Consider the following 71361-nt stretch of genomic DNA (forward strand, 5'->3'; position numbering starts at 1 on the left):
AGAACATGCATTACATGTAAACTCGTCCGTTTGCAAAAATTTTCCGTTTTTCAACGGATGACCATTCGAATTTTGCACTATCTTTCTCATCATGACTGAACCAGGATGTTCTAGCCTTTCATGCCATATTTTAAATGTATCAGTAAACTTCATGTTTACCACGGCATAGGACTCAGTCATGGTTATTTTCGTACAATATAGTCCAGAGGATAACATTCTTAACTCTTCCAATATGTGTTTCCTCTCGGACTTAATGCAAAGAAATTCAATGCCATCTTTACTCATCGTCTCAATATGATATCTATTTCTTCGGATATCCTTAAAACTTAACAAGTTTCTATGAGACTTGGGGGAATACAATGCATCACTTATTTCAAATATCGTTCCCCCTGGCATTGAAAATTTTGCTCTTCGAGAGCCCATAATAATCTTTGCATTACCAGATATTGTACTTACGCTTCCAGCATAATTTCTTATTTTGAGACTGGAAAAATATTTCTTATCTTTAATTATTGTGTGCGTTGACGCACTATCTGCCAAACACAAATCTCCATCCATAGTCTCAAAGTTTGGTATTTTCTAAATATAAAATATTCATAAAACATATATTATTAAACATTAAACAAACATAACATACATCTTGCAACAAAAGATATAGATACTATAATACAGTCTACTTATATCACATCGATTTATATCACTCATCGATACTCTCTGGCTCAACCAGAAAGTCTGATACGTCGAGATGAGTATCATCTTTTACACCATGAAAGGATGGCCTAGGTTCATCAGAGATGAAGTTAGTTTCACCTCTTCCTTTTTCTTTTCCCTTTTTGGATTCTCTTTACAGATCGGCTAAATGTATTGGTGTACGACAACTACGTACCCAATGACCTTTCATGCCGCATCTGTAGCAAACCTTTCCTGTTTGCCTTTTATCATCCTGGTCCTTTTCATTCCTTTCATTTTCGTGGAAGTCTTTATTATTTCTTTCATCATAGGGACGGAATCTTCTTCCTCGTCCTCTTCCACGAACATGGTAACAGTTTCCACCACGCCCACGACCTCGTCCTCTTCTATTATCATAACTGAATGATGCAACATTCGCTTCTGGGAATGGAGCAGATCCAGTGGGACGAGCTTGATGGTTTAAAGTCACGAGTTGATTATTCTGCTCTGCTACAAGGAGGACTTGCATCAACTCCGAGTAACGGGTATATCCATTCACCCGGTACTGTTGCTGCAGGATTACATTTTCAGGATGGAACGTGGAGAGAGTTTTCTCGATCATATCATAATCACTTATTTTCTCTCCACATAACATCATCCTCTAAGTAATTCCGAACATCGCAGAATTAACTCACTAACACTTTTGTAATCCTGGAACCGGAGATGGATCCACTACAATTTAGCTTTCGGTAAGATCACATATTTCTGGTGATCAAACCTCTCTTTTAAAGATTTCCAGAGGTCACAAGGATCCTCTTTCGTAATATATTCATCATTTAAACCATCATGGATGTGGTATCGTAAAAATATCATGGCTTTTGCCTTTCTTTCATCTGACACCGTTTTCGAGCTATCGATGATTTCCAAAAGCCCGTTTCCTCTCAGGTGCATTTTTACACCCACTATCCAGGTCATATAATTATTCCCCGTAATATCCAGGGCATTAATTTCGAGCTTTGTCAAATTCGACATGATAACTGTATTCATAGAATAATATATAAATATAGTAAAGACGGGAATTTAAATGCATAATTTAAATGCAGAAATTAAAGGCATAAAATAAAAGCATAAACTTAAACTACAGAAATTTAAATTGCAGAAATTTAAATTGCAGGAATTTAAATTGCATAAATAAAATCGGGAGGCTCAGCCTACCACATGATCCGAAGAGTCATAGACTACCATGTTGATCATTTTTCAAAGTCCGAGGAGACATGGTCTACCATTTTGACTTTTATTTTTTTCAAGGTCCGAGGAGACTTAGTCTACCATTTTTGACCTTTTTATTCACGGAGGCAAAGCCTACCACGTGTTTCTTTGATCGTGAAGGCATAGCCTACCATAACGATCAGTCGGAGAAGGCAGCGCCTATCATCCCGAACGGAGAAGCTCCAGCCTCTCACTCCGAAACAATAATAAAATTCAAGTAAATTAAGTGTATTGAAATACATAAATTTTAACATTACCTCGGCTGGTTTAAGAACTTTCGGATTGATAAACTTCAGTTGGTCAGAGCCTCGTACTAATAACGTGTTGAAAATAAAGAATAAATATTATTTATTTAAGTAAATATATTTTCTGGTTATAAAGCAAGAGAGAGGGATGGCGTTGATGTAAGTGGAAAAAGAGGAGAGATGGTGAGACAACGATAAGAGAGAGAGAGATATATAATAGTATTTTTTTGTTACTCTTTTGTTGACAGGACAAGTTACGAAAGAGAGAGAATAAGTCAAGATTATACTGATTTCAGATTATTAAAATAACCAAGCACAGCTTCTCTATTTATAGTTGTCTTAGTGGTAACATTTAGAGATAAAGACAAGGACAAAGTGACATATGTACTGATGAGAATGTAAAAATAATAAGAGAGGATGCTTAGTGTCCTCATACGTGGATGATCACATTTGTAACAACATCATAGTTTTGAAATGATTATCAGATTGCGTTGCTTATTGAACCAATAAGGAGAATAAGACCAAGAACTTAGAGAAATTTATAGGGCTTGCCAAAAAAATCTGTGGGGAAGAAAGTGAGTAATATTGCAGATTTGAAACAATTATCATATTATGTTGTTCCTTTAAGTTTTGTAAAAGTTGTATTTTGATAAAACGACTGAAATGAAAGCGTGTGATAGGTTAAACAAAAATATATATAGGGTTTGAATACGTGCTGTAAAAAGAAGATAATAATTTTTTATAATTTTATTTTTCGATTGATCCTAAGTTCTATAGATCACACTTTTGATGACGTGGCCTTATTGGCACCGTCAAATCCTCCCTCTTTGGAAAAAAAACCGTGTATTCAAGGTTTAATGATGAAACCAAAGTTTCTCTTGTGCTGCAAGTAAACCCCTGAGCTCTCAATTGTTGCTTTCTGCGGTTGAGAAGGGTTTCATACCGAACGGCCTAATCTTTCAGGTAACCATGTCAGACTTTTGGTTTTAAGTTTAACTCCTTTGTCCATCAATTGATCAGTTGATTTACATGTTTATCATCACTAAAGCATGGATTAAAGGTTAGTAGTATCTTTCTTCCTCTAGAGTAGTATCTTTCTTCTTCTCTAGAAAAAAATATTAGGGTTGAATTAATTTAAATCTAGATTATGAACTTGGGATAGATTTCATAATAGAAATCATAAAAGTTAATCTTACACCTCCTAGAGAGATGTTGAACGAAAGGAACGGGTTATAGTGATGAGTCAACTTCCGAGATCAAATCGACCACCTTGACTCGGTGAGTTCCGTCGCGTGCTAAGAAAACGTTATATATAAAATATATATATATATATATATATATATATATATCACTACAAGAAAACAGCAGCATACCGAGGAAAAAAATCGTCGGTATGTCGTCGGAATAACAGTATTCCGACGACATACCGACGAAACAATCCTTCGGAAAAAACTCTTCGGAAATTCATTATTCCTCGGAAATCCCTTGGAAATTTCCGACGGAATTCCGAGGAAACGAATTTCCCAGGAAACTCCGAGGACCACTAGTTCGTCGGAAAAGTCCTCGGAATATACCGAGGGAGGACTTCTTCGGAATATTTCGATGGACTTTCCGAGGGTCCAATCCTCGGAAGTTCCGACGAAACGTTCCTCGGAATTTTCATCGGGAATTTCCGAGGAACGTGGCCCTCGGAAAATTCCGAGGAATAGTCCCTCGGTATATTCCGACGACTTATTCCGAGGAAATGTTCGTCGGAAATTTCCGAGGATGCATTTCCTCGGAATTTCGAAAAAAAATTAATTTTTAAAAAAAAATTATTTTTAAAAAAAATTATTTTTAAAAAAAAATTAAAATTTTTTAAAATTAAATTCTAAAATATAAAATTAAAATTAAAATTGAAAACATATTAGATAATATTCAAAGTTGTACAAATAAAAATAAAATATTCCGAGTTTTTGAAAAAAAAAAAAAAACTACGGGTCTTGAATGTTCGGGAACACCTCGTTCGGGTACATCCTCTTCATCATCTCCATCATTTGCTCGTTCAGCATCTTATGTGTCTCATAGCCCGCCTGTTGAGCTGCCATCTGGGTCCCCAACGCAGATATGCGATCATCCTTGTCCTTCAACTGAGCCGTAAGTACTTCTGGATCAACATAGGGCGGTGGTGCAGAAGAAGGAGCAGCCGACCGGGAGCGATGACCCAAACCGACCAAACGTCCCTTCTTCTTTGGAACCGACTGAAATATTAAATAGGCAAATTTAAATAATATAAAAAGATGATAAAATAAAAATCAAGAAATAAATGAATTGAACTTTTAAAAAAAGAACTTACCGATTCAACGATTTCGTTGATTCGAACCCGGGACAAGTTGGTCGAAGCCGTCGAATCGTCATCATCGGTTTGAAACTGAGACACTTCATCTAGCACCTGAGTTTGGACCAGGCTGACCACGTCCCTCACAAGAACATCATCAATCTGGCCGGTCTTCTTGTTGGTATACGCCCTTTTCATTAGGGCGAGATCATCAACCGGCTCGCCATCATTTTCTTCCGCCTTGAAAAAAACATAAATTAAACAAACATTAGAAATTTGAAGAAATGCACAAAAAAATAAAATTCTGAAACTTAAATAATTGAAGAAAAAGCGGTTGAACTTACCTTGCGATCCCCGAGAGTGGCAATAGATTGAGCACTCAAGTTATGCTTGTAGATGCCCTTCCCTTTACGGTCGCTCATGCGGTTGTTGGAGTTGGTGGAAGAAGTTTCTTTCGTCTCTTCCTTATCCCAATGCGCATACAACTCTTTCCAGACCATGTCGTTCATCGACTTTGGGACCTTTTAATTAAAAAAAAAGAAAATAGTTTAATAAATTAAAAAATAGTTTAATAAATTAAAAAATTGTTTAATAAATTAAAAACTACCTTGTTTATTTCTCACTTCTTCTTCCACTCGTACATCTGCTTCCCATAGTTCTCCATAACTTTATGGACGAAGTGGTTATAGATAGAGAGCGTATCATCGGAATTCCAGTTGAATTATTGCTGAAAAAAAAACACAATTAGTAGAAAATTTATATTAAAGATTAAAAATATAAGTAAAAAATAGAATACTTACCGCAAACTGACGAAACCACAGATGCTGCTTCTCGGTAGGGAAGTCAGTGAAAGTCGGATGTCCCTTGTCGAGGGCCGAGTACATCATACGGTTGATCCATGCACTGATCCCGTTCCCGGATCGGTTGAACCTAATAAAAAGAACAAATTATTAATAATGAATCAAATTTTAATGAAAAAAATAAAAGTTTAATTACTATGTTTGATCCCGTCCATGTGGATACAGAGTGAGATAGGGAAGATGGTCACGACCGGGCTGTCGAACCAACTCCGCAACACTCATCACTCCCGGAGGACCCGGAGGAGCAGGAGCGGGAGCAGCAGGAGCAGGAGCGGAAGCAGCAGGAGCAGGAGCGGGAGCAGCAGGAGCAGGTAATGGAGTTGTGGGGCGAAACGGAATCCTGAATATGGCTGGACGAAACCCGAGACTGGCTCTCCTTACCACCCCGGCTACGACGCTGTCGAGGCCGGGTCTGATCATCATTAGACCTGTAAATTAAAAAAAATATATTTAAAAATTAGTTCTAATAATTTTAATAAAAAAAACAGTTTAAATAAAAAATAGTTTAAAAAATAGTTTAAAAATAGTTTTTAATCGCAAAAATATAAATAGTTTAATAATTACAAAAAAAGTTTTAATAAATAAAAAAATAGTTTAATAATTACAAAAAATAGTTTTAATAAATCCCAAAAATAGTTTAATAATTACAAAAAATAGTTTTAATAATATTTAAAATGTTTAATAAATATAGAAAATAGTTTAATAATTACAAAAAATAGTTTTAATAAATAAAAAATAGTTTAATAATTACAATAAATAGTTTTAATAATATTAAAAATGTTTAATAAATATAGAAATTTATATTTTATATATATATATACATAAAGCGTTTTATAACCACAAAAAATGATTTTAAATATTATATATATGATTTTTAATCACAAAAAAAGTTTTATAGATATTAAAAATGTTTAATAAATATATAAAGGATTTTATAATGCAAAAAATAGATTTTATATACAAAAAACGTTTTCATATTATATATATATATAATTACAAATTAGATTTTTATAACCACAAAATTAATAAAAACTAAAAAAAAAAATCCAAATCAAGTGAAATACATAATCAAACTCGATTTTACACAATCCTACCATTCACCCTAACAAAAATCTATAAATCTCATTCCAAAATCATCAAATCTACTTAAAAACCATACAAATCTAACTTAAGAGAGTGGGATAGGGTTCATACATGAGGATTAGGGTGGAATCGCCGGAAATCGCGAGGGAGAAGAGAGAGAGAGCGCCGGAAATCGCAAGGGAGAAGAGTGATCCCGGCGGAAATCGCAAGGGAGAGAGAGTGCGGCGGAGAGAAATGGGGAAGAAGATCTGGTCCGACCTAATAAAATGACGCGTCCGACGGAAACTATCCGTTGGAATTTCCTCGGAATTATTTAATATATCCGTCGGAATTTCCTCGGAAATCATTAATTCAATTTTCGCAAAATATTTGGCGGCTTGGTTTACCCGATTAAATGAAAATATTCCGAGGAATCAGGTTTCCTCGGAATACCTTCGGTAACTATCGAAGAAATTCTGAGGAACCAGGGTTTGGGGTTTCAAAACATCGATTTTTTTCGCCGTATTTCATTTCTTATACAATTATAATGCATACCATTGAGGATTCTTTGTATAGATGATCATAAACCATGAAATAACAAAATTTCAAAAATAATTGTAAGTATTCCCTTTACCGTTTATTAAAGTGTATAAGTGTTTCTTGTATGTTGTGTGGTTTTCGTTCATGCAATCGTAAAAGTGTTTGTTATTGGGTAAAACACCAAAGCTTGACTTCATAATCTGGTTAAGACATTTCCTCGGAATATTCCGAGGGAATTCCGAGGAAAATAATGGAATTTCCGAGGAAACCCCTACCTTCCTCGGAATTCCGTCGGAATATTCCGAGGAAAAGGACTCTATAATCAAATCCCTAAATCGACAAGGTCTATTCCGAGGAAATTCCGAGGAAAACCTATCTTCCCTCGGAATTTCCTCGGTATTTATATTTAAAAAAAAAAAAAAAAAGTCGACGCTAGTCTGTTTCCGAGTCATCATCACCAGATGAATCTGAATCTGGATCTTTGTGAAACTCTCCAATCACTGGTTCATCCTCTACGTGAACGGCGGCTTCCTCTCCGAAATCGGTTAAATCGACTACAAGGCCAACTCCAGCTAAATCTTCTGCTGCACTTAAGTTGCCGGTTGTGCTTGGTTGTAGTGGGTCTTCCAGCTCAGAACTTCCCTGAACTCAGCCTCTCGGGTTGAGTCTTGTAACAGTAACCCATGGATCATCTCTGTTCCTTATCCGGGGGTACTTGATATAACAAACCTGTAACATTTAAAAAATTATTAGTAAAATTATAAATTAATAAACATGATGATGAATCCTTCTGAATAATTAACATTTAATACCTGATCGGCCTGAGAAGCAAGAATGAAAGGATCATAATATTGCAGCTTTCGCCTCGAATTTACTGATGTAACACCAAATGCATATGTTCTCATACCTCGATCTGGAGTGTTGTCATGCCAATCACAATAGAAAACAGTACAGCGCAATCCAACCATGCCCAAATACTTGATTTCCAAAATCTCATGTATGTGTCCGTAGAATACATCATCTCCTGATGCAGAATAAACACCAGCATCATAAGTCGTACTCGAACGTCTCCTCTTCTGAGTTGTGAATGCATATCCTCGAGTACAAATATAGATGAGTCCAAACATCCCATTCTTTAATAACCTTTCTATTTTTACAATTAGAGCAAGGACATCTTAACATACCTGTTTTTGCTTCCGGTTGTCGGTGAACTAACCCCATGAATTCGGTTATACCTCGTTGGTATTCTTCCGTAAGCAATCTCGTGTTCGGATCCAAATGAGGTCGATCGATCCAAGAACGAAAATAATTTGAAGAATACATGTTTTTTATGAATCAAATTCGTGTGTAAAGAGAGTAAGAGGGAGGATGAAGATATGGAGTGAATGAAGAGGAAGAGGTGTGCTTGTATTTATTTTTGAAATCCTGCTGACAGACCGAGGAAATTCCGACGGAATTCCGACGCTAACGGCTAGTTCGTCGGAATTTTCTCGGAATTTTTAAAATCCCCTAACGGCTCTCTAACGGCTCTCTAACGGTTACAATATATCCTCAGAATTCATCGGTTTTTTTCGAGGAATACATTTTTCCTCGGTATTCCATAAAAATATTCCGACGGATTGATATTTCCTCGGAATTCCGTCGGTATATTCCGAGGAAACCAAATTTTGTGTTTCCTCGGAATATCCTCGGAAATTTCTCGGGATATTCCGAGGATTTCATTTTCCGTCGGAATGTCCGTCAGAATACCGTTGTTTTCTTGTAGTGTATATATCCATACTAAGCTCCTTCGCTCAACCTTTTCTCTCCCACGGCGGTCCAATTACCCGACGGAGACACTGCCGGAGAGAAATCAGCGATTCCAGGCGGTGTCAGCCTGCTGAGTCAGCTTTAGTTCGTAACTCGGTCGAGTTATATAACCCTAACTCGGTCCGAGACATCTCTTATCAGAGACCAAGTTCAATATAGGTCTTTGCCTCCTTCGCTCACGGTCTTGTCCAATGCCTTTAGAACCTTTGAACACGTTTGGGAAGAGAAGATAAACTCGTTTGTTTGATTTCGTTCTTGATTGTTCTTTGTCCGATCTCAAATCCAAGTAGATTCAAGATAGGAATCGTTCGTACACCGATGCTAGCCGAGACGATCAGAACCAAGTGTTTTGAGTTTGAGCAAAGTTATGGATGGGATCATGACTGATCTACCTCTCGGTAGCTCGGAAGGGTGGATTGCTTGCTGCTAACGTTACATCAAGATTGTCATGTCTTCAGAGGAAGAAGCTACATTCGCTGTGGTTTCCGAATCTTGGTTACTTCGAGTTTCTCTCCCCTCTGTCTGAAACAGAAGAGCAAGGACCGGTTGGTTTAACTGAAGTCAACATCGGACAAGAGTAGGAAGGTTGTCATTACTAACTACGCAGCGGTGTAATCGTTGGTTTCTACAACAAAACTCCACAACTCAAGTTCATATGCAGGAGGAACCTGATTCTCTCCATCATAATCGACAAGAACACTGAACGAGACCTTCAGCTGTTGTCAGAAGAGACTCTCAGAAGAAAAGGATTGAAGTCATTGACTTCTCAAGCCATGTTGATGTGGCTGATAGTGGTGGAGCGGCTGGACAGTTTAAGATGCCAAGATGTGTGACGCCAAGTAATGCTTAGGTTCCTCAGATTCTTTGTGAGAATGTGGTGAGTAGGTTCTTTAGTACAGCTTTTGACTGAATATTGTGAAATCAAGAAAAGTATTTTTTTTTTCTGTTTGTCTTTACTTAAATTTTGTTGGACGATGAATATATTCTGAATTTAAAGAATAAAATTAAAAATAAAGAATCAGTCCTTTGTTTTTGGGAGAATTCTGTTTTATTTCATTTTGGTACTATTATTTATACTTTTTCATAAAACTATTATTTATGTTTACCTTTATTAAATTGATATTTTCACAAATACTCAAAATATGAAATTTCAATTAAAATCCAAAATACTATTATATCCTTAGTTTACAGTTATATATATATAAATAATTATTTTAAATAAATAATTAAAATATATATATATATAGTTTTCGGATTACACGTTTTTAAATTTGAAATCTTAATAAAACTTTGATTGTTTTCCAAAATTTTATGTTGCAATTCAAAACTATTTTTGAAACTTTTTAAAAAATTTTATTTATTTTTAAAAATCCTAAACTATACACTCCAAAATTTCACCCCTCAAATATAAATCTTAATTCTATATTAGTTAACCCTAATGATATAAATAATTATTTGCCTCTTTAAAACTAAAGGTAAATGTGGTTAAAGTAAATATGAAAAAGGGTTTTTAGTAATTAAACCCCTCAACTAAAGATGAATCGTAAAAAAAACCCTCAACTAAAAATCCTGTGAAATAAACCCTCAACTTTAGTTCCGTTAACATATGTTACCCTCCGTCTAAAAACCCGTCACGGAGGGTGACATATGTTAACGGTTTATAAGTTGAGGGTTTATAATGTTGAAAACTTAGTTGAGGTTTTTTTTTTACGATTCAAAAATAGTTGAGGGGTTTTATCACTAAAAGTCATTAAAGGGTTTTTAGGTTATTTATTATCCATTTATACATTGTTTTAGATTGATTTGTAAGCCTTTAAAACTAATGTATATTTTTAATACATTAATCTATTATAAATTAATTTATACATCTTAAATTAATAATTTTCAACACGATTTACAACTTATTATAACTTCAAAATATTAAATTATTTGATATTTGGCAATAGTGATATAAAAAAAATTGTGTGTTTATATCGTCATTTTCAAATATCAAATAATTGAAAGTTTCTAAGTTATATTAAGTCTTAGTAGTGTTGAGGATAATTCATCCATGAAGTCAATCTTTCTATTTGGAGTATGACGTACTTTTTTTTATTTTCATGATTTTCGTCATGAGGCTCATACTTTCCTATTTTCCTATATTGTTCTTGATTTATTGTATTACTTTATGTTTCAAATATATTATTGATCAAGAAAATAAAAATATAATGTAGTTATTCAGAAATCAATGAGAATAAAAATAATCATGCATTATTTTGAAGGGGGGAGAAGTATGAGCCGGATGACAGAAATCATGAAAATAGGAAAAAGTGCGTCATACTCTAAATAGAAAGATTGACTTTATGGATGAATTATCTCGACACTACTTAAGACTTAATATAACTTAGAAACTTTCAATTATTTTATATTTGACAATGACGATATAAACACACTAATTTTTTTATATCACTATTTCCAAATATCAAATAATTTAATATTTTAAAATTATAATAAGTTGTAAGTAGTGTTAAAAATTATTAATTTAAGATGTATAAATTAATATACAAATATATTAATGTATTAAAATTTATAAATTAGTTTTAAAGGCTTATAAATCTTAAAACAATGTAAAAATGATAATAAATAATTTAATAACATTTAATGACTTTTAGTGATAAAACCCCTCAACTAAAGATGAATCGTGAAAAAAACCTTCAACTAAAAATCCAGTGAAATAAACCCTCAACTTATAAACCGTTAACATATGTCACCCTCCGTCACGGTTTTTTAAACGGAGGGTAACATATGTTAACGGAACTAAAGTTGAGGGTTTATTTCACAAGATTTTTAGTTGAGGGTTTTTTTTACGATTCATTTTTAGTTGAGGGGTTTAATTACTAAAAACCCTATGAAAAATGATATTAAGAGTTTGATAGTTTAAGCAATTTCTCATTTTTCGGATACTTTAGATATGATACTCTTCCATTAATCACTGTTTTGGCAGTAATATATAATCTTTTGGGTTTAGTTATCAACTATTTGAAAAACTAATTGTCAATAATACAAAGAAACAAAGCCCAAAGTAACAAAATACCGGAACGGTATTGAATTAGGAGAGGTTGGATATCCAAACTTGAATGGATATCCGAAGATTAGCGAACATATGTATATTTCTAATATATTTCTCACATTTTGTTTAAAATATTTATATTAATGTTACACATAGTTTAAGATCATATAACATACATACAATTACATACAAAATAATTTGTTACTCACTTTACAATTTTAAATGCATGTCAAACTTTTTGTTTCATGCATTAACAAAACTTGTATCTAAAATTTTAAAACAATAACCAAATTAGTGTCTTTTAATATACATATAATTTTATTTCCAAATCTAAATCATTCAATCTATAAAATAAAAATAAATTGAATGATCTTACGTATTTTGAACCATATAATATTCTAGATCATTTAACTGGGCTACGCGAGATTTATGTATTTGAGATTATAAAAAAGTTTAAAAATTATATGAGATTTTATTGAAAACTACATCTTTATTTGAACTTCTTAAAAACTACACTTTTGAATATATGTAAATTTAATACACTTTTAGATCTAAATATTTGAAACTATTATAATATATTTTCATATTATTAATTAAGCACTTAAACTAAATTAATACTTTAAAAATTTAAAATTAATACTTTAAATTAATACTTAAAATTAAGTAAAATCAATTTTATTTATTTCTTTTAAAATTAATACTTTAAGTATATACACAATATCATACTAATAGGTATATTATTAAAATAAATAAAATGACGCATTTTATCTGACCATATCTTTTTTATTCGTTTCTATTTTCTTATATCTACTCCTTCTAATTTTTGTTTACTTTTCTGTTGATTAAAGAAAATCAAACATGTTTTTTTTATCAATCTTAGGATATCCCATATTTATAGAAATTTCTAGATTAATCTCTAAAAAGAGGTACGGTTTACGGATGGACCATCTCCCTGAATAGTTAAATGAAGTCAAAAACATAATTATATATTTGAATGGCCAAAAGTTTTAGGAAATGAAATACAATAATAATTAAATTTTGGTGTTTTAGTTGAGAAATTTATCTTGAAGGGCGGAGGCAACGTACGGAGAGTGAGGTTAGCTGATCCCACAATTTTAAAATTTTTATTTATTTTTGTTAAATAAAAATTATTTTAACCCTATAAAAAACAAATTTGGACCCCATAAAAAAATTCTGACCCGATACAAAATGTTTTTGGTTCCACCATATGTATAGTGTTTTGGATTAGTATAGCTTACAGAAGAGATTTATGTGTTAGTAACGTTGGTAAGAGGAATTTTTATCAGCATATTAGTAAGATTTATGTGGCTATATGCTCCCCAGAAATGCAGCGACCGAACTATATATGCCACCTTTGTAACCCTATTTTTAGTTTATATAGGTTAGAAGGCAACAAAATTGTTCCGATAATAAACATTAGAGAGTATATGTAATATATTTCTTATCTAAGATTTTTTTCAAGTAAAAACAGGGAGAAAGACATACTAAGAACTTACAGAAAATAAGTCTAGTTAATAACTCTTTAATTAATTATAAAACCAATGTTAAAATGAATTTTAAGTAATTAATTTTTACTTAACAAAATGAGAGAAAATATTTTTGTTTTGCGGTTGAGTCTTATAGTGAGTGTGAGAAGAGATAATATGTATATGCATGTGTGAATTATAAAGCCTATGCATGAGTGATTTCTCGTGGATAGGATAAGAAAACGAATAAATATGTAATGTAAAATTTCATGTTCAGGTATATATATATATATATATATATATTTTTATATATAAAGCTTACTCTTTATTCTATGATTTTGGCAACCCAAGCTTTGTATTTGATATTAAACTGAGTGATGATGTAAACTGATAATTTTTGGAAAACCGATTCAATTGCATGAACAATTAAAAAAAATATAGTTTCAGACATGAAAAGAAACTTCCAAGCGCAAAAATTATACTCTTACTTTCAAACCTCCCCTGCACATGTTACGGGGATATATTCTTGCTTCTTATTCTATCGAACAATCTCTACTATTCATTTCTTTGATTATCTTCTTTAATCTTCCCACTATAAGTGGATTGCTCATTGCTCCAGCAGCTGGGTAGTTGTTGCGTAACAGAGGGTTAACGATTATGCTGAAGCGTTAAGAATTTCACCCAATTCAATAGTATTTGTTCAGTGGCTGGCTTGTTCCTCTCAAAAGATTGTTATCCGATTATGATCTTGTAGAGCACACACCGGCTATAAATATCTCTCTTTGACCGCAAATAGCCTGTTTAAACTTTGTGTAGCCGTGCCTTGTAACTTTCTATAAAATGAATGGAGATAAGGATCAAGAAGAATAAAATATTGCTTCTCAAAAAAAGAAAAATATAAAACAATTCATCATCTAAAACCACTTAAACCAAAACAGAACCTCATTGAATGCACACCACTAAACTAACAGTACAATAAACCAAAGAAGGTAAGGAAGTATACAATACTTACTGCAGTGGTGACGTGAGTATTGTCGCCCTGAGACCTGAGGTCCTTCTCTTGCAAGATTAAAGCTGGACCAAAAAGTTATCATTTAAGAGTACGTTAGAGGATCTGAAGTCCCGGTATATCACCTGGCCAAACAAATATACCACACACTATCCATTGAACCACATTTCAAGCAGACATCGAGTGTTTCAGAATCCACCACAGAATTTTTCTCAAGAAATCGCAATAAGGTTTACAAAACGACATGGTTCATGGGTCTATGTCGACATTTATATAACTCTTCTAATAGAGACTCATGGATAAGATGCTAACAATTATTACAGTTATGGGACAATTAGATGCTTACGTGAAGGTATTTTTGGTCTCTTGCCAAATGGCACAGAAGGATTCAGAACCATGGTCAGACTTAACTGTTGTAATACAGAGACAATATCGTGATATATTCTCTTGAAGATTTTAAATGATGTAAAACTCTTAATACAGATGTTACTTACTTTTGGCTCAGAGCTGGAGGTAGAGTCAAAACAGTCAATAATTCAAGATTTTCCAATAAAATTAGGTACTAATAACCTGCAAATATATAGGCAAACCAATCAGATCTCAGTGAGAAAATATCTGAGCATAAGCTGTAAACAGGTTTTTCAATACAACTGTAAACATATCACTCATATCAATAACTATTACCTCAACAGGTGTAAGCTTTCTCTTTTCACTGATCTTGTTACAATTTTGCTTTATGGTACCTGCAAGGAGGCGTTGCCAAAGCAGATTACAAAGAGAAATCGAGGGAAATGAGGTAAATATATCAAATGGAAGCGAATTATAAATATTGGGTAAGGTAGTAAGCATATATATACCTTCCTAGAAGAAAATACATAAGAACATACCCAAGAGATTCCAAATTGTCATTTGCTCGGCATAAGAAATCTCATCTTAGAAGTTGAAAATCTTATATAAGCGTATCATATCAAGTGCACACAAAACTCATCAATTTCAATATTCCAGATCGTCTCTTCTGCTTTACTATGCTTATATTAAGATCGTCTCTTCTACATTACTTGCAGGTAAACATATCACTTATATTAAACCCCATAAATGTTTTAATTCCTGCTCAGCATCTCTCTGGAAAAATAGTATTAAGAATACCAAAAACTCTAAAAACTTGAATTAATTATTTTACTTTAAAAAGATTTGAGATTTGTGTTCAAAAAAAAAAAATGTATCTAATCAGGAAGAAAGGCTAAAATACATCCAATCATAAAACAATCTAACTCAGAGATGAATTAAAAATTAGAGTTCCATGAGAAAGAGACAGTTACGCTATGATCAGCAACCCAATACACCTTTTTTTTTTGGATCCACAGAAGTTGAAGAGTTTGTAAACTGATCCTTGCCGTTTGGTTTCATCACCATGGCTTGAGCTTAGAGCGGTTCTAGGGTTTTGGTTTGTATAAAGGAAAGAAGAACAATATATAAGAATGAGAAAAAGAGGGAGGTGAAACAAGAGGGCATTGATTGACGGGAGTAAAGAAGAGAATTGATTGATTGATTAGGAGTGGCTCGATTAGAACTGAGTTTGTCTGATCTTCAATCGGAGAAGCCGAACTGTTAGAGGTTAACACGATCATCCTTCGTAGGTTTGTATTCTAAATGGGGTCCTTTTGGACATTAACAAATTAATTGAAGTCCAAAGATAGAAGCCCATCCTCTGAAACCTATCTGATGTGTCAAAAAATATGTTTTTGATTGGCTGAATTTTTAATCATACGTAGACATCCTCTCTATTGAGGATATCTTCCTTTTACTTATTGTACTAGATTCTGACCCGCCCTATGAAAGGGCGGGTATATTTTTTGTTTTAATTTTTTTTTGAGAAAATTAATTTTTAAATAAAAATTAGAATCTATATTAGTTTAAATTTTAATCTGCGCTTCGAAATCACGGGTTTTTTCTGTTAATAAAAATGTGATACGAATAGTATTTTTGACTATGATTTATATTATTAAGTTATTATTTAAAATATATATTTTTAAAAAAATTATATAATATGTCAATTTTTTTATTTGAAATTTTGAGTGTACATTCTTATCTCACAACATCATCTTTATATTTTTTATGCATTTTATAAGAGTTAAATTTGTTGGCATATTTTAGACTAATTTAAAAATATATAGTTTACCAATGTTTTTGTATTCGATCCAGACCCGCGGTCAAACCGATAAATTCGGTGATCCGTATGTAGTATGATTCAAATTTAGTTAAAATCTGATATTTAAAAATCAGATAAACCCGTAAAAATCCTAAAATCAGATAAACCCGTAAAAATCCTAAAATCAGTCACTAATCCGCGTTGACCCGATAAAAATCCATACAAATCAGATTATATTTGTTTTAAAATGATTCAACTTTTGACATATTTTTAATAGTACATAATTTGAATAAACTATGTGACTTGTGATTCTTTTAAATTTTGATAATACTTTTACTATATCGTTTAAAATTTTAAAATGCTTTTACTATATCGTTTAAATTTAACGAATTCGTCGGGCTGGCCTATGGTGGAAGCAAGAGAAGCATGGATTAGGGCACACTTTTATTTATTTATTTTTTCTTAGTGAAATTATCATATATATTTTCGCATTTAACTACATCCATTTATAATTGTGATCTCTGTTTTATTTTTAAACATGATTTTGTGGTTTAACTTCATGCCCCCATCATTTTTGTTTACGTAGGTAAGCTCATTACCCTTCTTTAGTAAATCAAATATAAATACCACATTGGTTGATCAAAAAAAAAAATACCACATTTTGTTATGTTTTGATTGGGGCCTCGAGATATTTTGGAACGGTTGTAACTGATACGGTCGAGATTAATAGCAAAAGAAAGAATGATCAAGTGGGTCCCGTTTATTATGGAGGTGGTTACAAAATATATAGAATATAAATGTAGTTTTTATATGTAATTAGATATTTTTAAGTTGGACACAACTATTATCAATAGGACATGTTCCTGTTTTAATAGTATTGATGTATGATATATGGACAATATGTAGACTAGCTTAATGATAACAAATTCCGTTTCAATTACACTAAGCCGAAGAAAATTTTTCAAGTTAAAATTCATAGCAAATTTTTTTTCAAAGTTAAAATTCATAGCAATCATATTGATTGGAAAAATGGCTAAAAGGTAAATGAGTTGGAAAGAATAATTATTTTGAGGAATAATGTATCGCTTTTGGAGGAAGAGTTGAAGAGGCAGTTAGCGCAGAGATCAAGAACATTTTGGGGATTAACAACGAGGGAGGAACAAGCAAATATCTAGGTCTACCTGAATGTTTCTCAGGCTCTAAAGTGGAGATGCTCTCATACATTAAAGATAAATCTCAAGCAAGACTTAACAGCTGGTACCTGCAACATCTATCTCAAGGAGGGAAGGAGGTCCTACTCAAGTCTTCTGTGGGAGGAATACCTGTGTTCGCTATGTGTGTGTTCCGATTCCCAAAGACACTAATAACAAGTTTATCAAGTGTGATGGCAGATTTTTGGTGGGGCGCGGACAGCATAAGAAAAAGGTACATTGGGTCGCTTGGGAGAAGTTATGTTTGCCAAAGAATCTAGGGGGTATGGGGTTCAGAGACCTTGAGTGTTTCAACCAAGCTCTATTAGCCAAACAAGTTTGGAAAATCTTAACCCATCCACAATCCTTGCTGGCAAGATTTTTAAAGAGCAGGTACTTTAAGGGAGGAGAGTTTATTGCGGCTTCATTGGGTGAGAAACCCTCCTTTGCGTGGAGGAGTCTTATGTTTGGTAAGGAGCTACTTCTTAAAGGACTGAGGCAAAGGGTGGGAGATGGCAAAACCACAAGAGTCTGGATAGATAAATGGATAGATGATCCGGAGGAAGGATTAAGAGCGCCGTGGATTAAGAATGTAGTCTTCAATGTTAACTTGATGGCAAGCTCACTGATTGATATAGAGACAAAGATGTGGAATGAACGCAAACTAGCAGAGGTCTTTGTGCAAGGAGATGTTGAGATGATTATGAAGAATCAACCAGTGGTCAAGAGACAGGATTTTTTCACATGGAAGTTCAACAAAAGTGGGGAAATGACGGTGAAGTCAGCCTACTGGATTGCATCATCGTTAAAAATTAAGGATCAGATCCCAGAAGCCCTGTCGCTCCCCTCCACGAATGAGCTTAAGGAGAAAGTGTGGAAAGTCAAAACTCTACCAAAGATAAGAGTATTCCTCTGGAAAGCTCTGAGCTCAGCGCTTCCGACGGCTGATCTAATCTGCGCAAGAGGAATGAAGATAGATCAGAGATGTCAAACCTGTGGAAGAGAACCAGAATCGATCAATCATACTCTGTTTGAATACACCTTCGCTAGACTAGTATGGGCCGTCTCAACAGTTCCTAATGGCAGCTTGGATGAGGGTTCAGTGTTCACAAACATGAACTTTCTTCTAAAGCTAGATGATCTCAAAGGTTTGCCAGAGAAAGATAGAAGAGCTTGGCCCTGGATTTTGTGGAATATCTGGAAAAAAAGAAATGAGATGTTCTTTGAAGGAAGATGTCTTAATGCGTTGGAATTGGTACAGAAAGCAATCCAGGAGGCTAACGAGTGGTACGCAGCACAACATGCCGAGGTAGAGTGGGCTAAAGCTGAATCAATGTCCTCTACATCTTCACAGCGAAAATGGATTCCACCAGAACCTGATTGGGTGATGTGTAATGTCGGAATGGAGTATTCAAAAAGTAAAGAATGCGCAGGAGGAGCGTGGGTCCTAAGAAATGATAGAGGAGTGGTACTTTGTCATAGTCGAAGAGCATTCTCTGGAATTAAAAGTCGAGATGAGGCTAAGCTAGTGGTTGTTTTATGGGCGTTTGAGAGTATGAGAAGCCAAAGACAATCCAATGTCATCTTTGCGGGTGAATTTGGGGATTTATTTGGTGCACTTCAACGACCACAAGCCGGGCCCTCCTTCCATTATCAAAGATCCCTAATGGAAAAGGAACTGGAGGGAATATTCAATTGGAAATTGAAGGTGGTGACCAGAGAAGCAAATAGGGGAGGCTTTTTCATTGCTCAAAGTGTCATCAAGTATGGACTGGTAAATTCTTATGTGGCTAGAGGCCATCCATCTTGGTTGTTTGAGTTCTTTGTTAATGAAAGCCGATCTCTCTGAATGTTGTCTCGGTGGAAGAAGAAATCGGAAGGGATAACCTCGTTGTGGAGTGTAGTAGTGAGTTGAGAATAGTAGGGTGTGACCCCTATTTTATATTGCTCTGTTTTGTAATATTCTCTCCTCTGGTTTGTCGCATAACAAGGTAACTGAAGTTTTTTGTGCGAGTTGTTATGTGGGTTATGGTGTCAGTGCCATTTATTATATTAATGAAACACCTTGACAAAAAAAAAGTATTTTCATATACTTTTTTGAATATTTATATTTTTATTTAATATTGAATTCTTTTATATATTCCAGTTTTTTTTAATACTCAGCCAGCCAATTTTGAAGTCATATATCTTAAAATAGATTTCCAATGGGCAAGTTAGAGCATCTCCAATGTATGTCTCTATATTTTCCTCTAAAATAGAGATCTCTATTATAGAGGTGGTTTTGCTCTAATGTATACCTCTATAATAGAGTTCCTCTATTTTAGAGGAAAATATAGAGGAATCCTACTTTTTACCTCTATATTTAAAGATGAAAATAACAAATCTCTATATTTTCCCCTATAAATAGAGGAACTCTAATTTATAGAGGCATACATTGGAGCAAATCCACCTCTATAATAGAGTTTCTCTATTTTAGAGGAAAATATAGAGATAAAAATAGAGGTGGGTTGGAGATGGTCTTATTGATCTTAGTTATAAGAAAGAGATAATACTAACTTTAAGAAGATAAACTATTCAGTACAACGTTGTTGTATATCGACATCAATAAAAGTTAAGATATACTAGATCCTTTCTCCGCGCGATGCGCGGAAAAGTGTATTTATAATCGAATTTTAATTATAAGTTTTAATATTTTTGTCTGAAATAGAAGCATTGTATGTTTCAAAATGCCTGAAAAATTGGTGAATATCGAGTCTACCCAATTGTTTAAAAGCCAAAAGAGTAGCTAAGTAAAATAGATAATGTAAGAAAAAGATGAAGTTTTCCGCAGATCAGAAGTTGTGTTGAGGTTCATAAGAAACAAATAGCCTGAAATTGGTTGAAAAAAACATAAATAAGACGGTAGACTTTTGATGAAGGAGGTGGTGGAAGGGTAGGAGTTGCCGTGTTGGAGAGCCTGAAATTTATTTTAAAATAAATCAGTGAAAATAGATTAGTATTTGTTGTCAATTAATTAGATAATAGAGTAGGAGACGTACTTGGAAGTAGTGAGGTAAACTTCATCACAGAAAGAGTTTTAGTTCTGATTCATTTCTGGTGGTGCCTCGAGTGCTGCATAGTAGATAGATATGAATTAGTAGATAGATAACCACTTAGAAACATTCTATGAGGTTCTGAGTTTTAAATGTTACTTACTCTCATGGGAATTAAGGCGGTTGAAGATTTCCTTGTAGACTATGTTCTTCACTTTTTGTTTGTGTGAATCTTCGCCTTTGATGATTTTTAGTCCTGCTTTGCTTGTTACACGTGAGAGGGACACGTAGAGTTGACCATGTGAGAAGACCGGTCTAGGAAGGTATAGGATAACCTCTTTTAAGCTTTGGCCCTGGCTTTTGTTGATTGTCATTGCATAACACAATCTGATAGGAAACTGGCGTCGACGTAAAGTGAACGGTAGCTGTGTATCCCCTTGCAAGAGGATTATTCTTGGGATCAAAACTTCATTTCCAATATGGGAGCCAGTAATTATATCTGCCTTAAGCACTCTTTCGCCTATGTGGGTTAGGATCATACGGGTACCATTACATAATCCTTTTGTTTGATTTATGTTGCGCAGAAGCATAATCGGGGCCCCAACTTTGAGAGTGAGTTTATGGGAAGGCAATCCTGGAAACTCCATGGAGTTGAGATACTCAATGGCGTATAGTGTATCATTTTGGTTTGACTGAGTTTCCGAAACCTCAAAGCTATCGTAACTGTAGTAGTCTTTTGACTCTCCGTCGGTTTTGGAGATTGTATACGCATTGATTTCATCGACTGTATCATTTCGGGGTGTTAGGATAGCTTTATCGGTGTAGGAACTTTGGGAGGCCTCTATTTGGTTGATATCACCATACGCTGCATCGACAACTTGCTTTAATGACTCATCTTTAGTCTCTTCGACCAATAAGGGATCGATGTTTACCATTTGGTCATGGTAGCCATCGTCCTCATCTTCATGTACTGATTCTGGACGACCTTCACCGACTCTGAGAAGCCAATCAGAGAACTCTTTTTCGTCCTGGTTGACTCGCATATTTGTCTTCAAAGAGAACTTGTGGCAGAAGTTCCATAGATATGAATGACTTATCGAAGCTAAGACAGTATCAGCTCTACTTCCTTGTGGAACTACCGGAAGGATCTGTCTAAAATCACCACCTAACAAAACAGTTTTTCCGCCAAAAGTTTGATCTTTTGCGTGGGGATTTTTGATAGACATTATGTCCTTCAAAGTTTTGTCAAGTGCTTCGAAGGCATGTTTGTGTGTCATAGGTGCCTCATCCCAGATTATGAGGTCTGTTTTCTCAATGAGTTCAGCGAGCATCGTACCTGGTTTGATGTTGCAGAGCTTATCTTCGTCGAGCTTCAAAGGAATATTAAAGCGTGAATGAGCTGTTCTTCCGTTTGGTAGTAGCAGTGCAGCTATTCCTGAAGAAGCTACCGGGAGAACGATTTGTTTCCTCGAGCGAAGTCTGGATATGATGGTTTGATAGAGGAATGTTTTTCCTGTGCCCCCTGCGCCATGTACAAAGAATAGTTTTCCATCCTTTTTATCAACAGAGTCTAATACTGATTCGTAAATCGCACGCTGCTCGGCGTTAAGCAAGTTGTACTGACTGTCATGTCTGAGGGTTTCTTCGGCGACATCGTAATCCATTTCTTGGTTCCACAAACTGTTCCCCAATTCTTTTAGCAAAACGGGTTTGATCTTAGGCATCTCTTTAATATCGTTTAAAGAACGGTCTTGCATGCGCATCAACTTTTCCACTTCGATTAACGTGTATTGCTCAAGGGTCTCATCGTCCAGTTCCAGATTTGAGTGGCCTAAGATCCTTTGCCTCTTGTGAAGTATGTCCTCACTCATTGATTTCCATGAGTGCTCCCATAGTCCTTTGGGGCTTGCAACGAAGCAAGTGTTTAGAAAGGTGACAAACATATCGCGGAGTTGGTATGGGGTGGCTGTTCTAGCACCCTCCGACATACTCTCGAGCCATTCAACATCGTCGTCCAAATAGCCTCGTGCATGGCACACTGATTTGAAGTCAGGATATTTCACGTCGTTGAAAGTTTTCAGCTCGTCGTAACTCCTAGGACCCTTGATCTTATTAATGAGGATCCTCAAATAATATCGATCTCCTGCTGATGGATGGACAGCCACGATTCGTCCAATGGTTTTTCCTTTCTTACGTTCAGACCAGACTTTGGTAGTGTTGTTCCATACGAAATATTCTGGTATCTGCACATATGTCAGTGTCCGGGCAAACGCTGACCTTCTGCATAAGACCATCCATTCAGTAAACATTGTCTTCTCAATACCTGGCTTGCGGATTACACGGCCGAGGTTGTCGGTTGATTTGATTGTGATGTTATGTTCGCCTTCTAGGTGAATGATAAGCTTCTCAACTGACGGCTTTCGTTTGTGTATATGGAATGCGAAATTCCGCCACATAGACTCGCAAGCAGATACATACCGAGCATCGATATACTCTTGGATCTCATTCCGCTGCTTCAACACTCTTTCCTTTGGCTCCCCAGATGCTATTGTGTCAGGGGTAGAAATCGGGTTTCCTTTTTCGATAACTGCGGATGCTCTGTCAACACCCTTGGTTATGTACTTGAAAAGATACTTCACTGCACTCGTACGATTACACCATTCTACATTAATATGAGCTTCGTACTTCTTTAGCAGCTTAATGTTATGAGGCACAACGAATGTGTTGTCTATGATTGCCCCATTTTTTCGGAGAGGGTCAGTTTCATTCCGGCGGCGGCGATATAATACATACCCTGACTTGTCAATCGAAGTACTCCCATTATAGGGCCGAGGATACTTCTTTGTGCACACATTATTTTCCATACACGGTGACTTCTGATTAAAGACACCACATGGACCATGGATCATGTGTTTTGTTACCAAATTGTAAGCTTCCGGGTCTTCCTCTTTGTTTGGGAGCTCTGCTGAAATAATCTCATCTATTTCCTCTGAACTTGGTGTTCTGGAAGAGTTTCCAAACCACAATAATATATGTGCATGAGGGAGGCCTCTTTTTTGAAACTCTATTCTGTGGAGAGCTGCTGTGTATGGCTTGAAGAAAGTTCCTTTTTTGAAATCCTTGAGTAGCTCATCTAGCTTCATCTTAAATACCCGACATTCAATGTCTGGTCTATCATTGGGGGAGCCCCCACCGTATCTATCAAGATGTTCTTTAATTTCTTTCCAATTAGGATTGGCCGTCATTGTAATAAACAAATCTGGATTTCCATACTCTCTGCAAATAGCCATCGCATCATGGTATTTTTCAACTAAGTACCGTGGCCCGCCGGTGAAACTTGGCGGCAGTATGAACCTCTGACCGATAATTTTAGCATCGGTGTCACCCTTGCTAACAGCATCGAGTACATTACTGTAGAGTTCGGCTCTCAAAACATCTTGGTTATTCCTCGCCCATCTTAGTCGATCCTCCTCGATTGCCGTAAAAACGTCCACAGCATATTGATGGAGGAGACGACCGCCTTTAACCAATGTCATCCCTTGGTTAAGACGTGTCTGAATCTGAGCAGCGTAGTATTGGCGTATGGTCAGGAATTGCCTTGTTCTTGAAGTGCCTGTCTCAAGTTGTAATGGGATTTCGGGGTGAAATCCATACTCACCATATGGAAAGAGTAGAGGATATTGGAGACTCATGTATAGAGGGTGATCGTCACGTATCTGCTGCAAAGTGTCAGATTGGAATTGGACGACTATATCTCGTTCTCCAATTGTTGATGACATATCCCCTACGATAAGGCCTGCGACCTCACTCGTACTCGGAAGATCATATTCTTTCCCTTTCCCTTTATCTGGGAGCAACCTAATACTGAATTCTTGCCCGCTGCCTTCGTAGTGGTCGCGCGCCCGTCGGAAAAGCTTAGCTAAACAATTATTTTCGTCAATCATCTCGATGAGGCGCGCTAAGGTTGCTTCGTCAAGGTTACCTTCTGTTGAGGTTTGGCCCATCGCTTTTAAACGGTTTCTGACTTCGTTGCCCGTATCAAATATATAAAGCTGGAGATATTCGGGGGGACGGCCTTGTCGCGGTATAAGCGAGCCAATTCTATGGAGTGTTTGACCCTGGATCCGTATAGTGTAAGGTCCAGGAGCATTCACCACACTATAGTCCATTTTCATCCCAACGGAGGTGAAAGCCAGTACAGAATTATAGACTCGGATGGCATCCCGAAACCAACTATGCTGAAGAAGTTCTTCTAACAGAGGTGGGGGTTGATTGATCGGGGGAAGCTTTATTAGACCATGGTTACAGCAAATTGTGAATGTCAGTTCACCAGTTTTGAAGTCTTTACCAGTGCTCTCTGAAGTCCACATTAACGCACCACATTTTGTGCATTCTACGATGGGGTTACCTTCGGATTTAGATGTGGAGCATTTATCTGTGGTTAAACGTGTTTCAATTTGTTAAGACATACTATGTTTAATATTTTATAGTTAAAAGCGTTTAATATTTGGTAACAACTATAATATATATTTGATTGCCTATAATACGTAGGCAAATAGCCATTTTGAAAAACAAATAAAGAAAAATTGCTATTATGATTTCAGTAGTTCGCATTGAAAGTTATTAGCAACCAAAACTTGTCATCTAAATTATCTAACATTTAGCGGATTCGGTTTCTAAATTAACGCACTAATTCTCGACACTGATTTAAAATAGTAGTTTAAAATATGTACCTTTCTTTGCAGTTCTTGTTGGATGTAAGCCATGGGATCCTCGTGGAGCATGTAGACCTACTCGTATAACATATGCAGATGAAACATATAAGTTTTTATAATTGTTTCTTAAGTGTTTTATAGTTGATAGAGATATTTACCTTGCGGCAGGGATAACGTTCGTTTGGATAGCAAGATGGCTTTTCTCATCCCTCGTGCGTTTTTGTGTCTCACTGGTTAAATAATAAACAATACAATTAAGAGGTATAAGCGTAAGACATTGAGGAACAATGATGTTTGTAGGCTGAAAAGATTTTATACCGTAAAGGTCACATTTATCACATCCACCTGTACGATATAATTAGATAACCCAATTAGTGTATCAATAGTTATTGGTGAAAATATATTATTAAAATCCATTAAAACTTACAATCATAATATTTGGGTTTGAACGTCGGTGGATCGCATATCTTATTGACTACAAAATATATTCATAGTTTAAAATAGTATGCTTTTCGAGTAGAAAATAATTTATCTTCAGAGTAATAACACACCTTTGGGTTTGTTGCGTGCTCCGAGTGGACGTCCTCTTTTTCTTTTATGCGTGCTCCCAGTAGAAGTTTCTGGATGAAAAGAATTTAGGAAGATGTTTATAATATATATATATATATATATATATATATTTTTTTCTGTAAAGTTATAAGAAAACAACATATCACAATTGAAGTTTATGGTATCTTTTATACCTATCGTTATTTAAATTTATTTTGACGAATGTCATGGTTCAGATAATAATGGCAAGCCTTTGTGAGGGCAACAGGAAAGCGTATTTTAACACTTTTTGTAACTTGTTAAAAATGTTTTTATTGGTCCTTGTTAGATTGTTTTAATGAAAATAGCTAAAATGTTTTATTTAATAGATAAAATGAAACTAATACTTTAGGTATATGGAAAATTAGATTTCTTTTTAAAAATTTTTTTTTTTAAATAACTAAATTTTAAATTTTTTAAAAGGGTAAATAATTGGGGAAGATAAGAAAATAACGGTTTGAAGTGCTTTTTTTACGAAAATTCATATTGTTTTATTTTAATCAAGATGTTACTAACTATTGTATTCATAATAAGTGGGTTTTTTCAAAATTTAATGCAGTAATAGATTGTGCAGAAAATTATTTGTAAGTTTATCATATATTTGAAATTAATATTTAGCTAAGTAGAAAATATTTCATTTAAATTTAAAAAATTTATTGTAAGGGTTTCTGAGTGCAAGATAGACACATTTCGTTTATATAAATACGAAAAATTCATTGACTCTTTAGATAAATATTCTTATTTTCCTACCATGTTCTTATTAAAAGAGTTTCATCTTATGTTTATCAAACTATATACATGTTTTTTCCTTACTAACAGTAACTCTTATTAAAACAGAAATAATAATATATGTGAACTCCAGCTTCTATTATATGTATAAAATAAAAGATAATTAAAAAAATGAAAGTTAGAATTTTTTTTAGTTTTTTTTTTAAATAACTAAATGTTAAATTTTTAAAAAAGGGTAAATAATTGACGAAGATAAGAAAATAACGGTTTGAAGTGTTTTTTACGAAAATTCTTATTGTTCTATTTTAATCAAGATGTTACTAACTATTGTATTCATAATAAGTGGGTTTTTTTAAAATTTAATGCAGTAAAAGATTGTGCAGAAAATTGTTTGTAAGTTTATCATATATTTAAAATTAATAATTAGCTAACAATTATTATTCATAGAAATAAGAAGAAGTCATAAGATATCCCGGTTGTCTTATCTTCTAATAGTAGAGTTAGTTAACTTTTGAAATTGAGTTTAAGTTTACTTATTATATAGATAGTTTTTAAAAAACAATTTTACCACGTTCTTATTTGAAAAAGAATTATCTTATGTTTACCAAACCATATACATGTTTTTTTAACTACTACTAACTCTTATCAAAAAGAGAGACTCATATATGAGATTCCAGGTTCTATTATAGATAGATAAGAAAAAGATAGAAAAAATACAGTGATTTCTATAGTATACTAATAATTATACGGAAAATAATTTATGTTCTTTTAATAATTGATTACTCACGTTACCAAGTTTTTACAGATTTGTGGTTTTAGTAGAACCATCTAATATAGTTTTTTTACCAAAGACCCGGGATAATAATAACCTGTGATGTATGTGTTCTATGATAATAATAATCTGTGATGTAAAAGAATTTAAAATTTCAAATACCAGTTATTTTCATATTAATATAATTAGCTTAGTATATTGGGAGACGCGTGAGACAATACAATCTTAAAAGGTTTGTATTTTTGTACCTGGAGTTTCGAAAGGGGGTGTTGGAGGTGGGTTCTCCATTCTTTTATAACTCTTTCCTGAGAATCAAACAGGAGAATCAAACATTAGTTCCTACACAATTGTTTTTTTGTTTCAAACAGGATCAATATTCGTATATCCTCTGTTTGTTAAATAATTGTCACACTTACAAAAACTTCTCGCGAGCTTCTTGGAAAACCGTATTAGGAGCCAAGGTAAAACCGGGAGGGAGAAGAATTGTGTTGCAGAGCGTTTGGTAATCGAGTATGTAAACGGGAGTAGGAAGTTTAGTTTTATTTTTGCCCTGGTTTAAGGTATTGTATTATTCTGTAGGGGCATAATTTTGGAAAGATATCAGTGAGATGAGATATGAAATATTTTCTTACCTTAATTTTCGAAAACACATTTAATTATTGTGTTCGACATTAATATGATTAGTGATCGCATGTTCAGTTGGCTTTCTCATTAACCTTATGGATTTTTGATATGGGAAGATTCCCATACTGAATCTCGTCTTTAAGACAGTAAGATGCTAATATATTTAAAAAATAACGTGTTTTCCTGCAATTGCTAACTTGAGACTGTGATAACTGTTAACATATAATCCAAAAAAAAAAACTCGGGAATTCAAACTGAAACAAAACCATAGTCATGAAAATATCTATCAAAACACAAACTCAAAATGAAAAACCATGAGGCAGCATAGATTTGGAAACACAAACACTAAAACAGCATCCAGATTTCCATATCTGAGAAGACTCACGCGAGAGCTAGTCCCCACGCTTAAGGCGTTTAGCTTCCTCTAAATTAGTACCGTCACAAGTTCTCTTACTTCCCTCTGCAGAACCCACATGGTTTATGAACTTTTCCTCCGATGCTGCAGTAGTCTCGTTAACTTCAGAAGATTCTGTCGCTGGTGGAGTGTCTAGAGGGAGGATCTTGGTCACGGTAAGAGATCGTGTCTTGCCTGAGAAGTTATGCTCTGTAACTTTGACACAAAATTTATGCTTCTGACCAATGGTGCTGATTAGAGCTTCAGGAACAGGCGCCTCATGGTTAACTCCTTCGTTCCCATTAGCCTGACATTCAATCAAAAAAGAGTGTCAAGCTATATACTTTTCGTAGCATTGTCTGAGTAAAAGAAGACAGCGTCAAGTCAATATGTGTGAGAGCTTAAATACTTATAAAAAGCTACCTCAAAATAGCTTCTAACTAACTCTGATGCTGGCTTCCCAGTCAGCTCACGACCAGCATCCCCAAGTAGCACAAAAACAGCTTGGTCACTGTTGTCATACACGGATATCTTTGAAAGGTACCTGTTATGAAACAATCAGAACCAAATACAAATGAAAAATTAATTGAAAGTCAGGAGAGAATTCTTACTGTGCCACACCAGAGACGTTAACCTTCTCACACTTGTTGTTTGTACAAATCAACGAAGTTGGGCCTTTGCTCACCTTACTATGGCACCCACTGCATGAAATGTAGTACCAAGAAGAACCATGCACGACATCATCGATCGTAGCCGTGCACTCAAAAAAGGCATCCTGTGTAAGTGCATAAGAATATAAATTTTTCTTAACGGCCAAAGATATAAAGATTGAGTTTACCTTTGCGGTTTCCTGCTTGATGTAGGAGAATATTTCCTCTATAGTCATTGTCTCACGTTTGGTTACTATCTCCGCATTAACCTGCTCAGCAATATGGGGGTTAGCCCCCAACCTGCGACAGAGTAGAAATCATTTATTTAGTCATTCACTGCAATGAGATAGCGTGGGCAATTCACTAAGTAATAGAGAAAAGCAAAACACGTAAATATTTACCAAGCGAAGTAATCTATGGTGGGCTGGACATCGTAGTCCATGAACACCCGCGAAGACGACATCGAGGTCAAGGCAAGAGTGCCTGTGGTCATATGAAAAACGCATCAAAGAACACTAACTGGATAGATGTACCTGTAAAAAACCTATATTGAAGACAAAAAAAGAACCTCCGAGGGTCTTCGTGTTAACGGTCGTGACCAGTAACACAGTGGGTGTGCGGTTGTACGACTTAAACTTCTTGCAGAAGTCTCTTGCAGCCTGATCCCAAAGGTATAGCTTCATGACCGGTCCACTGTGCAAAAACGATACTAAATAGTTAAGAGGTGTAAACAGAAGTTGTTGTTTAAAAATGATGAAAACATACTCATGCGATTGGATATGGATCAGAACACGCCTCGCCTTTGCTATCTCCACTTCGTCAAGAACGGGGGCCTCAACAATACTTTGACCATTAACCAACTTCATGTGGCCAACAACATCTATAACATTGTTCATCAATAGTGTTAGTAATTAGTTAAAGCAATTATGTTAAGTGACATTACGTGAGAAGCTAAAATCGCAAACACACAACAAATCCAATCATCGATTCAATAAAATCCGAGGGTCGAGTGTAGAGAGTATTTAAGAAACCCAAAACAACAACACAGCTAAGTCGAGATATATATATATCTAAGCATTAAGAAAGGCATAATCATACGTCTAATAATCAAGTCGAGATATATATTTATATCTAAGCAGTAACAAAGGCCAAAGACTACTTCTAATAATCTAACAACGCAATAATCAAGCAACGACGTTAAGAATTAACGTAGGGAATTACAGAGCTTACCGTAGAGGTCTCCTTTGAGATCACAATTAGCTTGAAACTCCTCATACGAATGGAACCGGAAACTGTCTTCATCGAAAGGGATGTGACAGTCTCGAAGAACCGCCAGTTCCGAGTTCCATGAGAACGACACTGTAACAGTATGATCAGCAACACGAAACACAGTTTTGTTTCTGGATCCATAGAAGTTAGTGAGTTTGTAAACAGATCCTCGCTTCAAATCGGGTAGATATTTTTTGATACGCCCCGGGGAAACAAATCCTTGAATAAGTGTTCCCTGCGAAGAACAACATTTTTTAAAAAAAATTTAGATAAGTGAAGAACTTGAATAAGAGTTCCCTGCGAAGAACAACATTTTTTAAAAAAAATTTAAATAAGTGAAGAACGACGATTCATTACTATACCTTTTCGTCGATGAGTAGCATCTCCATGCCGATGAGCGTCTTCTTCAGTGGGTTCCAAGCCTCCCAGAAATGGATGAGCCGAAACCGCAACTGAGATTCGTGATGACCCAGCGAGAGATCTTTGAAGAACACGACTTTTTCATCATAATCGGAGGAGACAATCGACTTCCCATGTGGTTTCATCGCCATCGATCGAGTTTCGAATTAATCTAGGGTTTTGATTTGCGATCGGGTGAAAAAACTTTATATAAAGGAGCAAAGGAGGAAGGTGAAACGAAACCATTAAGAAAAAAATTGATTGCAAAATTGAAAGGAAAGAAACTGAAGGTGAATGAGGAGATGATCAGAACTCAAGGGGGAAGATGAATAGAAATGGGGAAGAGGCGGAGAGATCTGCGATTTCGTCTCCGTAGAGCCAGGTTAGACGACAAAGCCTCAACAGAAATGAAAACCAACACGAAGCCCATACGTACGAAGCACACCGTGAAAATGAAGCCCAAACCCAAAAATAAAATGTTTCTATTGGTCAAATATTTAATCTGACGTGGCAGCATATATGTTGAGGGAATGTCCCTTTTAGTATTGTGATACATAGATGGTGAAAGTTTACAGCACCAACGCAGGGTTCTCCGCATCTAATTGTTGAAAATATGTTTGTTCACTCGGTTAATCATAATCCAATTTAATCTGAACCTAGAAAAAACGATTTAACCAAATAATAAAAAAACAAAAAAAAGTAATAATGAAAGAGTCAGAAATCTCGTGTGGAAAAAAACGACGCTCATCACATCTATAAGATGCTTGCTTTCGTTATAGTTTGGATTTCATCATTCTCCTAAAAAAAAATTGTTTCAAAAAAACCCAAGAAAACTGAGTTATATAACTATGAAGCAATAGATTAGAACAGAATCGATGCGAGGAGAAGAAGACTGCGTTGATATATAGAAGATAAACGATTCGCCCTAGTTGTGGTGATATTGGGCTTTTAGGGCCCATTTAGGGAAACTAGGTTACACATTAGCGCTTAGGGGTTATATATAAAAAGGGTTTTTATTATTTTGCTTACTTCACTTTGTCAGCAGCCGCAGGACACATCGAAGCTTAAGGTTTTTCCATCTTCCCTTATCTCTCCGTTGATTCGTTTTGTTCGTCGTTAACATTTACAAATCTACGATTTGTATATAGGAGTAGGGGAAGAATGTCTCACAGGAAGTTTGAGCACCCAAGACACGGATCACTTGGTTTCCTACCAAGGAAGAGAGCTAACCGTCACAGAGGAAAAGGTCCGAGTCTTCCTTCTTGTTCAAATGCTTATATAGAGATTCGTTTGAAATGCGTTTTAATACATATTTAGTGGTTCTTAGACACTTTGGGTTACTTTGTGTATGTTAAAAATGGCCACGCACTGTCATTTTTGAAATTAAATTTCAGTGTCCTTAAATTTAGCATCAGTGTTACCGAAATGCTTACTTGATAACTGCTTCTGTTTTATTGTTGCGATTGAGAGTTCTTCAGATTTAGATATCTATCTTAAGATATTATTTGTATTTCTATTTGATATACTTTTCTGCTTCTCTTGTGAATGAAAGCTTTACTCTTATTTTTGTACTTACGATTGAATTTTCTCTTGCTTTTTTTTTTTGTTAATTAACACAAATGTTGTATTTGAACAACAGTGAAGGCCTTCCCTAAGGATGACCAAACCAAGCCTTGCAAGTTCACAGCCTTCATGGGATACAAGGCTGGTATGACCCACATCGTTAGAGATGTCGAGAAGCCCGGATCCAGTAAGTGCTTTTACTTTTATTTATTTTCGTATTCACAGATTGATGAATCTAATGATTATCGATCTTTGCTTGTGTAGAGCTTCACAAGAAGGAGACATGTGAGGCTGTTACCATCATTGAGACACCGGCTATGGTTGTTGTTGGAGTTGTTGCCTACGTCAAGACTCCCCGTGGCCTGAGGTCTTTGAACACTGTCTGGGCACAGCACTTGAGTGAAGAGGTGAGGAGAAGGTTCTACAAGAACTGGGCCAAGTCCAAGAAGAAGGCTTTCACCGGGTACGCCAAGCAGTATGAAACTGAGGAAGGCAAGAAGAGCATCCAGTCCCAGCTCGAGAAGATGAAGAAGTACGGAACAGTCATCCGTGTCTTGGCCCACACTCAGATCAGGAAGATGAAGGGGTTGAAGCAGAAGAAGGCTCACATGATGGAGATCCAGATCAACGGTGGCACCATCGCACAGAAGGTCGACTTCGCCTACAGCTTCTTCGAGAAGCAGATTCCCATCGACGCTGTATTCCAGAAGGATGAGATGATTGATGTGATTGGTGTGACCAAGGGTAAGGGGTACGAAGGTGTTGTTACCCGTTGGGGTGTGACTAGGCTTCCACGTAAGACTCACAGGGGTCTGCGTAAGGTTGCTTGTATCGGTGCGTGGCATCCTGCTAGAGTCTCTTACACCGTAGCCAGAGCTGGTCAGAACGGTTACCATCACCGTACCGAGCTGAACAAGAAGATTTACAGGTTGGGCAAGGTTGGTCAAGAGACGCACACAGCCATGACTGAATACGATAGGTGAGTAGATTTGTCTCTTTTACTCCTGTTCAAGTTATTATGTAACTGATGATGGGAATGTTTACTAATAATAGGACTGAGAAAGATGTGACCCCGATGGGAGGATTTGCACACTATGGTGTGGTGAAGGATGACTACTTGATGATTAAGGGATGCTGCATGGGTCCAAAGAAGAGGGTTGTGACTCTGAGACAGTCACTGCTTACTCAGACTTCCCGTCTTGCCATGGAGCAGATCAATCTCAAGTTCATCGACACTTCCTCAAAGATGGGTCATGGTAAATTCCAGACTACCCAGGAGAAGAACAAGTTTTACGGCCGTGCCGCTACCAAGGCTTAAATAAGTTTGTTTCTCTCGTATTAGCTCTTTCCCCAAAAAGTGTTGAAAAATACTCTTTTGAACGATTCTCTGCAATTTTGGATTTTAGTTATTTGGAGATTAAGACCATTATTATTCTTCGCCTCTTCTAATCGTCTCATTTTATTATTCTGATAGAAAATTTTAGGCAAATTGGTCTTTTTTTAAATTTGGAAAATCGGTATCCCTTATACACTAAAGCACAAGTCACATGGCCAATCAAATTCTGACACATGGTTTGTGCTTTAAAATTAATTGGAAACAAAATTAAAAGCATCATTAACCTCTGTCTGTCTCTAAACCGCTTTTCGAATAACCCACGATCTCTACCTCTTTCGTATAACCTGTTTATAAATTAAATGAACCTTGAAAACACAACTTATCCTCTTATCTCTTCTAAATTTTCAGTTTTTATTTTTTTCAAACGAACCTTGAAAGCACAACAGTAGTTTTGGAACCACTTTCGAAGCATCAATTTGATTGTGGCGGTCCAGTTTGAAAGTGCGTCGAATAGAGCTTGATGATTTTGGAGAGATTCGTCGAACCTTAAGGATTTTGTTGCATAACTTCTTGAATTTACAGGTATACGTGGTGGTATGCAACATATTCATATGAAACTCATTATGCAAAAGCAAAGTAAAAGAATAGCACAAATATTTTTTATTGTTCACTTTGAAATTATTATAGCTGTTTGAAGAAGAAGAACGTATGAGAAATCAAATAATTATTTTGGATCAGATCTGTTCCTGGGTAAAGTTGGGAAGCTTGAAGACAAATGGATTACATGGTAAAATGCAAAACGTTTGACCATTTAGAATTCCAGGTAAAAAAAATTGTTTACTTTTTATCCATTAAAAAAGTATATACAGCCTCAAAATTTTAATGCAGTAAATGATCTATTGACCATTTAAGTTGTAAAAGTGATTCTGTTTCAAAATCGTTTTACCTCCGAAATAATGCAATTTCAAATCATTTTTACAATTAATTTAGAAATTTATCAAGTTTTTACTCGGTAGTTTAAAAAAAATTTGTAAAATATAAAGCGAATAAGATTTATGAATAAAACCAATATTTCTCCTAAAACCTTAAATAGTAAAAAATATTTCTTTTTTTTAAAGCAAATAAGTATCAATATAATTTGTAAAATTAGATCTTAAAAATTCAAAAACCTATCAAAATATGAGCCAAAAAACTATCAAAATAAGTATTAAAAAAATATGTAGAACATAAAGGAAATAAGATTCTTGAATAAAACCAATATTTCTCCTAAAACCTTAAGTAGTAATTTAAGAAAAATGTTTTCGCTTTTATAAAAAGCAAATAAGTATCAAAATAATTTGTAAAATGAGATCTTAAAAATTAAAAAACCTATCAAAATAAGTAACATGGTATAATTTTGTTTAAGTTTATGTTTTTCAAAAAAAGATTCTAGATAATTAAACATGAAGTGTAGATGAAATAATAATTTAAACTAAAGATATATAAAAGTGATTAAATTTATAAGATACACCGTATCACATTCAAAATTTAAATATTATGTTATATTAAGTATTTGATATTTTGCACAAACATCATGGATAAAGGTAATGAAATAAATATAGTATTATAACTATATATTTTATATTTTGGTATTTTAATTATTTTGTGAAAAGTATTGCAAACATGTATCCATGTTTATAATACTACCAGAATTATTAATTTACCTCTTTCAATTGTTTTGTTTAAATGCAGATGCTGTTGATATAATATTTTATTTATTCTGAGTTAAAGTTTTAAGATAATCAAACAAATTTTAAATATTAAATTGATTCGTGCTACGCACGGGAGGTTATACTAGTTAACCATACTAAATCATAGAACTAAGTGATGCTCTGATATATGCAAACTGAATTAGTAAATATGTTGTCCAAAAGAAGATCCGTGTTGAGACAAATGAACACCAAACAAAAGGAGTATACTAAACCCCCAACTTTTAAATTTTGTGCAAATTAAATTCTAGATGTCATTTTCTTCAAATCCCAGCGTTTTGAATCTGCAACTCGAAACAAACAGTTGAAATTAAAAAAAAAAAAAAAAAACAGTTGAATCTTGAAATCTGAAATATTATAGCCACAATTATTTTTTTTATAAATCTTGTTAATGTTCTTTTCAGACGATTTAGGAGATGAAGAGAAATAATTGAAATGAATGTTTTATCCTCGATCTATGAACAAGATACAATTTTTTATAGTAGATGTGCTTATGGTTCAATTTCTTTATATTGTTACTAGATTTTGATAGATGCTTTCTTATTTTTTAAATTATATTATAATACAATTTAAATTAGAATAGCATCTTCTTTTTAACGATTTCGATTTTTGGAATAACATTTTCAACTTCTTTATATACAGCATCTTCAATCCACTTGAATAAATGTCTCTAATTCATGATCAAATTAGATGTTTTATTGTCTAAATAACATAAAGAACATCTCATAAGCTGTTTAAATAATGCAAACATCTAAGAAGTTTTCATCTTTTTTGGTTATGCAACAGTAGAAAGGTCTTTCCGAATTCTCTTGTGTCTTTGATAAGTAAAGTTTTACATGTAAACCACACTCACATTTCACTGAGAATCCACGAATTTCTTCCCCATGTTTTTTTTTATCTCTGAAGATGAACTGATCATCAAATCGAGACAAAAATGTAAAAAAAAGCCGTTTATGAGATTAGAGATTTAGGGATTTTGATTTGGGAATATATTGATTGGGGGTTTTCTAATTTTAAAACGACGTCGTTTGGTGTTTAACAGAGATAGTACCCATTTAATCCCTTTGTTAATCGAACTAATGACAAATTAAAATTGGCATCGTCAAACTTAGTTGTAAACTTAAATTGTTAGTCATGTTAAATTGATGATTTAAATGATCCAAAGTAAAGTTCATGATTTTTTTTGATCAAAATAGAAAGTTCATGATATAAATAAATGACCATTATCCCTTTTTATTTTATTTTATTTCGGTGAGATCATATTATTATTTTTTTTTTTCAAATACTGTGAATTGTGATAAAGTCCATTAGGATAAGATCGCAAGACCCAAAATTTCGCAATGGACTTCCCACTACTGTTGCGAAGCATATTATTGCCCCTGTGCCTATTATTCTCCGTAATCCAATCACGTCCGTACACGTCATCACAAAAGATCCAACTTCCCGGCGATTCCTTGGCCCTCTCCGTCGCCGATTTCGGCGCCACCGGCGATGGTATCCACTACGATACCTCCGCGATACAGTCCGCCATCAACGCCTGCAATCATCACTACACCTCATCTTCCTCCATCTGCCGCGTCAAGTTTCCTCTCGGCACCTACCTGACCGCCAAGCTCCATCTCCGATCCGGCGTCCTGCTCGATGTGACGGAGAACGCGGTGCTTCTCGGGGGACCGAGGATTGAAGATTATCCGGCGGAGACTTCGTCGGAATGGTACGTGGTGGTGGCGAACAACGCGACGGATGTTGGAATCACCGGCGGAGGAGCAATCGACGGACAGGGATCTAAATTCGTGGTGAGATTCGATGAGAGGAAGAACGTGATGGTGAGCTGGAATCAGACTGGGGCTTGCTTGGGTGATGAGTGTAGACCTAGGCTTGTTGGATTCGTTGACTCCACCAATGTTCACATCTGGAACATCACGCTTCGTGATCCTGCGTATTGGTGGTCAGTACTATCTCTCACTTGTTCCGTGTTCAGCCAAGATCAAGAACTAATGTAGATCTCTGGTTTTGGATTTGCAGTTTGCATATCGTGAGGTGCGAGAACACTTCTGTCCACGACGTATCAATCTTAGGCGATTTCAACACGCCAAATAACGATGGCATCGACATAGAAGATTCAAACAATACTTTCATAACTCGGTGTCACATCGATACAGGAGATGACGCGATCTGCCCCAAGACTTATGTTGCTCCGCTTTACAACTTAACCGTTACAGACTGCTGGATCCGCACCAAATCCTCCGCCATTAAACTTGGTAGTGCGAGCTGGTTTGAATTCAAAAGTCTCGTCTTTGATAACATCACCATTTCTGAATCACACAGAGGCCTTGGCATGCAAATACGCGATGGAGGTAAACAGTTTCCTTCTTTCGCTGCATAAACTACTCATGTAAGTGGCCTTTTTTTGCAGGAAATGTGAATGGCATTACGTTTTCAAACATGAACATCAGTACAAGATACTATGATCCGTCCTGGTGGGGAAGAGCAGAACCAATCTATATAACAACTTGCCCGCGCGATTCATCTTCAAAGGAAGGCTCAATCTCGAATCTCCTTTTCGTTAACATAACAATCGTTTCTGAAAACGGAGTCTTTTTATCTGGCTCTCCAAACGGATTACTCACAGACATAAAGTTCAAGAACATGAACATTACTTTGAGAAGATGGAGTAATTACACTTCAGGGCTCGTCGATTATAGACCTGGATGTCAAGGTCTAATGAACCATAGCGCCACAGCTGGGATCATTATGGAACACGTGAATGGGTTCAGCGTTGAGAATGTTGACTTGAAATGGTCAGATGATAATCTGAATGCTTGGAATGTTCCTCTAGAATTTAGACCTTCAACTGTGAATAATGTTTCCTTTGTTGGTTTCAGTTCTGGTCTTTTACACGAAATTGTTTGAGTTTGATTGTGTTATTGTTGGTGAACACAAGATTCTTGAGTCATTTATGTTTGGTTTAATGGAGACTTGATTCTGATTTATTTGACGTTCTAGATTTAAACCAAACTGATCCTTTATATATTAACTAGGTATTTGGCCCGCAGATGCGGGCATAAATATTTTATAGCTACTGATTAATACATTCATTACTAAATAAAAACTATAATACATATTATAATTTATATTTTCATCTAAATATTATTTTGTCTTATAATATTTTGTAATTTTCTTTGTATATTACAGTATATTTAGGAAATATCTTCTTTTTCTAAACACTTCATCTTTTCAATAAAAAAATTAAGAATTTACTTGATGAATATTTAATTATGTGTTTTCTGTTTATTTAATTTTTAGCTTTTATTAAAATGTTTTTTCAGATAACAACACAATATATATATGAGTTATCTTTTTATTTTAAAATATATTTTTGATTTTGGATAATTCTTATCATTATTAATTTTAATCAATTATCTAAAATAATTAAAATTCTTTTTTTATTTTGTGGTTATTTTATATATTAAAATTATTTAGGTATTTTGCCCGCGAGCGGGGTTAAACATTTTCATAAATTTTGAAAAGTTTTTTGTACACTATATTTATTATACTAAAATAAATATTAAATAACTTAATATTATATTTTTAATTATATAATTAAAAAATATTATTTGATTAATATTTAATTATATAATTTATGTTTTAACTATTTACTAAAATACATTTTCAGATAACAATACAATATATATATATATATATATAGAAATTATCTTTTTTAATTATATTTTTAGATTTTGGATAATTCAATATTCTATTTTTAATTATATAATTAATAATTTTATTTGATTAGTATTTAGTATATAATTTATGTTTTTAACTTTTTGCTAAAAGACTTTTTCAGATAACAATACAATATATACATAAATTATCTCTTTTTAAAATTATATTTTCAGATTTTGGATAATTCTTTCTATTATTAATTTTAATCAATTATCTAATTAAATAAATTAAATTGAATTTATTTTTATTTTTTTTTAATTTAGCTATACATTTTATTCATTAATGATATAGACAATATTAACCACTCTAACTTTTAACGTGAAAGCTCGATTCCAAAAGTTTACTTTGCAAATAATAGTATAGATTGAGAAGCATTACAATATTTTTTTGTACCCACGTGTCATCACTAGAATAATTCCTAGAATCCTTAGAAAAATAAGTTGGTCCATCTAAATATATAATAAATTTTTTATTAAACTAACCATAAATACATTATTAATGTGCTTCATTATTTCCTTAAATAAAATTACGGAATTGTCAACTCGATTGTCACACATGCTTTTAGAGAAAATTGATGCATGCTTGCAATGCTCATTATCAACTCGATTGTCACACATGCAGGATTTGCCCTTCTGGCTGCTATGGAGATTATGGAAGAGTAGAAACACTTTAATATTCCAGCAAAAGGAAATTGACTGGAGAAGTTTATTGAGATATGCACGGGAGGATGCAACAGAATGGAAACAACGGGATAGTAAGGTTGAAGAGATTCATACAAGACGAAGATCATGCATGATTTCTGTGACAAACATCATGCGTGAGTAGATCCACCTGCTAGGTTTAGGAATTTCTAGGTTTTGAATGAATTTCTGAATTATATGATTGTTAGGATATCTAAAGATCTATACATCAGGATAGCTTGTAATACTACGATCTAGAGTAGTTGGAAAACCACGAGAGTGTGACTAATTGCTTGAACCTAGAATCATAGGACAATTGAGAGGCACGAGAGTGCAATCAATTAACAGAATCCGAATCCTGCTGGATTAGATACGTAGGCGCATACGAGAGTTGGTCTAGGAATCTAGTTGAACATAATCGATATGTTCGATAATGCTTGCCTAAGGCAGTGTCGGTCGACGCTTATACCATTGCATCGATCAACACTCAATCCGTAGCATCAATCGACGTCCATATCGTAGCATCGATCGACGCTCATATCATAGCATCGGTCGATGCTCGATTTGTGTTGACATGCGAGAACTGAAATACTGAACTTATTCAATAGATTAGACTCACAGCGAGAGCTGGTTGTCTTTTGCATTAGATATTGAGTTCTAGAATCAATAGCATCTATAGTTTAGAGTTCTAATAACCTGAATGAAACCCTAAGTATAGTAACCATCCTTCCATCAAACAACTCTTTGGCAACCTGAACAATTGTCTTGTTCAACTTGTTTACTGTTTACTGCTTTGCATATCTCTATTTAATGCTTTAAACATACTAGCCTAGCTTAATCAAACTGATTAGATTTAATTGGTTCCCTAGCTCCCTGTGAATTCGATCGCTAAGTACTACAACTCGACCTATTATTTGAGAGCGTATAAATCACTCATTCGGATAATTTGAGTGATATCACAAGAATATTGAAAAAATAGAGCTGTCATGATGTTTAGTCCTGGCGCCTTCTCTGGGTGCATCATAAATAAAGCCTATCTAACCTCATTCTCAGTTGCTATTCTTAACAATCGTTGATTCCTCTGAGGAGTGATACCCGGTGTTACCTCTGTGAGGAAGCTATCAAATTCTGATGGTGAAGTGGTACTAAACAAGTCTTCAAAATAGTCTACTGCGACATTTTCCACCCCAGTATCCTCTGTAATCCAATTTCTTGCAGCATCATGTAACCCGACTATCCTATGACGAACCCTTCTTTGCTTGGTTAAAGCGTGATAGAATTTCGTGTTAAGATCCAGATGAATACCACATATTCTTACTTTTCTAATGCCAGTAATCCTCTTCATCCTTATATGCATCTTGTTGCTTCCTAAATACCTTCAGAATATCCTCCTCAGATCTAGTGTTATATGTTTGTACCTCTTCGAGAGCTTTCTGTAACTCATTTATTTTTTTCCTTTCCATAAGGTGGATTATTTTTCCGCCATTTAGCAACTTCGTGACGACAATTCTTAATTTTTTCCACTATACCATCTTCCATTCCTCCACTATAATCTAACCAATCCATTATAATTGATTCTATAAGACTCTTTTGTCCAATCCATTTCTTATCAAAACAGAATTGTCCTTTCCTTCTGACAACTTTATCCTCCAAGTAGGCCACTATTGGGCGATTGTCAGATGCCATCATCTCTAAATATTCTGTGTAATTGAATTCACTAGTAAAACTAATTGAATTCTGTAAAATTTTGTTATTTATTTATTATATATATATAAGAGTATAAAAGTCTTTTATTTTTTACTGAAAAAAATATTTTTGAAAATATTCATTTACTAGTGGTAAATATGAATAATTATATCACCAAAGTGGTAAAATTGAAAATTCCCCAATATTTAATCTAAAAATCTGAATGATGTGATGTTTTATCCATATTATTGAAAAAAAAAGAACCAATTTGAAACTAAACTGGATTAATTTTTTCAAATATTAACAGTTTTCAATTTCGATATATGAATCGAACAAAAAAATCAAAAGTATTGAAGCAAAACTAATTGAATTCTGTAAAAACCGGAAAGTTTCTAAATCTATAGAATCAAAAACAGAAAAATCTAAACCGAAACTTTAAACTCTAAATTTTAAACTCTAAACTCTAAACCAGACATAGTGGGTCTAGGTAAATACAAGAAAAAGCAACAGAGGATCAGATGCCTGCGACAGAAATGACATCTAACTCTTGAAGTGATTACATTAACAAAGATTGTTTGAACTCGTGAGTTTTTTTTTTTTTTTTGGTAAAATAACTCGTGAGTTGTGTGGTTCTTCAACTTCGTTTACTTGTTTCTTTCCGTGGGGAAGACAGGAGGATAGTTGATAGGCTGTATCTATGGTTTCATCTCAAAGACTATATCTCTCGCGAATCGTTACAAGGAAATCTCACTCTTTGGCAAGTGCCCTTGTTACCAAATCACAAGAGTCGGTCCCCAAGTCAGTTGGATTCTCGGATTCGGGTTCGACCTGTGAGGCACACCAACTGTTCGACGAAATTCGAGACTTGAATGTCATTTCTGGTACAGCCGTGATTGGCCGCTTTGTGAAACAAAACAGGCATGTAGAGGCAATCCATGCTTTCAAAAGGTTGCTGTATCTGGGAATCAGACCAAACGAGTTCACCTTCGGCACCGTCATTGGGTCCTCTTCATCTTCGAGAGATGTCAAATTAGGCAAGCAGCTACATGGTTTTGCGTTAAAAATTGGACTTGCGTCGAATGTGTTTGTGGGCAGTGCGGTTTTGAACTGTTACGTGAAGCTGAGCACGTTGATGGATGCTCGTAGAAGCTTTGATGATACTAGAGATCCAAACGTTATTTCTTTTACCAATTTGATAAGTGGGTACCTAAAGAAACATGAATTTGAGGAAGCCCTTTCCTTGTTTAGAACAATGCCAGAGAGAAGTGTTGTTACTTGGAACGCAGTGATTGGTGGGTTTAGTCAGACGGGACGGAATGAAGAAGCTGTGCGTACTTTTGTGGATATGTTAAGGGAAGGTGTGGTGATGCCTAATGAATCAACCTTCCCTTGTACGATAACAGCCATATCCAATATAGCTTCTCATGGTGGTGGTAAAAGTATCCACGCCTGTGCTATCAAGTTCTTGGGTCAGCAATATAATGTCTTTGTTTGGAATTCTCTCATTAGTTTTTACTCCAAGTGTGGAAACATGGAGGATAGTGTTTTGGCTTTCAACAAGCTCCATGAACAAGAAAGGAACATCGTCTCTTGGAACTCTATGATATGGGGTTATGCGCACAACGGAAGAGGAGAAGAAGCTATAGCCATGTTTGAAAAGATGATCAAAGACACAAACCTGAAACCAAACAGTGTGACACTTCTTGGAGTGTTATTTGCGTGTAACCACAGGGGCCTAATCCATGAAGGGTACTCATATTTCAACAAAGCAGTGAATGATTATGATAATCCAAACCTGCTACAACCTGAGCACTATGCATGTATGGTGGATATGCTCTCTAGGTCAGGTCATTTCGAAGAAGCAGAGAAGCTTATTAAAAGTCTGCCTCTTGATCCGGGAATCGGGTTTTGGAAAGCATTGCTTGGGGGATGCAAGATTCACTCAAACAAGCGTTTGGCTGAATTAGCGGCGTCGAAGATCTTAGAGATGGAACCCAGAGATGTTTCGTCATACGTTATGCTTTCAAATGCTTACTCTGCTGTGGAGAAGTGGCAGAATGTGTCGGAGATACGGAGGAAGATTAAGGAAACGGGTTTCAAGCGTATCTCGGGATGTAGTTGGATTGAAGTTAGAGGCCAAGGTTGTGTCTTTGTCAATGCTGACAAAAGCAACAAACAGAAGGATGAAGTCTATAGGGTGTTGTCACTTATTACGCAACATCTTATAGAAGACTTGTGAAGACTTCAAAAAGTCAACTGTCTAATGTTTAATGTAACATAGAATAACAATCCCTTTAGGACTCCTACCCCAATCTCGCATTGTTGTGTTAGAATTGCAGCAATTAAACAATATCAAACGACACCGCCACTAGGAGATTCTCGTATCTGAATTGCGTCGTAGTACAACAGGTTAACTACTCACATTCACCAATGTAAGTTAAATAAAATTTTCCGACAAAGCATTTTATATTTTGAGAAGTTGCAAATTCTAAACTTCTGTTCGTGTGCATTGGAGTCAAAATAAGTTATACTGAGATCAACTGTCAAAATTGTTAGTATATTATCAAACAGTTCTTAAAAGTTTACAAGCCATAAATGTCGAGATACTAATAAGGGCATCTCCAACCTTACTCCATTTTCTGTTCCAAACATCATTTTGGAGTAAAATCTTCTCCAACCCCACTTCATTTTCAACTCCAAAATGGAGTAATGGCTAGAGTTACTCCATTTAGTGTTGAACTTTTTTTATTTGTGAATTGGTCCTTTAAATCTTTAATGTTTTTATTTCTTACTTAAATAATATTTTAAAATGATACAATAACATAAACAAACAAGATATTCCATTATTTAATAATTTTACATAAAAATATATACTATAATAAAAAAATAATAATATAAAATAAAGATAACATAAAAGGATCTATAGTTGCGTTTCGCTATTGTGAAAGGGCATGTTCAGTTTTGGAAAAAAATGTGTTACATGACATCAAGACTACATATATAATTCTACATAACATGATAATTAAGGATGAGCGTGAATTTGATGCACCAACTGAACTTGGAAGAGAAGCTATACCTCCATATATCAAAATTACATAAGATGAAAATGTCTGATTTTAAAATTTTCTTGTTCGATTTAGGAATATCAAAGATAAAGAAGCTTATGTTTCATTACGAAATGTATTAGTTGATCATTGTGAGAAAAATATTCTAATGCCACTATTAAACCAACTTATATATTGTCTTTTATTTTATTTTTATGATTTCTTGTACTTTTTAATAATAACTGTTTAATTTAAATAATTTTTTTAAGGAATTTTTGTAAACATAAAATAGTTGGGGTTGATTAGTAATTTTTTTATAAATATAAAGTAATATTAACAATTATTAATAAAATATATTATTTTTGGAGTAGAAAATGGAGTAATACATTGGAGTAAAACTTTACTCCATTTTGGTGTTGCACCATTTTGGAGTAAAATATGGAGTAATACATTGGAGATGCTCTAAATCCACATATGCCGCATCCAAACTAGAAAATTACACGAAACATTATGACGAAATTATCCGAAACACGATCCTTTTCAAGAAAAACCTAAGAGTTTATTCGTGAATAAAAGTCATCCAACAAAACATACTTACAACAAAGAATATAGCAAAGCCGTTTCAATTGATGTTTAAATGAAGAAACTTTTGTATAGTAAAAATAAGTGACCTAATATAACAACCTTCGTAAAACAATACGAAATCAGCGTTTACGAAATAATCTTTGGACGGTTGTCTAGAATCATACAAAACGATTTTCGGAGAAGTACATATATAGAACACCTCGCCTTCATCTCTCCTCCTTCCCCTATCTCTCTCCTCAGTCCTCTCCTCGCCCATGTCTCTCTCTATCTCCTCTCCTCGCCCCATCCTCTCTTTTCTCCTCACGCTTCTCTCTCTAGTCCTAGCTCACACATCTCTTGCTGGGCCCAATAATAAACATCAAAAGCCCGAGCATTGGCATTAATTTCCCAATACTAAAAGATGATATGGCGCAAGGAAAAAAGAGAAAAACAACTTTATTAGTATAGATAGATGTCAAAGCTACGAGTGTAACACTCCAGATTCCTTAGGTTCATCTGCCAAAGAAAAACAACAACAACAGATTTTTGAGATATGAAAGAAAAATTGAATTCCAGTGAGGATGATCTATGATCAAAGTTCAATTCACTACAACAGCAATACCGGTCTCACAAAATTTAGGAATGAAGATCAACCTTCCCGGCTGACCTTCTGACCCTGCAAAATTAATATATTACCCAACACACTTAGAGCACTGTTTGACCCAAGAAACAAAAAATACCTACTATGTACTTATATAATAATATTTATGCAAGGATATTGTTCCTTTACCGAACGGTTGTCATATTTATCTTGACTCCCAATGAAGAAGACATGAGGGCAAGTTGCAATCATGAAAAGGTCACAATCGGTGAAAGGATAACAACCTGCAAAGAAGTGAATCAAACCAATAGACTCCAAATTCTTCTTTTTTGATTAAAAAAAACCAATAGACTCCAAAATGGAACTTTGTTCGAAATATATATTTTGCAAGGCAGGGGGGAGGTGAATTCTCACTGAGTGTATTAGGTGCAGTGGGAGCAAGATGACTCCACTTCAGTGTTCTTTCGAAAAAATCAAGATTGCTTTTAGCTTCTGAGTACTTGTCAAGGTCATTGATGTTCTTACCATAAGTTCCAAGAAATCTTCAAAAGTGTTAAAACTTCCTAAGAGGTTTTAGCTAAAATAATGAACTATAGTTAAGAGATTGTGTCCTTTATGTACAATAATCATACCTGATATTGTCCACATCAAAGGAGTGAGGATTTCTACATGATCTGAAGGTGTTATAAAGGGTTGATCGAGGGAAAAGGCAAGTGATCGGTGGCTGTACAAAAGAAAACAGCCTTAAGATAATTTGTCCATAGTAATATTGTTTTTTTTCCAGTAGTGTTTGTTATGTATTTGCAAAGTGCAAACCTGCTGAGGTAATACAAAGTTACCGGATCATTTACGCTTGAAATTATAGCTTCTGAAACTCCTGCATGTATCTTAAACAGTCTACAAACAAAACAAAAATTCAAACTTTCCTCAATAGAATTTGATAAGACACAGGTGGATCTGGTTTTAACTCACTTGGTTTAACATGATATCAAGCTCTTTGATGGGCTCATACAGAATTGACTAATCTTTGGAGGACATGTTGTGCAGAAATCAACCAATAACGATCATAAAAACCGGATAACTGAAGATGTATACCCACAGGAAAAGTTATCAGTTATGAGTTTATGGGGAAATTCAACAAAGTTGCAGCAATTACCACCCATTGGTAAAGCTCGTCATTGAGAAAGTTGATCTTCTCTGATTGTATAGGGGTGAGGAGATCCATCGTAGTCTTGGAGAAAATATATAGTCGGAACTTTTATCGGTTACCTTCGACTATGATGATGAGGATTTAATGCATAAGAAATTGATAGGAGTGGGGTGAACCACATAAATGGTTGCTTTAATACGACAGAAGACATAAAACTGTAGCCGTTATAGTGTCAACGATATTGGTAGCGATGAGGATTCAAATCGCCACGTCATCTTTAGTACGAAGATGGTCCGGTGAGTCGGATAAATCCCTAAAAAGTAATGACTCTAGAAAAATTCAGAAGGGTCTTATGGGTTAACCAAAAACTAAAATAATGGGCCAAAAAACAAAACAAAATCAAAACACAATTTAGAAAAGTTTTTATGTGGATGAGTACATGTGTCATGATTAGGAATGGGTATAGGCAGCCAAAAAATTTTAGGTGGGTCAATTTCATAACAAACATATATTACATGGATCAGTTGTCTATTTTTTGTTATATTTTCTGATTTGTATTAAATACAAGTAAAAATACAGATTTCACTTGGGTCAGTTGACCCATATCCCAAGCCCTGGCTCCACCACTGAATCAGACATGTAGACTTGTTCATTGATGTTTTTATAAATAAATAAAATGATACATGTCATAAGGTGGAATTATGATTTTTACTATTTTTGTAAATTATGCTATTTTATAATTTATAGTAGTTTAAAATAGGAATACATGGAATGAGTCATTACGTTTGATTCCAAAATAAAACTACCAGTTACATGGAATTACAAAATGATCACATTCCAATAATTCATGTGGAATAAATGGAAACAAATAAAATGCAATGATAAATCATTTAGAAGAAAAAAGTTACGTGAATGTAGTGGAATGAAATAAAATTAGATATTTTTAATTATGTTTAGATAATAATTATTTATTTGTAGTCATATGGCAGATTTGTTAAGATTTTAAATTTGAAAATTCTGGTTAAGTCTATGATTTGTTACAACCTTAAACTAAAATATAGCAACATATTTTCTTATTTAAACACTCTGTAGTGATATCAAACTTACAAATCATCCGAAGAATGTTTAGTATCAAACTAAAGTTAAATAAATATGTTTACTTCTTTTTATCATTGTTTATTAATTTTAATGAAAATTATTTTACTGTTAAATACAATTAAGTAGTACAATTAAATAGTATAATTAAGTAGGTTATTTTTCCAGGTTTGTTTGCATGTTCACATACTTTGTTACTGATGGGTACTTTTTGTTTTACTTTTCTTATTTTTCTCCCCAAAAAGCCCTTGTGTTTGACAAGATTCTTTTGCCTTACTTTTCATATTTCTCTCGACCAGACTAGGTGTGGTCATGAAACCAATTTCAAATTATGGACGATTCATAACCACCTCTTTCACCACCACTGCTGTATCCCTCTTTGCACTGCCATAACTACCTCATTCACCATCACTACTTTCATAACCATCCACCGATGGTGTGGTTGTGGACATGGTTATCCGCCTCCGACCACAATAATATGCATCCAACCAACACCACAAGACCCTCCATGCGTCAATGACCCCCGACCACTTATTTCATCACCACAATTTTCATATCCACCTGCACAAGCTACATTTCCGCCATTAGCTCCTCCACCGTCACCTCGTACTTACCTTCCGCCTTCTGATCCACCACCACGGCTCCACCTCCAGCTCTTCCTCTTTCATCACCACCATAAGACCATACCTCTCCCTGTCTCAAAAGTCTATAAGCTTGAGAAAGCGTTCTTTCATGACTTAAGATTTAAATCATGGTCATCGTCATAATCTTTGTGTACGAAGCTGCCGGAATCAAAAGGATTTAATTCGTTAAGTGTTGACACCAATCGTCAGTGAGATTAATGCAGGATCACCTCTATGAGCTCCACCTCCACATGCGGCTCCTCTTCCTTCACCGTTTCGGTAAGCACCACCACCATAAGATCCTCCACTTGCTGATCCTCAACCATCTCACCAGGTCCACTTTTTAATCACTAGTATGTGCCACCACCATAAGTCAATCCTCCACCGCCTCTGTTATTGCTTCCGCTTCTGTCTCCGTCTCCGAACCATATGTGACAGGATGAAGATTTTAGGTTAGAGAAAGTGTGAGGTTTAAATTAGAAGGGGTTTTTGGTCAATTTACTCAACAAAAGTACTTGGCAAGTAGAAAGTATGTGTAAATGTTAATGGACCATGGAAAAGTATGTCCCATGTTATTTTTTTTTATAAAAATGTTTTCTTGCGATTACTCATTTTTATTCCATAAGTGGTATCATTCCAACTTTGACATTCCATTTTTTTTAATTCCTTTCGTTCATAGCATTCATTAAATCTATTTCCAGTTACAGCCTATGTTGTAATTGTGGGACTCACCAATCGAGCAATTAAATTTGATTAAGAAATTTAAGAGGATAAAAAAATTCTAAGTTAGAATCACAAAAAAAAAAAAAAAAATTCAAAGATTAATTTTCTTGCGGTTTGACGTCTAGAAATTTAGTTATTTTACATACAATCCTTCCACAATTTTATGAGCAGGAACTGTGTATGTGCCCTTTTTATGATCCGGTCAAGCGCATACTGGAGAAAGATTTGGTAAATCTCCAGCCAGATGATTTTACGTTCTCGGTTCCCGGTAACAAGCTGAGGCCAAACATTTCCTTCGGCATTCGACTAGCCTCAACAAATCCAAGCAGCTTTGCCACAAGAGAAGCACTCTCTTTTATGTGTTCCGTGTCTTGTGTGTTGGTCCACACTTTGCACGCCACCTGCAGACTTCTCTGCTTTGAGTTCACCTCCACGCCCCATTTTCGGTAGAGTTCTATTCTCTGGTTCCATGGGAATTTCTTTGGTATTTGTTTTGAAAGCCATTCCTTCTCGCGTGTGAGTGCCTTCACCGTTTGTGTCCTGATTAGATAACATATATAGGAAGTGGTTAGCATAATACTTAATTGGTGGGTCACTGAAGCAGGTTGTTCAAAAAAGACCTTGATGTTTCCGTGTCATTATTTATCGTCTGCTTCAGAAAAGATAGCCTTCTGAGTTCAACTTCCATATAAACATAGTCAGATGGATCACCTTTGAAGAGCAAGAAGAAGTAGGTTCTGTGAACCAGTGGTACATTGCATACCGCCCAAAGCTCAATTATTTGCCGTTGCTGTCTCTCAAAGTCTGATAAGTTGCTTGTATATTGTCCTTTATCTGGGAAAGTCTCTGTGGAGGAATCTGTTTCCTTAGGTACTGCGTCTTCTACCTGCAATTGGTGATCATCTAAACTTTTAAGAAAGGATGCAATCTTTTATCTTCCCAACAAAAAGAGTTCAAAGGAAAGAAAAGATTTCACTCACCAAATCATCACCCTGCTCTCTCTCTAATTGATCATTTGGCAATGCATTTGCAGGGCTTTCCGGCTTGATCTCAATTCCATAATCTAGCCCAGGTGTCGAGTCAAGTGAGTGCTGCCTTGCCATTTCTTGGAGACCTGCTACAAATTCTTGGAAGCTATTGTCCGTTTGCGGATCACAGTCTTTCAGGCTTTGCGCATCAATGGGTGTAGAACTCATAGAGCTCCCTGAATCAAAGGAAATGCTGGTAGTCTTGTTCATGGGTCGTCCAGGAGATGCATTTAACTCCCTAGCCCTCCAGGAAGGTGAGGCATTGTTACTAGCTTCCAAGTTATCAAACCATAGAGGAGATCTAACACACAAGAGATTCTCTCTGCAACTTCGGCTTCTTTTTGTAGTGAAAAGTTCCGGACTCTTGTAGTCTCTTCTGAAGCAGGGTGACTGTTGTTGTTCTGCTGTGTGCATACTCATAAGGTATTCAATTTTCTTCTGCATCTCCTTTACCTTTTCTTTCAAAGCCTCGTATGTACTGTTGTCAACATCATCTGACATGTAGACAGATGATTCGCTATAATATTTATCATCCTCATCTAGCTTAGCACCATCAGGTACTAATTCCACTTCGACTGTCTCTTCACATTGCTTCTTTGTAGGGAGTGAATTTTGCTGCTCTGGCTGAGCAACTTCTTCTTCTTCTTTATTTGAGCATTCTTCAGCTTGCTTTGTTGATGAACTTGTCATCCTTTCTTCTTTCTTTTCCTCTTCGTCTTCCTTCACAAATTTCTGTGTTTCTTGTACTTCAACTGATGATCTCATCTCCAAATCCGAGGTCTCAGGCTTAGCATTTGGAGACGATAAGTCAACGTTTTCCTTTTCGGCAGGAGTGCTAATCTCCACCTCTTCTTGCTCATTATTACCCATTAACGAGCTATCGCTTGGTTGGTATTCCGGAGATGATACAGTTTCTTCTTTTCTGGGTGAGAGAACCTCAGACACAGCTTTCTTATCAACAATGTCGTCATGGCTTTCCACTGGTTCTGCTTGGACACAACTCTGCTCACCTTCCACTTTTTGGTTGTTGGTTGTTTGAACAATCTCCTCCCAGCCATTGTACAGATTGTACCTCGAAAACTGAGGAATATTGTCTTCCACCAAGAAATCATCTTCTTCAGGGTTTTCGAAAAGCTCAAAGTTCCTCTCGGTGAAGTTATTAACGGTACTAGGCTCACCAATATCTATTGAATCATAGCTTCTTCTTCGAAGATCTGCATCAAAATCCATGGAGCTTAACATTGAATGTTCATCCATCCGAGAAGACCGCTCTTCTGCTGTTGCTTTAAGCAAAGTCTCCACCCGAGATTGCGCTACATCACGCTGCCATTTTAGTTCTTTCATTTGTTCCTCCATCTGCAGTTTTAATAGTTAGAAAAATAAGAAGAATGTACTAAGAAGAGAGAGAGAGAGAGAGATGAATCACTTGTGAAATGACTTCCTCTTTCTGTTTCAGCAATGAATAGAACTCAGAGCCTGCAGAAGAAGAAGATCCTATGTTCTTCAACTCATTCTCCATTCGAGCAAGTTCCTGTTGCAGTTGCTTCACCAAAGCCTTCTCTGACACAACTAGATTGACCTGAGCGTTTGTCGTCACCTCTTTAGCACATGTTGCAAAGAGAAGTGTGTTTCTTGACTGTTCAACATGACTACGTGCAGGGCTCATTGTACATATGATAGCTGTTCTCGCATTTCCTCCCAAAGAGTTCTGAAGGATTCGAGTTAGCTTCGAGTCTCGATATGGTATATGCCCGCCGTTTCTACCTTTACTGTGTTTCAAAATGAATGAGACTGCCTGTTTATAATACACACATGTCTTTGGTAGAAGAGGATCTTAATAAGTAACGAAAACCGAACCTTAGTTTGCGGATGACGGTTCCAAGAGTAAGTAAACTCCGGTTTATATGACAACCTTCTTTCAATCTTGCACCAGCAGATAAAGTTTGAGAAGCACGTTCACTTCCCGCCAGATCAACGAAGCACTTGATAATCCAAAGACATTTTGACATCAGAGAAAAGAAAGATGACAAAAAAAAAAAACTCATTAAATCACAAACATTGCTCATCATCATACCACGGATGCAGCAAGAGTTCTGGAGCTCTCTAGAGAAAATTCTCGACCAGAGCTTTCAATAGTCTGCACGAAATGAAAAGAATTAGCATAGCACTATAGCTTTCGAGAGAATCGAAGAAACAATATAGTTAAGTTGAGATTACCAGCCGGAGAATCTGATGTGATCTGGAGCTAGTTTCATTCAATGAGGTTTCTCCAATCTTCCTCTGAGCTGCAATGACAACATAGGTTCATAAGTTAACAACATTCATCATTAAAAAAATAATAATACAAGTCAGGGAGTGTTACTTACTCTCGCAAATTGAAAGAAGCTCCTCTAGATGGGTTCTGTCTCGGAGGGTCTCCTCAATAAGTTTCTCAACGACGGTTCCTCTCTGGTGAAGCAAACACAATATGAGAGAATGTATGGCATAATATCTGAAAGAAAGTGATATAACTAACCTCTGGATCATCTAGAAGCCTCAACTGGTTATTATCTCCACTAAGGAGATCCCTCACAGCTTCATTGTAGATCTCGATTGCAGAGAACTTGAGAGTGAATTCCCGTTCTTTATGCTGAAGGAAAACAAATAATAAGAAGAGGGTTGGTTTTGTGCTCATCAAGGAAGAAAGGAGTAAAAGGTCTTGAAATTTTTATATTATTTCTTGTTACTACATATATAAAACTTAAAAATATTAATGAATATTTACAACCTTAGTCCATAACTATTGTATCATATTCATATACAAATAGGGAGAGCATGTCAAACCTTTTGAATGTAACAAAAAATATCATTCATTGCGAATTCAGTGATGCCACTCATCGTGTACGTCTTCCCACTGCTTGTCTGTCCATACGCAAAAATGCTTGCTGCAAAAAAATGTGTCAAACCAAACTCATTGAGACAAGAACAAATCAAATCATTGGTAAGGTTAATATTCGTTGTTACAATTGATTCCCTCGAGGACACAAAGAGCAACCTCCTTGGCTCCATCTTCATAGACTTGTTTTGTGGGGCTATCAAATCCAAACACTTTGTCTGTAACAAAAAATTCAAAACTTGTTTTCTTAGCATCCTTAACTCTAAAATGGTTAAGTTTAGCTTTTAACATGTTACCAAATGTATAGGTAGATGGGAAGAGAGATCTCTCAGGCAAATTATTGTTGCAGATTATGGTTGTGTTGTTTACACATTCCCAATCGCAGATATCGTTCCTCGTCTTTTCCTTGTCGTTCCGCGGCCTTACTCTTACCGAAACCAATATCTTCTCTCCCTTTCCACCACCAGTCGTCATCTTTTTATTATTTTTAAACACAAACACACTTTTTCTTATTGATTATACAAATACATTTCCTGCATGAATCTTTTTTTTTTCTTTTTTGGTAAAAATCTTCTTATTCTTAACGCTCTTTTTCTTCAAAACATTATCATCGAAAAATAGAGAAATGTTTAGATTGTAAAGAAAAAAAAGATTAAAGAAAAGAAATGGAAGGAAGAGGACCGGATTAGAGATGGCAGCAACAAAAGAATTTATCTCTAGCTAGGAATCAGGTAAAATGCCAAAAATGGGTGAGAGGCTTTATTGGAGGGTTTATTCTTCCTCTAGCAAACATCTATATATGCTTTAAAACCTAAAATAAGAATGCTTTAAAAAAAAAAAAAAACAACTAAAATAAGAATGTTAACAGTTGTACTTTTTTACTCATCGGCTGACGGTACAAATCTATGACCTGTCTCAAGTTCTAACAAACAATGGTCAAGTAGATCAATATACACCAATTCGTTGTTTTTAGTCTGGTGGCAGTGTCGCGGTTCCTTAGAAAATGTCCCTGTTCTAAAACGCGGGCAAATCGGACATTTACTCTGCGCTTAAACGTTACTCAGCTGTGCACCTTGGCAGATTGGACCAATTTCTCCTAAAATTCAGATTTTTTCAAAAAAATAAAAATAAATAAATATTTAAAAACATTTTCAGATTATAATCATAGTTATGGTTGAAATCCCATTACAATTGAACAAAATCATAAGAAAAGAGGTTGAAATCGTGGTGAATCGTGAAAAAATGATGAGATTCGAAATTTAGGATTTGGAGGTCGAAATTGGGAAAGATGAAGAAGGATATTTTTGTAATTACGTACTCATTAAAAACAAAAATGGAAAAAATAAAGCAAAACAATCATTTTGACCCCGGTTAAATATTACGTTGGGTCTGTCACTGGTTAATGCTGTTGCTAAATACCTAGTTAAGGTGTGATTGTATCCCCATGTATCCAAAAGAGTTCTCCTTCAGATCTGAATGTATGAACAATATCTGACTTTGGTAAACTAGGTAATGATCTATCTATGGAAACGTGAAATAATCATCAACAAATCACTTATATATTAAAAGAGAACCATTCTTAATAAATGCATTCACACACAAATTAACGCGTCTGTCTCACAATAATTTCAATTTTAGAATGCTTACGTTTCAGCATTACAATCATTTAGAAATTAATGTGTGCACACACTAATTTTCTTAACTCAATCGCAAACAATTTAATGTGTTCACACCCTAATTTCTTTTAATCAGCTCATTTTTAGTTTTCATATTTTAACATTTGTATTAGTAAATTAAAGTTCTCTCCGAACAAGTACTGAATAGTATCATTGCTGAAATAAATAAATTACAAAATCATTGAGATTCACATCAACTAAAATGTCGGAATGAAAATGTTTTTAGAAATTGATAGTTTCGTATTGAAGTGATCCTGGATAGATTGATCACGTCCCTGAATGTTCTCCAACGATTGTGATGATGAAAATAAGCAGTAGAATGAGATGATACTTCTAAGAGTTGCGGAATTGGCTCTCAGACTATCGGATTTTGCTTGCAATGTAAGGATGAATCCGAAATACACTAGACAAGCTTTGATCAAACAAGATTCAGAGATAATTTTATTAGAAAAGAGTTTGATGATTTTATTGAAGAATTTCGTCCATAATATATAGAGAAGAAGACTGTACATGCACAACTTTTTGGAAACACAACGTAATTAATGAAAATAAGGACTAAAGTTCAAATTTAAAAGATAGACTTATGGATAATTCTTCATGGACGAAAATGGGATAAGAAATGGGCATGGTTTCATCAAGAGGATCATGTGTAGTGTTGTGTCCAAGCCTCATTAAAAACCTTGTTTGGAAAATCTAGTGGGACAAAACCAAACCAAGGAAAAGAGTGCAAGTCACAACACCTCTCTCGATGAATGAGCTAGGTGGCTTGAATCACAACCAGTGTGGTTGGATCAGCACACTCTAGACTGCCCTGGATAGTGTATAGGAGTTGGTGAAGAGCTTCCTGCAACCTTGCTTGCTTAGACCGAGTCATCGGACCAAGTGGTATGTGTAAATCTTCAGAATGGCATCCACGGGGTTGCATCCACTCAGTTGTATCTACAGAATCGTATCCACTGGATTGCATCCCTTTTGCAGCATCCACCGAGTCGCATTCTTTGACTTCCCTTAGTTCTGGTACAAGCTGTTGTATCTCCTTAGTTGCATCAGTTCTTTTGCTTGCCAAGATCACATCACGTATCTTGCTGAACTTGGCCATGGTTAAAGTTTATGCATACGAAAGCAACAAATAATTGTGATTGGTTATGAATTAAGGAAATTAAAGTGAAAAACACAACACAAAATTGGATTTTTAGTTTAGCCAAATATTGTTTTTCTTTACAGAGTTTTCATATCAAACTAAAAGTTAGAAACATAATAAAATTGTTAAGAAAATCAGAAATCATAAAAGCTTTAAAAGAAAATAAAATTTGGGAAATCAATTTAAAAATAGAATTTATGTACCGAGTGAAGATATCACATTATTTTTGACGCAACTCTAACCTATTTCACTCCATTGTATAGTGTTTTATCATATTTACCAAGAATTTTTATAAGAAAGAACACGTTATTGGTTATAGACTATGTCAATTTTTTAACAAGTCCAATAATATTGACACAATGCTCAAGCATTTTTATTGGTATTTTTAAAGTGTGGTCCAATCATTATGTATGTAAAATAAGCCTAACATATTAATTTTACATTTATTATTTTTCTTTATATTTGTTCAAGAAAGTAAATCTAGGTAAAATATTTGGATCTGAAGAATCGAGCCGAACTTGATTTAATATTAATACTAAACACAAACTAAAATTGATAAAGTACTCAAATGGATCTAAAAAAAATTAATATCTGGATAACCAAATCTAAATCTGATCTTAACTGAAATATTTTGGATACCGAAAATATCTAAAACATAATTATATATTTAAATATATCAGTTATTTTAAATTTTATATCTATTAGATATTCATTAATATAAAATATATAAAATAACAAAATATGTTCAAAATACTTAAACTATATATTTTTCTCCATCTAAATATTTAAACTGGACTATTTTTATGTAAAGTTAAGTATTTAGTCTGAAATTATTTAATTTTTATATTTTATATTAATTTTGTTTTTGGATTTCGAAGATAAAGTATATTTGAATTTTTATTAAAAAAATACATAATTAAAATAGGTATCCGAACTTGAATCTAAACCAAATCTGCAATAATTCAACCCAAATCCAATCCAATTTCAAACCAAAATTTATAAATATCTGAATCATATATAAATTTCTAACTCTAAAAATCAAAATTACTAAATCTGAACGAATATCTAAATGTCTATCACTTGAAAAAGCTATACAACAAATCTCTCGCTACAACAGCGTAAAATACATAATCTAATCAATTATATTCACTTTGTGTTGATTAATTTAGAACCTATGTGTTTACTTATGTCATTTGATTTTCTCAATTAGGATTCATAAATATACCGAATTCATGTCTACTATATATATCAAAACACACATTAAACTATTTTCAAAGATGAGAAGATGATATCATAATGCATGAACGCAAAAATCAGAAATCCAGATATCCTAAAGTTTCTTTGGGCTCTACAAAAGAAAATATTACATATTATACCATTGTATTTCTCTGTTTCACATACTCTTCTTTCCCTCTGGGCTATGGCCGATAGACTCCAACTGGTTCCTGAGATTCTGATTATCCTCAAGCAGCCTATCATACTCCATCAGAAACCCATCAGCTGATTTTCTCAGAGCCTCTGTTTCAGCTTGTGCACTTTTCAGTTCTTTGCCTTTGCTTTCACTTTCAGATTCTAATTTCTTGATCTTCGCCTTCAACACTGCGATTTCTTCTCCAAGCGCTTTAACTTCTTCCCCATTCGTGTTTTTGCCATCCTCGAAACTTCTGTTCTGTTTCTTTGCGGTCTCCATTGTCTTCCTCAGCAACCGCAACTCTCTTATGTAATGGTGTAGTCGATCAATCATTAGCGAAAGAAACAGCACAAACCCTGAAATATAAAATGTTCAGTAACAATAAAAGAAAAAAGAGAGTAGCCAGCCCCCAAGCAAATGAGATCTCATCCTCTTGAAAGCTCATGTCAACTCATATTGATCATGATATTCCACTAACTACACTCCTCAACACCCAAACAAATCCTCTGAGCACATATACTGATTGATAAAACGCTTAATAACCAAAATAAAAATAGATTGGTATGTGAATGTTAATGATTACAATACACCCATTAAAGCAGATCAATATAATTATATCAAGAAACCAATTTCAAATTGTTGAATCAGCGCCACAGAGATAGATTGTTACGTGTTCTAATCGATAAGTCAAATCAGTTCCTCTCTAATGGAGTCAACAATCGAATCTAAGAAACTAACTGTTACTGATTTTAAGAGATCGAAGTTAATTTACCCATAAGAGAAGCTTCGAGAAGATGCTTGGAGGCGAGGACCTGATCAGTAGGATTGAGAACGGCACCATCCTCGGATCGGCGCTGGATACTAAGCAAGCTGTAGACGCTGGAGATAAGAACGACGAAGACGGTGGCGCCGATGGTTTTGACGACGACGGGGCCGCGGCCGCGTTTGATGCGATCGAAGGTGAGGATGATGAGCTTTCGGAGAGGCGTCTTGAAGAGGAGAAGGAGGATCAACGCCATCTCGGCGAAGATCACCGAGTAAAGGAGCTGGATCATCGTTGTCGGTGTGAGCAAACCCTAGATCGGAGAGAAGTCAGGAGAACGTGTTGTTGTTGTTGATGAATGAAATGAGCAACAAAGACCTTTTTATGTTGGGGCTATAAATGCCACGTCCTTTCTTATTAATCTTTCTCGCTAATATTCGAGGCTTACCGGGTTGCTGATTCTAGATGTCTCGGTTTACTTTTTCTTGAACCGGTGTTTTTGCCATGTGCTGTCCACGTGGTCTTGCTTCAGTCGGTCTGACCGACTCGGTCATAATTATCTTCTTTTTGATGAACTGGTCAGCTTGAATAGCAAAATACAACGGGTCAAATCATAGTTTTTATACGGTTCTCTCCATGTTTTATGAAAGGTTGTCAAGTATCTCTTTCCATGATCAAATCCAACGTAATTCTTTTATACAGAATTATGTATTGCAAAACGAGTCTGTTACAGAGAGTAATAAATATAACTACAATGTTTTATTTATTTCATAAAGTACTACAGCAAGATATAATAAAAATTTATCTTTACATAGATAAAATGTTTTACTATCTCTCTTTTAAATTGATTAACATGTCACACTCAGACATATACACTAGTCTAACATGTTCCCAGATCAAACTAACCCAAACACCCTTCTAACTTCACCCCTAGCCTTTATGTTGTGTCTACTCTAATTCAACACCAAAACCTTTATGCTTACGGTCTTGTCTTGAGGTGGAACCTATCCCAAGACACGTCTCTGTCTACTTATATTTGTAGATTTCGTGGTTTGCCCTAGCCAACTTTCCAAGGAAGAGATATTACCATATCTTCCTTTATGGAATATTTCCAAATCTTCTTCAAAGTGTTTTGGAAATCTTTCTTTGATGATTTACCTTTTTTCCAAAGTAAATCATAGCTTGCTTAGCCTCCAAGTATCTTGTATTTTAGCTCTACGTCGACTCCAAGTTCAGTCTTCATGTCAGGTACACAGCTTTACTTCAGCTTCACTTCATGTAGCACTTCATGTACGACTTCATTTAATACTTCACGACTAGTACATGGTCACTTTTAAAAGTTGTTTTTCTTCAGCTTCTAGAACTCAGTTGTCACTGCACTAACAATCTCCCCCCTGATGATTGAGTTTTAGAATACATCACTCATATACTGCTTCAGCGCCCATACACTCCTTCAGCGCTCAGACACTGCTTATGCTCAACCACCATGCTTCCTGCTGTACTCTGTCTTCAGTATTCCCTCTTGCCTTCAGGATCTTCACCAGTGACTTAAGTGACCCGCTCTGATACCACTTGAAAGTGTAAGACGAATCTGTTACAAAGAGTAATACATACAAGTACAATGCTTTTATTTATTTCACAAAGTACTACAGCAGGATATAATGAATGTTTATCTTTACATAGATAAAGTGTCTTACTAGCTCTCTTCCGAATTGACTAACATGTCACACTCAGACAGAGACACTAGCCTAACACGTTCCTAGATCAAACTAACCCAAGAACCCCTCTGATCTCCTCATGACCCCTAGCCCTTATGCTTTGTGTCTACTCTAATTCAACACCAAAGCCTTTATACTTACGGCCTTGTCTTGAGGTGGTACCTATCCCAAGGCACGTCTCTGTCTACTTATACTTGTAGATTTCGTGGCTTGCCCTAGCCAACTTCCCAAGAAAGAGATATTACAATATCTTCCTTTATGGAATATTTCCAAATCTTCTTCAAAGTCTTTTGGAAATCTTTCCTTAATGATTTACCTTTTTTCCAAGGTAAATCATAACTTGCTTAGCCTCCAAGTATCTTGTATTTTAGCTCTACGTCGGCTCCAAGTCCAGTCTTCATGTCAGATACACAGCTTCACTTCAGCTTCACTTCATGTAGCACTTCATGTACGACTTCATGTAGTACTTCACGACTGGTACATGAAAACCTTGAGAAATTGTTTTTCTTCAGCTTCTAAAACTCAGTCGTCACTGCACTAACAAATTCGTCTACTAATCAGATACATGCAATAAAACAACAAAGCACAGCAGAAAATCAGTTAAGTTAGGTTCGCTAGACTAAGACCACCTAAAACTAATTTCCTAAAAATAATCGGATGCACTTATGTAGAGAATGTGGAATCTAAGAAATCGTGAATAGAAAGACTAATTGTTCTGTCTAAACCAGTGGCGGGATAGCACAAAATTCAATGGGGTCAAAATCATATATATATATATATAAATTTATTAGAGATTTCATAAAAAACAAGGGGTTCAAACCCACAATTTATAAGCTTATATTAAACAAAATTTAAAAATTTATAGGGGTCAATTGACCCTCCTACTCCTTCATTTCCTCTGCCACTGGTCTAAACCTTTGTTTACATACTACTATCTAGGTTGGCCGTCTCCTTGTAGATTTGAACTTATCAACTTTCCATTCTTGGATTCTTTCTTTTCTCTAAGATTCACGTTTATCTTGTTCAAAAGTTTTCATTTTCTCGTTTTTATTCATTCTTCCTCTCCGAGAAAATATACCATCAATAATTTGAGTTTCGTTACAATTTTGATTATCACGGACTGTTTTTTTAAGGTCATTGCTGGCCATTTTATGATTTAGGCCATTTTATGTTTTATGTCATTTAAAAATTTTTTTTGCTGTTTTCGTTCATTCGTTCAGAACTGCGGTTTTTATGATGTTAGTTTATGTAATGACAAAAATGATTTCTTTTCGTTGAAAATATCTTTTAGTGTTAACAATTTAACTTTTTTGACTCAACGTTTGACCATTTTTTTACGGAAACAATGGGTTTCGAATACTTTTCGAAAAATGCTTTACGGCTAGTTGTTTACAAGAAAGATGAGCACATTTGTGGGAGCATGTCAAGGAGGATAAAAAGGCAAGGAGGAGAGGGTTATAATCAAGAGCAAAGAAGTAAGTGCGAGTAGATAGGGAGAGGAGATAGTCACAATGAAGGATCATCAAAGGGGCGAGGATGAGGTCTTGTAGAGATGTGGGCGCAGAGAGATAAGCAAGGGGCAAGGAAGAGGATACAAAGGGATGAGCAAGGAAATAGATGGGGAGGAAGGAGAGAAATGGAGAGGAAGGAGAGTGTAACACCCGTATTTTCCAAAATAACTTAAATAAATAAAAAATCTGAAATCTCCATTTATTACTTCTCAAAAGTCAACTCCAAAGTCATGAATCCAATAAATAGCCATAAATCCAGATAACATAATAAATTCCGAAAATACTGATAAAACCATAAAATCTGCAAGTCTGAAAAAGAAAAAAATAAAATTCCCAAAGTACCAATCCGATAGCAATCACTCCTGCTCGTCAGTCTCACCTGAAAGGGAAAGGAATAGGAGGGGTGAGTAACAGGAGAGTTACTCCGTGAGGTATGGAATGCTAAACACGCAAACCACTGACTTGAATAATAGAACTCCCACTATAGAAGTTTAGCTCTAACATGAACAAACAAGACGCCTAAAGCATCACACAAATACAACACAAACAATGCGATAATGGCATATAGCTAGTCCATACACCCCGCATCTCCTCATACGTATATATATATATATATATACATACGCTGCGTCGTTAGTACAGTCTGTCTCTCTACCTCCGCCCTCCAAATCTGCGTCGAATGCAAACGTCCCTGTACCCACGCCCCAAACAATCAGCGTCGCTAGCCCAGATGTCTCTGAGCCCCCGCCCACCAAAGCTGCGTCGCTAGTCCAGACATCTCTGGACCCCCGCCCTCTCACATAGTCCCTACTCATAACTATGTATACATACATATATATATAGCATCTCTTAACATCACACAATCAAATCAACGGTTGAATCCTCTAGATCCCTAATTCCAGTTTACAATGAATGAACTAACTAACATTCACGACTCAATTCAAACAGACGGATCATGATTCGAAATCTAGACTAACATAGGGAGAATTTTACACTGGTACGGGATTTACGGAATAGACTCTCAACTTAGCAATGTGGAAAAGTGATAGCTATGAACTCCAGCTGCTCAAACAAACTACAAATCTGAAATTTGGGGAAAAAATCAAGTTAGAACGCCCTTCGAACGGTCCAAAACAGATAACCGGCGATCTGGTCAAAAGGTCAACCCGTTGGTCAAATGTCAACCCGGTCTACTCTGACCCAAGCCGATCAACCCTTGACCAAATTGAAATTGAATTGAACCATCGGTTTTTCATAACCGGATTCGATTTCAATTGGACCAGATTAAAATTAATTTCAACTCGGTTTAATCCAAACCAAACCAATTCCCAATAACCGATCGGTTTAATCAATAATAAAATCAATTGACTAACCGAACCGGCTTGACTAGTCAACGGCTTGACTCGCTGAGTCAACTTGGCCGAGTCACCGAGTTACCGGCGTGTCGACCGACGAGTCGCCGTAGACCGGTCGCCGGCGGCGGCCAACGACGGTGGTGGCTTAACGGAAAATCACCGGCGGCAGCGGAGAAGCGGCGGCGATGCAGCGGCGGCTTCCTGGCGGCGAACGGACGGTGGCCGGCTACGGTGGCTCCGGCGAACGTCCGGCGGAGATGGTGGCGCGTGAGATTCACACACGGATCTTCCTCCTGCGCGTGTGGGCGCGTCGCGTCGGATCTCCGGCTGAAACTTCTGCCCCGGACTCGTCTCGACGTCCCGAACACACTAGTGGCCTTGAAATCGCGAGAAACCCAATGGTTAGAGAGATATCGACGATTTACTAAACGGTCAACACCTAACCAATCGGAAAAGCGGTTCACGGATTACCTAGGGCGTGAGACGGCGGCAGCGTGACAGATCTGATCTCAGTCGACGGTGGCTGAGACAGTTCCCCAATATCTCTCTCTGACGGCTCAGACTTTGCAGTGGTTCGACGCCTTAGACTTTTCTGAATAAAATAATGTGTGGGGCTAGAATTTATAAGGAAGTTCTCTGCAAATTAATTGGGCCTTGCTGGGCCTGCGGATTTGGGTCATTACAGAGAGAGATGGTGAGGAAGAAGAGAGAGGGTGAGTAAGGAAAGAGAAAGGGTGAGCGAAGTCTTCTTATTGTCTCTTTTTGTCATTCTTCATTTTCCGTTGATTATTTCGTGTAGTTCTCTTCATTTCTCCAAAGTTTATTTCTTAAAACATCAACATTTTTATGATTTTACAAAAAGTTGTCTTTGGAAAATATAGTTTTGTTTTAGGAAAGTGATTATCTAAAGCTGTCCAGCTTTGCTTTACGAAATATGGTCTGAAAACTTTATCAAAGTTATTTTGGCAGAAGTTTGTTTCGTAGACACTATTAACTTTTATGGTACAAAACAAGTTCTTTAAACATTATCAAAGTTAGTTTTTGAAAATTTTAGTTTCGGAAAATTGTTTAGTTTCTTTTCACGAACAGATGTTTAGTAAAACTTTGTCGAAGTTAGTTTTATAGAAGTTTAGTTAGTAAAAATATTGTGTTTTGTTTTATGAAAAATGTTCTATTAAACTGTGTTTGTTGGGGTCAAAATCGGTCACGATTTTATACGAAATCAAGCCCAATCGTTATAACGGTTTATCTTTGGTTACATAGGAGAAGATAAATTTCAAGTTCGGAGGATAAATGTGAAGTTTCCGAAGATAAAAACAAAGATCAAAGAAAAATGAAATATTTCCGCAAAGTGATAAACTCGACCGAGGACAGAAATGGAAAGAGAAAACCGCCTCTAAAGGAGTATATAAGGATGTCGAGGTCGAAGATGCAGAGGGACACAATTTTTCTACTCAGAGCAAAACTTAGCACTTAGAACAATTTAGGCAATTTTCCGTTTTTGATATCAAGCTGCGACTCAACTAGGTTTTACAGGTCTTAGGTGGTTAGAACTAGGATCTCGCCGAAAGCTCTTACGGCCGAGGCCTTACATGTTGTAAATGCTTATACGCAAATTCGGAATAAGATCTTCTTTGCTCTCTTTTCGTTTCGTCAATTTCATTCTTAGTCTGTTCCACGTGTTCTTATTGCTTGGTGTGTGGTTTAGCAGATATCTGTGACCTCTGGGAAACTTAGGGTTTCCTATCTTTCCTAAATCAACAGAAATCGACAATCCGAATTTCGGTTCCCACAGTGTTGATAGTTAATGATGTTTTCATTAAATCCTTACTAGAGAATGTTTTCGTAACGACCCAGTTCTCTAAACCAATTGGTTTGGTTTAATTGTTTTGAATTATTAATAATTTTATTTAATATTCCTCCAACCTAAATGTGTATGCACATCTATATATCTATCTATAATAATAAAGTAAACTTTGCTCTCTCCTTAGAGTGCCATATAACAAGGAAGGAAGGGAAAATGAGGACACGTGCATATTCACCAATTAAGCGTCTTTTTATTTCATTTATGGGCCGTGTTCATGAAAGGGCCCAATTAAAAAAAATGATCCCCTTATCTTCGTGTCCTTGCTTACCCTAGCAACCATCGGATGAACTATCATTGTAAGGTGATCAATTCCTCTTTCTAATTAAGATTAACATTCTCCATTTACGACCCAAACCTAACCTCCCACTACTTAACATTAATTACTCCAACTCCTGCTCTTTCACTTTTCTCTATTTTGTTCATATAAATAGGAATCTAGGCATCGAGAAAATATCATCCCCCAGACCACATCTTAAGAAGAAGTGGGTATCACTGAAGTCGAGGTACATGAACAAAAAACTGATGACATCTTTTTTATTGATCCGAATAACCGTCAAATATGAAGATATTCCAAATGATATTACTGATGAAGCAGGTGAAGACGAGTTTGATGCAAGTGGTGATTATCATTCTATTGATATTGATGAAAACTCGAATGATTCAGAATGATATAATGTATATTTGAAATATTTTTATAATATATAAATCAGTTAAAGACTTAATGCATGTGTATGTTGTTTGATTATAATACATATTCCTTTGAGTTTAGGTTTAAGGGAAAATATGATATAGGAGATGATAGGGTAAAAGAGATATGATGTTATAAATAAGTGACTTTGTGGTTTAGGGATTTGATTTTCAGGCATTTATATATAGTCCTAGTAAATTCGTCGTAAAAAAAAAACAGGCTTGGTAGATTCCTCGTAATACACGTTTCCTTGTAAATTTGTCGTAATGGCTAAAACACTCGGCCTTGGTAGATTCGTGATACACGTGTCCTAGTAAATTCGACGTAATGCATTCCTTGTAAATGCCCGTAAAGCTAAAAACGCAGTAACACTTTTAGTGTTTGAATAGGATAATCAGAGTTTAGAAGAGAATAGAGAAAAGATTAAGAGAGAATAAGAAAGAGTTGTGAGATTAAGAGAATAATGGAGAATCATTGTGAAATGTATCAAGAGTATAATTGTTTAGAACTGTCTAATATTTTATTAATGAGAGAGTTTACAATATATAGGATTGAGATATAATGGTTTTTTTAAAAATCTAATAAGATCCTAGGATAGGAATGATAGAACATGGACGATCCTTGCAAAAGTGAATCAAACACTCAAACTTTCCAAGGCTTGTGGAATGAAGTGGAACACAAGAGGGATGGTTTGATCTCTTGATACTCCAAGGTTTCTTATCCAGATATCCCTTATATACTAAAACACAAGTCAATTTACCAATAAAATTCGGACACATGGCATAATTTTATTTTAAGAAGAACAAACAAATGAAATAGAAAAAACCAGCCGAATGAAAAATAAAATTTCTCCATCCCTTATTTTTCTGCAATATCAACCAAAGTTCCTAAATTTCCTCAAAATTTTCATCCCACGTTTCTTTGTCAAACTGTTTTTTTTTTCTTTATATAACTTGCCTTCTTCTCTATATTTTCCAGAGTCTCAAGTTTCAAATATGGTGGCTGTGAAACAATTAAAATAGTAACCAATTTCTCAAACTTTTTTATTGCTCTTCCATTTTGTCTATTTCTCACAGTTTCTTCAAAAGCTCAAACTCCATGGTATTTGCAATATGTAAATTGACTCAATTCAGACTAAAATGGCATTTGAATATATTTCTGTATCAGAGCTTCTAAAACATTGGGAAATAAAAATTTATCAGCATCTCTTTTGTAAGGAAATAAAGTATTTATCTAATCTTTTTTACTCATAAACTGATTTTCATATTTGTTTTGTAACTTCTCTTTAAGAAAATTATGTTATCTATTTACTACAAAGAGAAAAAATGCAAACACTTAAAAATAACAGGAAATCAGTATTTTTTTCAAAAAAAATATTATGCTTGAGTTTGCAGTAATACTTTAAAATAATAGAAAATCAGTATTTTAAAAAATACTATCCGGATTCATTTAAAATACTTTAAATAGAATTTGCAAATAGATTTTTTTCTTCAAAGCTCCAAGTAAATGTTTGCTAATTTAATAATAAGAAATAGAACAATGAAAAAAAAATGTAGCCATAAAATATATACATGGATTTTTGGAGATGGGATGATGATGAACTTAAATCTGTTTATTGTAGCATTTAAATATGGATATTCTTTTCATAACTTTTTTTTTCTATTGGGCCTCACTCTTTATATTAGGTATAAAATATAAAAAAACAAGTATATTTTCAATTATATTTTTTTATAATCTATAATAACTTTTTTTGTATTTAAAATAAAAATGTATAACTTAAATGGAAAATTTTGCAAAAAAACAAAGAAAAAATAGTGAATTAAATATAGTACATTAAACTATATTTTTATTTGTTGGAATATATCTCAAATTTTAAACATAAAATACTTTCAACAAATATCTATTTTAAAACAACATCAGAAATATTATTTTGCCGTTTACAAATCTTTGCTTGAATGCAACTATTTTATATGAAATTGTTATTCCATATTTATTCCATATTTTATTAATATAATTATTTTATTTTGATTGATAATTCTGAAAATACAGTTTTAACATCAAATGATTTAAAATACAGTTACTTTGATTCGTGCATAACATGAGGGTAATACTAGTTTATATACAAAAGCACAAGTCACTTCACCAATAATATCTTGACATATGGAAAATGCTTTTAAGAAATTGAATTAAAAATGATTAAAATCTGATTAAAATAATTTTCTCATCAACTCCTAAATTTCAGCAACTTCATCCTAATTTTTCTCAAAATTTGACATACACGTTTAAAATTAATAATCATCATTTTAAACTGTTTTTTTCTCTTATATAAGTTTTTATCTACTGGCTAATTTACTTTCTGCTTTGATCCCTTATTTCTATCATCTCCATTATCAATTTTGATATCTACTACTATTCCTCATTTTCAGCAACTCAAAGCTTTTTATCATTTAGCGCATGGATTGATATTTAAAAATCCATTATCGGTAAGATTTTAGATTCATAAAGTGGACTTATGAGAAGATACTGGTACATTGATTTTGAAGAGATTCTATTTTAGATCATTGTAATATAGCTAACTTTAAAACTTCATCTATATATTGATTTGCGTACAGATCCTGGAAATTATAGTTTGGAGAGGTGCAATGGAGCATAAGCAAAATTAATCTCTTGGAAAGCCCATAACTACAATCACACACACACTGAATTTCCAGTCGAGTCAAAGGGGACAAACAGGACAAGCATCACGTTTTGGCCTGACAAAAAAAGGATTACCTATTTTCCACTCTTTAATATTTTTCTTTGATTTGTTGATTAATGATTTGTTGAATCAGTTATCTATTTATGATTCAGTAAGCACAACTGCAATTGAATTCGACCATAAAACTATTGATGGACGTATCATGGAGCTTTTGCATCTGAATCCAAAGGTGAATTTACTTTGACCAATATTTTTTGTAACTGGAATTTGATTAATTATTTTTGGACAATTCATTATAGCTTAATAAAAATTAAATAAAAAGTTGTAATTTTTTTAATATTATCAATTCAACAAACTATCAAAATAAAAATTGTGGGTTAATTAAGTTCGAATGTGTGCTTTATAAAAAGATGTTAGATAAACTAGATCCTTTCTCCGTGCTACGCGCGGATAATATATTTAAATTTGTTACATTTATCATTTTTATTTGTATGTGAAGTTTTGCATATTAAATTATATATAACTAATTTTTAAATTTGATTTTTTTAGTTTGAAGTAAGTATTTCTATTATATGTAGCACAATTAATTAATAAAATATAAAAAATCAAGTCCGAGATTTTAGAGTTATGTAAAAAACAAATAATTATGTATAGAACATAAATTATCTATGTTTAAAAGATCAGAATCTCATCTCGAATAAATTTACGAAAAGAAAATTATTCCAATAACCTACTTAAAATATAAAATCCCCTTTTAAAAAAAAAGCGTTCTTAATAATATATTTTTTACGTGTAATAGTTGAAAACTGACAATTGAATATCGATCTAGAATATTATTTTAATATATCTAATGGTAAAATATTAATTGTAATAAAATGTTTTTGAATTTTAATATATCTAATGGTAAAATCTATTTTATTAACATAATATATTTTTATTCATTTATTATTTTGACGTTACAAAATATTGCTTTTGTTTTATTTGTATATTATTTTTTTAATAATTTAGTTTCTTTTTAAGTAAATTTAAAATTATCAAGAATATAATATATTTAAAATTATTAATTTAAATATATCAAAATATGATGTCTCATTTTTATGTGTGTTTGCGTTAAGCATATTTAATTTGTAGTTTATATATTTAATAACACGTTGTTGCATGCCGTACTATGATTTTAATAAATGTGTTGTCATTTCATTTTTATTACTACTAACATGATTTTTTACTGATCAGTGATAATGTATTTTTAATGGTTATGCATTATATTTTATCGTATATTTTCTAACTCTTCATGCTGACACTTTTTTTAGAATCATTTTAATTAGATAATAGGTTTAAAGATGTAAATAAAATTGTGTATATTGTAAATTTAAAATTTTTAGTGTAACTGAGCACTATCAATTATGAAAATTATATTATGATTTTATTTTACTAAATCTTTATTTATGTGTATATTTTTTGTTTTATTTTGTATTTTTACAAATTTATTGTCTTATTCTTTAATTGGAGAGAATTGTTATTTCTAATTTTTGTTTCATATACCTTAAAAGTCTTCGGGTGATTTTTGTTTGTTTTGTTTCTCCAATTACAATGTACAGTTCGACCGTTTTTTTTTTTTTGGGATCAAACTACTAATATCATCAGATAGAAAAGCTTAAACTCCAAGAATGGAGTGAGTATTTGTGTTAGAGAAAACTGATTTAGCCACTAATATAGTGAGATATTATAATATTAGAAGGTATGAAAACTCTTCTGTGTTGTCCTATGCTGGACATAATTAAATTGTTGTCAATTGTTTTTTTATTTGTGATAACTGAAAATACATCTTTATGTCTTCCTTACATCATCCTTAATTGGTTTACGGTTCGACAATTTCTAATATACCGAGAGTAACATAATTTTAGATGTTGATTATCTCCTTCCAATTAGGAATGCACATAATGAGAGAAATTCAAAGTGAGACCAATTTACAATTTTGTCGTCATATCTATATAGAGTTAGTATATAGATTACTCTATATGTTTCAAAATGTAATAAGTTTTAATTAAAATCTATAATATTTAAAAGTTATTACTTTAGAAAAAATTTATTTAACATATAAATTTAATCAATTACACAGTAATTTAAATAATTTAATTGACCACACAATATTCAATAAATATAAAGTTACATTGAAATATAAAAACAATTTATATAGTGAAACAAAAAATACTTTTAAACCATTATATTACAAAACAAATGGAATATTCAAATTATATTGAAACATTAGAATAGTTAGAATCAGAAAAGATGAAATTTCAACGTCGATCATTTACGTCGGCCATGCCTTAGACCATCTCCAATGTATTCTTTTATTTTTTTTTCTAAAATAGAGGAATTTCATAATAGAGATGGATTTGTCTCCGGTGTATTTTCTATTTTCTCTCCTAAAAAAGAATATTCTTGATATATTTTTTTCTAAGTTTACCAATAATATTTTTTATTTGTGAAAGTTGAAAACAACCTAATTTATTTTAGTATTTTATAAAATTATGATATTATTTACACTAAATATTTCTTTACAAAATATTATGTAAAAAAAAGATATATTTATATAAATAATATATTTCAAAAAAAAAATATTTTTGTTATAATTGTTTAAGTAAAAAATTAAAGGATCATTTTGTAAAAATAAATAGAGGAGGTGACATGGCAAAAATAGAGTTTCTCATTGGTCGATTATTTTTGCCTACGTAGACACTCTATCTGAGGCTTATATCCTCCACTTTTAATTAAACTCTGTAATATTTAAAAGTTATTACTTTAGAAAACTGTCATTTAATATATAAATTTAATCAATTACACAGTAATTTACATAATTTAATTGGCCACACAATATCTAATAAATATAAAGTTACATTGAAATATAAAAACAATTTATATTGTGAAACAAAAAATACTTTTAAACCATTATATTTTAGAGCAGATGGAATATTCAAATTATATTAAAACATTAGAACAGTAAGAATCAGAAAAGCTGAAATCTCAACGTCGATCAATTACGTCGGCCATGCCTTAGACCATCTCCAATGTATTCCTCTATTTTTTTCTCTAAAATAGAGAAATTTCATAATAGAGATGGATTTGTCTCTGATGTATTTTCTATTTTCTCTCGTGAAACAGAATATTCTTGATATATTTTTTTCTAAGTTTACAAATAATACTTTTTATTTGTGAAATTTAAAAACCAACCCAATTTATTTTAGTATTTTATAAAATTATAAT

The 71361-nt window shown here is 34.5% G+C and overlaps 7 protein-coding genes, 1 long non-coding RNA gene and 1 pseudogene across 9 annotated transcripts; 3 read left to right on the plus strand and 6 right to left on the minus strand.

Annotated features, from left to right (window-relative positions):
• Positions 1-13685: 13685 nt before the first annotated feature.
• On the minus strand, positions 13686-14802 carry LOC106371596. Its single transcript, XR_001274596.3, has 3 exons — positions 14663-14802; positions 14320-14381; positions 13686-14140 (listed from the first exon to the last, which is right to left on the minus strand). It is a non-coding gene; the product is annotated as an uncharacterized LOC106371596 (long non-coding RNA).
• Positions 14803-20842: 6040 nt separating this feature from the next.
• On the minus strand, positions 20843-25057 carry LOC125584452. Its single transcript, XM_048752935.1, has one exon. It carries the CDS (start codon positions 25055-25057, stop codon positions 20843-20845), a length of 4215 nt encoding a protein of 1404 aa, XP_048608892.1.
• A 3255-nt stretch (positions 25058-28312) lies between these two features.
• On the minus strand, positions 28313-31384 carry LOC125587908. Its single transcript, XM_048759277.1, has 9 exons — positions 30791-31384; positions 30390-30663; positions 29925-30039; positions 29728-29852; positions 29561-29642; positions 29348-29459; positions 29121-29284; positions 28933-29053; positions 28313-28816 (listed from the first exon to the last, which is right to left on the minus strand). Exons 1-9 carry the CDS (start codon positions 30977-30979, stop codon positions 28508-28510), a joined length of 1491 nt encoding a protein of 496 aa, XP_048615234.1. The 5' UTR covers positions 30980-31384; the 3' UTR covers positions 28313-28507.
• Positions 31385-31754: 370 nt separating this feature from the next.
• Positions 31755-33824, plus strand: LOC106371594 (60S ribosomal protein L3-1). Its single transcript, XM_048759282.1, has 5 exons — positions 31755-31896; positions 31976-32073; positions 32467-32577; positions 32655-33369; positions 33444-33824. The coding sequence occupies exons 2-5, from the start codon at positions 31989-31991 to the stop codon at positions 33706-33708; spliced, it is 1176 nt and encodes a 391-aa protein (XP_048615239.1). The 5' UTR covers positions 31755-31896; positions 31976-31988; the 3' UTR covers positions 33709-33824.
• Positions 33825-36773: 2949 nt separating this feature from the next.
• On the plus strand, positions 36774-38467 carry LOC106371593 (annotated as a pseudogene).
• A 3405-nt stretch (positions 38468-41872) lies between these two features.
• On the plus strand, positions 41873-43934 carry LOC106370372 (pentatricopeptide repeat-containing protein At5g42450, mitochondrial). Its single transcript, XM_022720646.2, has one exon. It carries the CDS (start codon positions 42264-42266, stop codon positions 43803-43805), a length of 1542 nt encoding a protein of 513 aa, XP_022576367.1. The 5' UTR covers positions 41873-42263; the 3' UTR covers positions 43806-43934.
• A 1100-nt stretch (positions 43935-45034) lies between these two features.
• LOC125587912 (kinesin-like protein KIN-7J) lies at positions 45035-54067 on the minus strand. Of its 2 annotated transcripts, XM_048759288.1 has the most exons (12): positions 53566-54067; positions 53398-53487; positions 53218-53318; positions 52910-53023; positions 52761-52842; positions 52612-52679; positions 52469-52531; positions 52252-52376; positions 51821-52163; positions 50347-51750; positions 49987-50252; positions 45035-49906 (listed from the first exon to the last, which is right to left on the minus strand). In XM_048759288.1, the coding sequence occupies exons 1-12, from the start codon at positions 53741-53743 to the stop codon at positions 49558-49560; spliced, it is 3183 nt and encodes a 1060-aa protein (XP_048615245.1). In that variant the 5' UTR covers positions 53744-54067; the 3' UTR covers positions 45035-49557. The 2 variants fall into 2 exon arrangements, with proteins under 2 accessions (XP_048615245.1, XP_048615243.1); XM_048759286.1 differs by having other exon boundaries at positions 53398-54067.
• LOC106369706 (DNA polymerase delta small subunit-like) lies at positions 45634-48969 on the minus strand. The gene is made up of 8 exons (XM_013809824.1): positions 48874-48969; positions 48595-48713; positions 46615-46672; positions 46408-46499; positions 46190-46317; positions 45965-46059; positions 45842-45850; positions 45634-45690 (listed from the first exon to the last, which is right to left on the minus strand). The coding sequence occupies exons 1-8, from the start codon at positions 48967-48969 to the stop codon at positions 45634-45636; spliced, it is 654 nt and encodes a 217-aa protein (XP_013665278.1).
• Positions 54068-57362: 3295 nt separating the features above from the next.
• BNAA02G23050D lies at positions 57363-58661 on the minus strand. The gene is made up of 2 exons (XM_013811674.3): positions 58270-58661; positions 57363-57853 (listed from the first exon to the last, which is right to left on the minus strand). The coding sequence occupies exons 1-2, from the start codon at positions 58550-58552 to the stop codon at positions 57480-57482; spliced, it is 657 nt and encodes a 218-aa protein (XP_013667128.1). The 5' UTR covers positions 58553-58661; the 3' UTR covers positions 57363-57479.
• Positions 58662-71361: the final 12700 nt, after the last annotated feature.

Source organism: Brassica napus, chromosome A2, assembly GCF_020379485.1.
Source record: "Brassica napus cultivar Da-Ae chromosome A2, Da-Ae, whole genome shotgun sequence".
Lineage (NCBI taxonomy): Eukaryota > Viridiplantae > Streptophyta > Magnoliopsida > Brassicales > Brassicaceae > Brassica > Brassica napus.

Excerpts from the sequence above, each read along its gene's own strand:
- LOC125587908 (XM_048759277.1), bottom strand. The coding sequence starts at position 30,979 with ATGGCGATGAAACCACATGGGAAGTCGATTGTCTCCTCCGATTATGAT. Across the intron at positions 29,853-29,924 it reads ATCCATATCCAATCGCATGA|TGGACCGGTCATGAAGCTAT; the intron begins GTATGTTTTCAT and ends GTTTTTGCACAG. Across the intron at positions 29,054-29,120 it reads AACGTCTCTGGTGTGGCACA|GTACCTTTCAAAGATATCCG; the intron begins GTAAGAATTCTC and ends GTTTCATAACAG.
- BNAA02G23050D (XM_013811674.3), bottom strand. The coding sequence starts at position 58,552 with ATGATCCAGCTCCTTTACTCGGTGATCTTCGCCGAGATGGCGTTGATC. Across the intron at positions 57,854-58,269 it reads TCTCGAAGCTTCTCTTATGG|GGTTTGTGCTGTTTCTTTCG; the intron begins GTAAATTAACTT and ends TTTATATTTCAG.
- LOC106369706 (XM_013809824.1), bottom strand. The coding sequence starts at position 48,969 with ATGGTTGAGGATCAGCAAGTGGAGGATCTTATGGTGGTGGTGCTTACC. Across the intron at positions 46,673-48,594 it reads GAGGAGCTAATGGCGGAAAT|ACTGTTTAAGATACATGCAG; the intron begins GTAGCTTGTGCA and ends TTTTGTTTGTAG. Across the intron at positions 46,060-46,189 it reads CACTGCACCTAATACACTCA|GTTGTTATCCTTTCACCGAT; the intron begins GTGAGAATTCAC and ends ACTTCTTTGCAG.
- LOC125587912 (XM_048759286.1), bottom strand. The coding sequence starts at position 53,743 with ATGACGACTGGTGGTGGAAAGGGAGAGAAGATATTGGTTTCGGTAAGA. Across the intron at positions 52,532-52,611 it reads CACATCAGATTCTCCGGCTG|ACTATTGAAAGCTCTGGTCG; the intron begins GTAATCTCAACT and ends CATTTCGTGCAG. Across the intron at positions 49,907-49,986 it reads AATGACACGGAAACATCAAG|GACACAAACGGTGAAGGCAC; the intron begins GTCTTTTTTGAA and ends TTATCTAATCAG.
- LOC106371594 (XM_048759282.1), top strand. The coding sequence starts at position 31,989 with ATGTCTCACAGGAAGTTTGAGCACCCAAGACACGGATCACTTGGTTTC. Across the intron at positions 32,074-32,466 it reads TAACCGTCACAGAGGAAAAG|TGAAGGCCTTCCCTAAGGAT; the intron begins GTCCGAGTCTTC and ends TTTGAACAACAG. Across the intron at positions 33,370-33,443 it reads GCCATGACTGAATACGATAG|GACTGAGAAAGATGTGACCC; the intron begins GTGAGTAGATTT and ends TACTAATAATAG.
- LOC106370372 (XM_022720646.2), top strand. The coding sequence starts at position 42,264 with ATGGTTTCATCTCAAAGACTATATCTCTCGCGAATCGTTACAAGGAAA.
- LOC125584452 (XM_048752935.1), bottom strand. The coding sequence starts at position 25,057 with ATGTGGACTTCAGAGAGCACTGGTAAAGACTTCAAAACTGGTGAACTG.